The sequence below is a fragment of the Molossus molossus genome, unplaced genomic scaffold (assembly GCF_014108415.1).
Source record: "Molossus molossus isolate mMolMol1 unplaced genomic scaffold, mMolMol1.p scaffold_m16_p_7, whole genome shotgun sequence".
NCBI lineage: Eukaryota > Metazoa > Chordata > Mammalia > Chiroptera > Molossidae > Molossus > Molossus molossus.
The window spans coordinates 90,804,318-90,876,406 of NW_023425401.1; the positions used below are offsets into that span (position 1 = coordinate 90,804,318).

The following is a 72,089-nucleotide window of genomic DNA, read 5'->3' on the forward strand; positions in this document are numbered from 1 at the left end:
GGCCTTCACACCATAATGCAAGTCTGACACCTAGGAAAGGAGACAGGGATTGGGCAAGAAGAGCTTTAGACTGCGTGCAGCCCAGTTCTCAGAAGGTTTCAGCCAGGCTGCTGAGGAGTCCTCACGCCAAAGTTGCTCATTAGAGGAATCCAGCGTCTCGCATGAAGGGGCCATCGCGGACCCTCCCTGTGCCCAGTCTCGGACCGGGACTAGGCTGGGAGCGGCGCAGCGCAAACCCAGTGCGTGGTGGATCCCGGGGATGGCAGTATAGAGGTGTAGGAGCAAGGATTCTGAAAGAGGAAATAAATGGTCGTTGGAGATGAAGTTACAGGAGGGGACTGGACGTGGGAGTTCAAGTGCAGCCACAGCAATGCATTACACAACTCCACGTCGGGTCGCTCACCCCACTCACGGGGGTTTGTGCACCGAAAACAATCTTCTGGCAGATGGTAGGATTTGGGGTGGCGAGGACTAAAGTGGGGGCTAGTGTTTGAAGAACTAAAATGAAAGAAACTGACTAGGTGGTTGATAAATTACGCGGAGGAGAGAAAGGGTGGCTGTCCAGGGACAAGATTCTCAGAGCAGGATGGCAGGACTTGGCAGGCAGGATGAGGCAGTAATGCTGTGAGTGGCAACGACTGGCAAGACCATCCTCCCACCGCCGGCCCTAACCACGTCCTCCGAAGGGCTGCGGACAGAGTTCTGGGCTCAGCCAGGTCCGCCAAAGCAAGGGGAGGGGGCCTGCGAGCGCCGCGGACTCCGGGAGCTGGCTGATGACGGAGGTCTGGAGGGCGGGCGGGAGGAGGCGGGACGCGGCCAGGCGCCCGAGGTACTGGGAGCTGTGCGCAGTGCTGGCGTCGTCCCGCGGCCGGGCGGCGGCGCTCACGGGGGCGCGGGCTTGCGGAGGCCCCGGGCGGCGAGCTGGCGCTCCCGGGCGGCGCCCCCGCGGAGCTTAGCGCGGCAGCTGGCGGCGGCCTGGCGCGTGGTGACGGCGGCCGCCGACGGGCAGCGGCTCCCCGGAGCGGCCGGGCGCGGGGCGGCGCTGCGGGACGACGGCTTCCCGAGGCTTCGGCCGGCGCGGGCGGCAGCGGTCCCCAGGGAGAAAGACAAAGACACGCCGGTTAGAAACGGGGCAAGCGCCCGCGCCTCCCAGCTAACCAAAGAGCCGCGAACCCCAAACTCGGCGCGATGCCGTTTCCGCCCGACAGGCTGGCTGTCACTTGGACACAGGAGGTAAACCTGAGTCGATCAGGGTAGAAACAGCGTCCAATTGAAGTTGCAAACAAGTTTTGGCAATCTGAAACAACTTATCAAAGCCCTTAAATTTTTTAGCACTCTTTGACCTAGAAATTCTAATTTCAGAATTTTCCCTTAAATGAGTACATAAAAATTTTTCAGAGTATTCAGTGCAGAATCTACAATAGCAAAAAAAACAAAAAAAAAATGTAAAGCAAAACTGGAAATATCCTAGCTAAGAATCTTTGGGTTAAAGTCTTTTTCTTATAATTTATACTAACCTGCTATTAAAATAATATTGAGAAATAATACCAAATCATATGGGAAATATACTAGATGGAATAAAAATATCGGTGTCATACGCATTTGTAGTGTGTGTGGGTATGTATGTACTTATGTGTGTACATGTGTATACATACACATCACACACGTATAAAATAATGAAAAGACTCTAAAATGTTAACTGGTTATCTCCAGGTGATGAGGCTGCAGGTAATCTTCATTTCCCAAATTGTATACAATAAGCATATTTTATTTTTATAATAAAATACAAGTTAATTTAATAAAAGGGATTTTACTCCATTCTTATACACTCATTCTTTCTCCCAATTCAAATTTATTAAAATAATTATTTTATACTGTGTAGCAAAGTGGTAGACATCAAAAGATTTTAAGAATGGTCTACAGTAGTTTATCTTCCTCAAAGACTAAGTAAATCACTGTATTACAGAGCAGTTTATCCCTTAACCATTGCAGTTTATCAAAACTACTGCCTTTTTTTAAGTTACACCTCATTTTACTCTATTAAATATTTCTACTTCAGGGGGGGAAAAAATTGGCTTCTGGGCTTCTAATGCACTTAATTTGATTTGTTATCTCCACAGAACTGGGAACACAGTGTGCTAAAAACAGAAAAAAATTACCATATTTTAGATAATACCAATGTTTTAAAATGTATTCAATAATTTTCTTTCACTTCAAAAAAATGTAGAAGGAACAAAACTAAAATATTACAATGTACTAGAGTCAAAATTTAACTTCTTGGTCTTCCAATCATAACAGATTAAAAATTGGAGCAGTTATTAATACCTAGAGAATCTGTTTTGCTAAACCGTAATCCAGGAAAATATATAAAGATGAAAATAAAATTATACTAATATGACATAGGGGCAGGGTTCCAGGGCTTTATTATTAAATTGATAGAAGATCCATCATAAGTTCCAGTGATATTTTAAGCCAAAATGACTTCAGAGTTGTCAGGTTGATTTTATTAATGATGAGCAAATCTAAATTCAGATGTTGTTTGGAATGTGACTTAAAGCACTCCATTGTGTGAGTTTCCTTCCTTCTGAAGGTACTGGATAAAAAGTATCATGTCTAATGGAATACCATATATATCAGAAATAAAATGTACAAAGAGGACAAATCCTAAGAGGCCAAAGTTAGTGCAAACCAACTGCTCCTGAACAAAAAGAAAGCTGCATGAGCTTTTTATGAAGCATTCTCTCTCCAAAAACCTTATCACCAAATGATTTAACATATAACAGGATTAAATGCAGATAAAATGGAAGTGTCTTTATTTTTGGTGCTATCATCCAACTTTCTATCCATACAGCAATTTCAGTTTGACATTTTTGAGTGTTATTGTGTCAGACACTGCTCATTTTATTTAAAACAAAACACGAGGTTCCTCCGCCTTTGAGAAGCTCTATCTAGAAAATTACCTTCAGATTATTAAAATAACTCAGACCCTGGGGCTAACCTGAATCCCTAAACCATCCTACCCCACCCCCAGACCTGCCAAAGCTTTCCTTCCCACCATATTCTTCAGATGAGCTAGTTTCCTGTTATTCTTTTGCTCAAATTCATTCCTGGCACCCCACTGTATCCACACTAGCTAAATTATTAGTTCTTAACCTTTCAGGGGAGTCAAAAACCAGTCTGCGATTCTGATTAAAGGTGAACTCTGCCCTCCAGAAACATGCACAGAAATGCATACACCATATACTTTATTTCACTGCACTGGAAACTGATTTCTTGAACATAAAAAATAAATAAAAACATTATTTACAAAGGATTATGCCTCCCTCCCTTTGTTACTTTTCATGAAAGAAAAATGGTAACGTCCTGAAAAAAAATAATTAAAAATAATTCTAACTGCGCAGTAGTAAATTTCAACAAATGTTGGTTCACTGAGTTGAAATTGTGATATGTTCTTTGACACAGCAACACATACATCAACTCTGATAATCAAGTGCAACTTTTTTCTCTGTGGCAACAAGTACTGAAATCCTTGACTCAAAGGTACATAGAACAAAAGCAGAATTCCAGGTTATGGTAGCCTGTACACTTAAACACTTCATTCCTCCAAGACTTTCAAGTAAAGTCACATTATTTCCTCTGCCTTCAAGTTCAATTAAGACTTCTAGAAAGGCAGCAAATTCCTATCTGGTAGAGAAAAACATCATATTCTGTTCCTAGTTCTTGGCATTACCTCTTGGAAAGGTGGTGACAGCTACTGATATGGCAAAGAAAAAGGCACAAGAACGTGTGGCTATCCTTTCCTCATCAAACCAGGAACACCATGATGTGTGCCTAACATCACAGGTACTTATCTGCCCTCAAAATGCTATCATTTTTTCTTCTTCTTCTATTGGAGTATTTATTAAAGAGAGACAGGAGAGAGGAAACTTTGAAGATGTTGACACTCTTTCCAAAAAGTATCCTGAAATGGAATTATTTGATGACATCAGAGAGCACGTGAAAACATGAAGCTTGATGCACCGAGAGGCATCAACAGTTTCATCCAGTCACATGCTGAACAGAAATGGCAGAATACCCTTTCTCCCCAGCCCCAACTTTGGAGTGAAATCAATTCTCTTTCATGGATGTTATTTAAGAACCTCTGCACCAAACTACTTGAGTCTCCACTCCCCCAACATACACTATTATTTCCCACCCAATGCTTTGGTTCTTGGCATTTCTCCCATCAAAAAAAAATGTTTTCTCCCTCCTCTCATCTATTCACATGATGTCCATCACTCAAGACACAGACCAAAACCATTGACAGGCTTTCCCTGATTGCTGCAGTCTGAAATGATTTATCCATTTTCTTAACTCTCACAATGTTTGCTATCTTTGACTGTTCTCAGAGTGTGGTTCTGAAACCAGCAACTTCAAAAATCTGTATGTTCACTAACACCAGAAAGAGCTGTGGCAATTTCCCCACTGTTTTCACAGATCTATGTTGCCACTCTTAAAGAAGTAATCCCCACATGCATGGCAAGTTGAGGCTGACAAAGCTTATCACTGCTGGAGTGATCAACTGACTCATCTCAATTATCCCTTTCTGTACTCATTTTCACACACAAAGTTTTGATGTGTCAATATTGTATTTGTCAGATCTGTAATGTAACTGTTGACTGCTGAATTCGCCATCATCAAGCATCCACCCCTGTGTTTTTCAATAATCACCTCCTAATTCCATGGCCATCCCACTGTTCTAAGGCTTCAGATGCTGCTACCACTTTCCAAATAACTTTACACTCCATGAGAAAGAATTTAAGCAGAGCCTGAAATGAAGAGAAGTATGTTTAGATGGAAAGGACTGCAACTGACATCACTCAAATAAGATATAAAGTTACATATATTCTAGGGCTGAGCAGTAATGTGAAGGTCATCACTTCCATCAAATTTACATTACAAATAGGGGAACTGTGGGAGTACAAATAGGAGTACTTTGAAGCAAAAAACTAAAATTTTGAAAAAACAAAATAGCAAAATTATGCAGAGCCAGAAGTGATTTTCCTAATTAGCTCATGGATTCAATATTAAGGATAAATGAAATTAAGGAGTTGAATGAATTAAAGAATAAAAAGATGAGACAGATTAGTTATCTATAGAAATGGCACAGAAGATTGTCTTTGACATTACAAATATCAAGATGACCTGAATTCAACACGTTACACTTACTAATACTAGTTATCATGTATTTACTGATATGCCAGGCATTAGGCTAAGTGTTTCACATACATTAGTGAAATTTCATTAAACTCTAATGGGGAAACAATGTACTAAAGGAGATAGTCTAAGTAGCTCTGTAAGAAAAGAAACCAAGAAAGCAAAAACTCATCATGTGTCTGCTCCCTGGTCTATCAGAAAGGATGCTCTAAAAATGGAAAAATATCTGGTCTCAGTGGCAAGTACAGGGTGGGGCAAAAGTAGGTTTACAGTTGTTCATATAGAAAATAATATAATAAATAATAAAAAACTAAACTGTTTCACATACTCAAAACTATAAACCTACTTTTGTCCCACCCCGTATATTACTATAGGAAACATGAACGTACACTACCAAAGCTTACTGATATTGGTCAGAGCTGACTCAACACTTATCAAACAACCTTATGATTATAATTTAGTTTTCCATGTAGATTCGCCTACTGGGAGAAAATACACTAAACCATAAACATGAGAAGGGCGGGTGCCTGATATTTCTCATGGCAAATTTTAAAAACAAGCACAGTGGTATTTATACACCAGTATCTATGAGGCTAGTTAAGAGTGACACAGTCCTCTTGCATCTAGTCACCTTGCTAGATGAACCAATAATCAGGGCCAGCCTTAGAAAGTAATGGCCATGTCAAAGTTACCTGTGAGGCCTGGCAGGGAGGCTAGCCTGCCCTCTCTATCTTGCTGTTTTCACCATCTTCAAACTACAGTGCTACATAATTTCAAACATGCACACCCACTCACATGCATATACACACATGCACAAAAGAACCATTTAACTAGAAATGAAAATGATACAAAAAAGAGGAACAAAACATAGTGTTGTTTCTCCATACTCCAGAGCACCACCTTGTGAATTTACAACTTAGTTTTTACAACAGAGAAAGCTGAATATGTTTTTCAATGACACAAATAAAAAATAAGCATTGTTTCACTTATTAAAAGAATTAGTCACCTAGTCTGGTTGGTGTGGCTCAGTGGATTGAGTATTGTCCCATGGACTGAGAGGTCCCAGTTTGATTCCCAGTCAGGGCACATTCCTGGGTTGTGGGCTTGATCCCCAGTAGGGGGCGTGGAGGCAGCTGATGGATGTTTCGCTCTCACATCGATGTTTCTCTCTCTCCCTCCCTTCCTTTCTAAGAAATCAATAAAACATATTTTTTAAATATATTTTAAAAAAGAATTAGTCACCTAAACAAAAAAGAAAAAGTTCAAGTAGAACTTGAACATATAAAATTTTACTAAAGAATAAATATCAAAACATTTCCCATGTCCAAAAATATATACACTGTGCAGTTACTTAGGGTAATGGTATCTTTTTGTTTGGAGTGTTTTGTTTGTCATTGTTTTTTGTTTGTTTTTTGTTTTGTTTTTTGTTTTTTGATACAAAGGAGAGACCTATAAATACAGCAAGATCCTAACATGACTTATCACAATTCTTGACAAGACTTTAGGTCGCCATCTGACACCGACAATTTCAAAGTCAGAATGCAGTAAGAACCAATAGGACCTCATGTCAAGGTTTGAGGAGAACACACACAAAGGTTGCACTAATGCTATGAACCTCAAGATACAATCTTACTTGTTCTACTACTGAATGTTAACTATTGTGACAGTATTATTTAAAAAATATTTTTATTCTGATTAAGTTTTATCCAATCAATAATGGAGTTATAATTGATAATGTTTTTCCAAGAGAATTACTTAGTAAATAACACATTGAGAAGTACTGCCATCTCAGAGAGAATGCTGGATTACTGAATAATTAAATTATTTAGTCCAAATATAAATACGTAACCTCTATGAATCCTATCATGAACATTAGGCATAGGACAGATTTTTCTTTAATAATTTGTCTTTTGTGATACAGTTTGGTCCAAAAGATCTAAAATCAAGCAGTTCTGATAGGCACCAATAACCTTTAAAAAATAAAGCAATAATGGCATTGATAGATAAGTTGGCCAAAATAAACCCAGAATTATCAAAATTAAGGATATATGTTTATACAGATGATTTTGTGTCTTACCAGAAACATTAAAAAATAGTTAAAAACTGTTTCAAGAAATCAATTAAAAATTATATCTGTGACTTTCTTATATGAAGGTAGAGATTTCATATTTTTTAAAATATTTTTCTTTATTGATTTTAGAGAGAGAGGAAGGAAAAGGGAAAGAGACAGAAACATCGATGAGAGGGAAATATCAATTTGCCACCTCCTGCATGACCCCCACTGGGGATTGGGCCCACAACCTGGGCATGTGCCCTGACCAGGAATCGAACCAGTGACCTCTTGGTGTATGGGTCAACATTCACCACTGAGCCACACCAGCTGGGCTGAAGGTGGAGATTTTAAAATTTCGAAAATAGCCCTGGCTGGTTTGGCTCAGCGGTTGGAGTGTTGGCCTGCGGACCAGAGAGTCCTGGGTTCGGTTCCTGCTAGTAGCACATACCAAAATAAATAAATAAATAAAATAAACATCTGTGGCTTGATATGTATAAAATCACTGCTTTTCACTGGCACTGATATATTAAACTGTTCTGTACATACCACACAGGTTTTTACACAAGTCTAAAGGTAAATGATTTCCCTGAAAACTTCACCTGCCATTTATTTATTAAATGGAAAAGAAAATATCCCAATCAGCTACTTTTGGTAACTAGCAGTAATTATTATATACATTTCACTTACGATTTTTTTTAATTTCAACATTTATCATAAAATACATCAATGACCATGATCTCTTTTTGACAAAAAAATAAATGTGAAATACTTTATATTGCGCATGTGGTACTCAATATGATATGCTAGAAACAAAGAACAATTTAACATTTTGTTTATTTCCATTTGCAAAAACTGGATGTCCAAATGATAGGCAATATAGTGAAAAGTGGAAAGTTCATTGACCGAGGAATAAAAATATCTGGGTTCTACAATTTTCAGACATATTGTTAAAACGAGATAAAAAGCAAAGTGTGTACAATAAATATGCTAGCATTTGTGTGAAAGAAAATTACATTTATATGGGTACATATACATAAAACAGCTCCTGAAAGCCCAAGAAACTGGTAAGCTCTTGAAAGCCCAAGAAACTGGTAAGATTCTGGGGAAGAGAATAAGAAAACTGGGAGATTGGGGTAGGATGAAGACTTACCTTTCATAGTACACCTCTTTGTACTGTTTTATTTTTTTGCATGTACATGTTATCACCTACTAAAATAATCTTTAAGAGATAGATGGCCTCTATTTCTGACTTCTTCATTAGCTAAATGTGTGACCTTGGGCAATCACTTACCTCAATTTTCTGTTTTAAATTGGGTTATACTAAATCTCTAGAGTCTCCATCTACAATTCAACAAAATTATGGTTCACAAGAAGGTATATACAAAATGCCAAGTGCTAAATAAAATAAGCTTTACTTTGCAGTGACATACATAACATGATATTATAATTATTTACATTTCTGCCTGCTCTGTTCCTATCAGGCTATAAAAACAGCACAGTAAGCAAAAGAGTCTGGGGGTAAAATTTGTGTTTATGAACTTAATAATGTTTGTCTTCTCTCTTTTTATTGTTTCCAAAGTAAAAGTCTGGTTAATCCTTTCTTATATATCCAAACTATTACTTCTAAGATATGGACTCTCAAAACATATTCTGATAAGTGAATAAATATTATTAAAAGCAATTATAAAGAGGCAGAATTTCTGTGGTAGAGTTTAAAAATGAATGCTGAGGTGGGAGAAAGCTAAATAATCTCCCCTGTTTTCTCACAAAAGTAGCCCAAGAATCTCTGAAAATCATCCATAATCTTCACAAACACAAAATACTAACAGAACCACAGTAGCCAAAGTAGAGCAATACAAGGTTCAGACCAATAAAAGTAGGATATGAAGAGGACACTGAAAAAAAAAAAAAAAAATGACTGACACCTTGAGAACAGAGAATGGGAACAGCAGGCCTAGGATCCCTTCATTCATAACCCTACATGCGACAGAGTAAAAATGTCAGTCTAGGGTCTCAAAAGGCTTTGAGTCTAATCACAGGGCAACTGTAATTCCACAATAATGCAACAATAACCAAAAAAAGAAAGTAAAAAATAAATGATAAGCGTTGTAAATTCAACAAAGGAAGAGGTCACCATGGGTTGGGGCTATCAAGTACAGATTCATAGAAGAAACAACTTTAAAATTTGTGTGAGAAGCAAAATAACAATGATAGCAAGGACAAAACAAAGTCAGCAAGGGGAGTCAGTTCTGGTAGTAGGATGATAAATTTTAGTCATAGTTTGATTTCAAATATTAATCTGGCAAGTGTTAGAAATATTTTTTAAATATTGGGTTGCCAAGTATTCTTTATAGAATACTACTACAAAGGAGTGATCACATGCTAGTAATGGATCAAAAGTTACTGAACAGGTCAATATGCATCGAGATGTAACTTTTATTATTATTATTTTTTTATCCTCACCGGAAGACTTTTTTTCCATTTTTGTTCAGGGAGGGAGAGAAAGGATGAGAGAGAGAGAGAAAGATACATCGACGTGAAAGGAACACATCGAGTGTCTGCCTCCTGCACGACCCCAACCAGGGCCTAGGACGAATTGTAACCAAGGTACATGCCCTTGGCTGGAATTGAACCCGTGACTCATTGGTCCGCAGGCCGACGCTCTAACCGCTGAGCCAAACCAGCCAGGGCGAAATGTAACTTTTAATAGGGCAGGGCTCTGAGGTATGAGAAAATTCAAAAGGTGCTGCTCCTATTTTTCCATTAAGTCTGAGAATTGGATCTGGTTAATGAAATAGTGCTGTGAGTTTCACTGCGCTAAAAAACAAAATGTCAAAACAGAACAAAAACTATCCTCTATCTCTTTTATGCAATATAAAGATATTCATTATCTTATTTTTAAAATGTGTTTTTGTGTGTGCCCATGTACACCTGTGTGTGTTTAATTGGTAACACACTGATAAATCTTCAAAGAAATTTCTAAACAAAATTTACCTGTAAAATGTTGGCACAGGATGAGAAATAATTATCAACAGATATAAAGAAGGTTATCAAGCAAATGAAGTCCCCAATGCAGAAAGTATATATTCTAAAATTATATTCCACTGTTCGTTAATGTTATAATCCTTCAAATGCCTAAATACACATATTACAATAATCTCTTAGTGATTTACTGAGGTAAAAATGGATATATAGAGGCTTGCCAGGAAAAAAAATAACTGTTTAATAACAAATTTATTTCAAAAGGAAGATTTGAAACAGGTATCAGTTAAAAGTTTTATGATTTAAAATGACTGTGCTTCGGCTATGTGCCTTGTGTTATTTTGACATGGATATGAGCTTTATGCTAATGTCTATTATTAATTTAAAGTTCAAAAAACAAGAAAACCATTTTCAAAGCAGTAGCACAGAAAACTTGAAAGGTTTTTCCTCATTTTACTAGATTGTAAGAGTATAATAAAATGTTTTAGAATAGCTATCCTCTCTCTTTTCAGATCTGTCAGCACTCTATCATTGACTTGTTCTCAAGGATTATAATTTATTCATATAATTTACTCTGTAGAAATTTGGCAGTCTCCTTGGATTATCTTCCCTTTAAAGGCAGATTTTAAGTTAATCAAAAGTTGGATAGCTCAAATGGTATACAGACCTATGCTTTAAGTATTAAATCATTGGTTTGTATCTCAAACAGGGCTGACTTCTTAAAAGCCATTCTTGCCCTTCTGAGTATCCCTTGGCCTGGGCAGGGTAAATAGGCTGCTTCATTTCACCTTCAGAGGTTGACAAAAATATCCACTTGAACTCTAGTGGTTATCTAGATAGCAAGATCTAATGTTTTGGTGTTAGGTTCTCCTTTCAAAAAGGAGGTGAAACGAAAGCAATTCCAATTCTGGGCATTTATCCAAAGAAACCCAAAACACTAATTCAAAAGAATATATGCATCCCTATGTTCAATGAAGGATTATTTACAATAGCCAAGATTTGGAAGCAGTCCAAGCATCCATCAGTACATGAGTGGATAAAAAAAGCTGTGGTGCATTTACACGGTGGAATACTACTCGGCCATAAAAAAGAAGGAAATCTTACCTTTGCAGCAGCAGGGATAAACCTGGAGAGCATTATGCTAAGTGAAATAAGCCAGTCAGAGAAAGACAAGTAGCAAGTGATTTCACGCATGTGGAATCTAATGAACAAACAAGTAAAAGAAAGACAAACTCATAGATACAGGCTGACAGCTATCAAGGTGGGGGAATTGTTGGGGGGCTGAAGGGGTAGAGGGACTGAGCAAAAAAGAAAAAAACTCATGGACACAGACAACAGTGTGGTGACTGTCAGGGGGGAGTGGAGGTAGGAAGAGGTGAAGGAGGGTATAGGGAGGATAAATAGTGATGGAAGGGTACTTGGGGTGGTGAACACACAATACAGGTTACACATGATGTGCTGTGGAATTGTGCACCTGTAACCTGTATAATTTTGTTAACCAGTGTCACCCCAATAAATTCAATAAAAAAATGAAAAAAAAAGGAAAGAAATGAGGAGAAACCAGTGAGTGTCACAGAAACATATACGACAATGTAGGACCTAGTTTTTATTAACTGTTATACTAAATATGCACTGGTTCAAAAAGTGCAGCTGGGCAAAGTAAAGTATGTTTCAATCATCTTTTCATCATTTAATAGCATTTTTTACCTGTAGAATCTGGCTATGGGTACTAAACTACTTAAGTTTATCATATAGATTATGTCAAATTTTATTCATTTACCCAGGTGGCTTCCTCCTACTTTTCAGTATTAGTTACTGCCTTGGTCAGAGGCATAAGTACTAAATCACAAGCAATTCCTGGACAGATCAAAGCTATGGGACTCAACAAATCTTGTTCAGTACAGAATACTAATAGATTGTTTTATTTTTGAAAATCAGATAATTCATTTTTAAAGAAATAATCTTTTAGAATAGGTCTTACAGATTCTTTCAAAGCCCTCTAAATACAACACATAGATTAGTCCACATTGCCTAATACTATTATAACTTAACTATCCAGTACTTCTTAGAATATCAAATATATGTTGTAGTACAGATTTTATACATGGCAGTGGATAGGGGAGGAGAGAGAGAGAAAACCAGTATTAGCCAAACATCATTTTCTAAATCAAAAACTGAAATAGGAAGACAATGAACTAAAAAAATGTGAGAAGTGCTACGTACGTTGTTTCTGTTTATTCTTCCTGGTAATCTCTTCGAAACCTATGGCTGTAACACCACATGTACAGTAATGACTCCTAAATCTGCAGCCCCTGCGCAATCTATCTCCTGGCCTTGAGTCTATACATCCTATTCCTAAGCATCTCCCATTAGATGTCCCACAAGCACCTCACACTCAACACGTCTAAACTTTAATTCAACATTTCCCCCTAGAAAGTGTTCCTCCTCCTGTTCTCTACCTTAAAGAATGGTACCACTCACCTGCCCAAACAGAAAGCCCAAACCTGAGAATCATACTAAATTCCTTCTTCATCTCCCCTGTCTGGAAAATTCCATTTCTGAAATAATTTTAGTAACTGTATCCGTCTCCATAGTCTCATTGCCATTATCTAAATTTAGGCCCCTATCACTTCTTAGATTTCTGGAACTAGATTCTGTTTTACTTCCCCACCACAAATGTTACTTTCTACCTCCACTCCAATTCAGTCTCCTCAATGCTATCAGATGTCCCTGCTTAAAACCCTTCAATAGCTATCCCTAATCTTGAAAACAGAATCCAAATTACTACTTGGTACATAAGATCTTTCTTGATTTGGCCACTGCCTTGTCTCATATTCCTTCCTTTGGTCTACATGTGGCCTCATGTCTCTATACCTCCCTGGGAAGTTTTTCTGCCCAGCTAACTCAAAACCAAATCAAGAATGAACTTAGGAATCATGAAAAGTCTTCCCTTTTTATAATTAACATTCCACTGCTGTGTATCCTTATAATGTATCTTCCTCCACCATACTTGAGAGGAGGAATTGCGTTTCTTATCTCTGCAACTCTAGCTCCTAATTCTGTTCTGCACAAACTAGAAGTGCAACATGTCTACTGAATGGATGAAGCAAGTGAAATCTGAAGAAAATACATAAAATTCTTAGACCTCTGACACCCGAGCAGGCTCAATGAGGGGAAAATTAATTTGCTTACTAATGCTAATCTAGCCCTAGATAATATTTTAACAATTTATTTCCTCTTCTATTCAAGAAAAGTTTGTTAAAATGAAATCTTCTATCTTTAAATGGCAAACAAAAACCTCATTTCAAACACAACTCGTCCTACAAGTAATAACACTTTAATTAGCATGTAGTACACAAAGACTTACATCACTCAATAGGCTAAAAAGGAATCTGGGTTAATGCAATCTAGCAAAGACCTGTTTGGCTGCATGCCTACCGCACCACCTAAGCATCCATTTAACAGGTAAACAAATCTAGCTGCCACCACCAAGGGCCCCCAAATCAACTACAGTTGCATCAGCATTAATATGAGTGTGGGGTAATATAATTGTTTACTCCCGTCCTCACAGAAATAAATGCAAAAGGCAGAAGGGAGAAGCCCATTAGTATTTCAGAAAGGCTAGAACACAAACCAAGGACTCTGAAAATGTAGGAAGATTCCAGGACCCTGTGACTTCTCTGCCTTTGCTATCTCCTGCTTGCCTATACTGATAAGCTATCTGTCATTTATCCACTCATTCAACACATGTTTTTCAAGCATTACTATGTCCCAAGCACTGTGGTAGGCACAGGGTCTATGTAACTCTCCCTAGTCTTTTCTTTTTTCCCTTTCCCAGTCTCTTACATAAATCCCTCCAGTGGGAAGAGACATTAACAACAAAACAATGCACAGATATAAGTGTAATTACAAACTATGTTGGATGACAATAAAGAAAGGAACATGAAACAGAACTACAAGGGAGACATACTTTAGCTTGTCTTTATTTGGAAGTGACATTTAAGCTGAGACCTGAGAATATGTACGTTAGTCAAGTAAAGAATAAAAGCGATAAACAGAGTAACAAAAGATCTGTGTTTTAAGAAGATACTTCTGACAGCAGCTTGAAAGTCAGATTAGAAAGGAGGTCAGTTAGGAGTCTATTGCAACAGTGTAGGAAAGAGATAAGTGTCCACACTAAACTACTAAAAGTGGAGATGGCTAGGAGAAGCCAGATGTGGAAAACATTCAAAGGCAGGATGGACAGGCACTGTTCCCCAATTAGGTAAAAGAGTGTAAGAGAGAGAAAGAAGTCAAAGTATTTCCTAGAATTCTAATTAGCCTAGGGAAGTGGGAGGGTAGAAATGTGAATAATTGAGACAGGAAACACATAAAGGAGGAACAATTTTAAAGGGAAGATAATAAGTTTGGTTTACCAAGTTCCAGTTGCATTTAAGATACTGGAGAAATATCCATGTGGAGATGTCTAACATGCAACTTTAAAAATAAATGGTCTTGCCCGGCTGGTACGGCTCAGTGGATTGAGCATCGTCCCATGGACTGAGAGGTCCTGGTTAGATTCCTGGTCAGGGCACAGGATGAATTGTGGGCTCAATTACCAGTAGGGGGTGTGCAGGAGGCAGCCAATGGATGTTTCTCTCTCACATTGATGTTTCTCTCCCCCTTCCTCTCTCTCTAAAAAAAAATCAATAAAACAATTGTTTTAATGGTATTTAAAAAAAAGAAGAAAAATAAATGGTCTTATAATCAGAAGAACAGGCGCGTTAGCAAATAGTTCTAGGATCTTCACAGAAGTAGTAAGTGATGTTCTGGGAGTGAATGAATCACTGAGAGTATAAAATAAGTAAAGGGACTAAGAAAACTTGACCCATATTTAAAAACCTAGTAACAAAATAAAAGCCAGTGGCAAGAAAGGAAGAATCAGAGTTCATAGGAGTTTCAGTTCAATAAATATTTATCAACATCCACCACATTCCAGATATGATGCTACATACTAGGTATATAAGTAAAAGACAGAAAGCTCCACCCTTAAGATGCTAATAGCCTAGATGAGGAACACAAATAGATCACTTCAGTATAGTTATAGATGGGGCACTCTAGAAACACACAAGAAGGAACCCCAGTGCAGGAAACACACTGGAGGTAGTGTCTCATATAAGGCTTTAAGACTGATTAAAATCATACAGAGAAAGTTAGTAAGGGCAAACCAGATGAACCAAGAATAATCCCAGACTTTTGGAATGCTGAGTAAGATAACAACAACAAAAAGAAAACCTGGAAGAAGCCAAGAGGCTCAAGTGATTTAAACTGGAAAGAGTAGAGTTACTCTTAGAAGAAAATAACGGACCCCGAAATGGGAAAAGTGGACAAGAGGTTTTTGGTCGAAAATATATAGGTTTGGGGGGAAATGTCACAGAAGAGAGATTGGTGAAAGCTGATAAGCTATATGAGAATTTGGGAAGAGAGATGAATAAAAAGAACATACAAGAAGTTTGCTTAACTTTATGTAATTATACCTTTCAATGTCCCTAGAAGATTTCTTTTTTTGGGGGGGGGTATGTGCCCCTAGCGGGAACCAAACCCAGGACTCTCTGGTCCGCAGGCTGATGCTCTGACCACTGAGCCAAATTGGTCAGGACCTTAGAAGATTTCTGTAAATAGTAAAAAGGTTCATTATTTTCCAAAGATTTTTTAGCTTGGCTGTTTCTTTTGGATGTAACACCATGCTGAGATTTGTCTAAGGTGACCCAGTTATAAGTGACCATGAAAACTTGGTAAAGGTAAATTTGTAAGTATTAATGGTTATAGAAAGATCAAACGTGGTGAAAAGCAAGAAGCCATCAAAGTGAACATTTGTGTGGTCATTGATGCCCTTCAAACAAACTTTCAATACAACCGTAGGGGCAGAAAACAATTGCAGATGGTTCACAAGTGAATGGTATAGAGGTGGCACTCTACTGTCCATCCATTCAACAACTGCATACCTACTATGTACTGGGGATTATCCTAGGCCCTGGGGAATCAATGGTGATCAAGACACAGATCTCCCAAGAGCTTGTCTAACAGAGAAGAAAGAGAAAGAAACAGTTACAGTTACAGTGAAACTAATGCTAAAACAGAGTAGTATAAGAACACATGGAAGTATGACAATAAAGGAAGGAAGAACAGACAGACAGCAGTAACTAGACTGAACACCACATGGAGGAAAAGTTTACTTTTTGGTAAAAGGAATTTCAGCATGTTTGCAGGTTGAAGTGGAAAAGCTTGTGGAAAGGGAGACAGAAGATGGGATGAGGGAAAGAGAGGAGGGTAGCTGGAGGAAGGTCCAGGGAAGGAGACTAACAAGGGTAGAAGTATTGGACGTGGAAAAAAAACACTTCTTCCTCCAAAAAACCAAAAGAGCAGAAGACAAATAATAATTGTGATGTGAAAGTGGAGGATAAAGAAATGTTCTCTACCTTTTGCCACAGCATAGGAAAGGTTGCTTCTTAACAAGGAAGCAAAAACAGGGTAAGGGGTTTTGAGGACAGTGTAAAAGTTTTGAAGTTTGCAATGTGAGAATTGGATAAATAAAATAACTAATCAATTCCAATTTAAGATTATAAAAATGACAAAAGAGGCCACCAAAAATCGAATGCTGCTTTGTTTAGATCTGGAAGTAGAATATAAAATAAAATGTGACCTATATTTCATTGAAGTCAATAGGCATGAATTAAACAAAGCTGAATCTTAAAAAGAATTATCAAAAAATCACTGAGTGTATACCTATACAGTGTATAATTAATTATGGATTACTTGTCAGGGTATACAGTCAATACAATACACTCCCGTGAGTTTGAATCTGTCACCATTACTTAGTAGCAATGGCATAAACAAGGAGGCTCATACAATGAAGGCAGGTAACAGAAGCCATCAGTAACAGTAACTAAGAGGAGCTTGCAGGTAGAGAAACTATATATATTAGATGATGAGGTACTGGGAAAAGAAACTGAAAAGCAAAGACATATTGTGGACTAATGATAAGCCCGGAGAAAAAATATTAATGTTCCTGCCTTCCTTCTTTCCTTCCTTCAACACGTTCTTAGCACCTGTTATATATACACTGTGAGGCACTGGTGATACAAAGAGAAGACATAATTCTTGCTTATAGCCTCAGAATATGTTCATGTACTCATAGCCTAATGTTTAATAAAAAAATATATATATATAAAAAAAACAAAAGGTGCTCTGAGTTTTATTATCCAAAAGTATACATTGTTCCATAGGACATTAATCACAAAAAAGGAAAATTATATCAAAAAGTTCAACAAATCCTTCACGATTAGCAAAGGTGCTGCAAAAGAAAAAAAAAAAATGGCAACATGCTGAAGACCCATAAAACAGTATGTTTTATCCTGGTCCATGTGGCTCAGTGGATTGAGCACTGTCCCATGGACTAAGAGGTCCTGGTTCAATTCCCAGATGGAGCACATGCCGGAATTGCAGGCTCGATCCCCAGTAAGGGACCATGCAGGAGGCAACCTGTTGATGTTTCTCTCTCACATCAATGTTTCTATCTCTCTTTCCCTTCTTCTCTAAAAAAAAATCAATAAAAACATATTTTTAAAAAATATATGTTTTAACTTAATAAACTGTACATCTTGGCTTTATCACAGATGTTACATCTGACTTTTCATTAAACGGTTGGACTAATGCCAACAAAAAGGCAACGAACATCAAATGGCAAAGCAAGATAACCAGAAACTAAGTGCTAGAAAGTATTTCAGCAGCAAATTGACCATTTTAATGACCACTACAACAGTAATACATATTTACTGAGCTCTTACTTGAGCCAGTTATTTTGCTAAGTATATTACATACAATATATAATTAAACTTTTATAAATTCCCAGAACAAGCATACTAATACAGTAGTTTCTAATATCATTTTACAGATAAGTAAAACTTAGAAAAATTAAGTTACCTGCCCAAACTACACAGATAGTAAGTAAAGGAGCCAAAACTTAAACTCGGGTCTGCAGATTCTTAAAAAGCCATGTTTTAACCACTGCATATTCTGTTTCCCCAGAAGAATGAAAAAGTGCCAAGTACATGATGGACACTAAATAGTGTCTGTTGTTGAAGGAATGAGTGAGAAGATATAAAGCAATTATTGCAGAGTAAGCCTAAATGTGGAAAATACAAGTAGAAAAGCAGAAGCAATATTTTAAGGATTCACTAAATCACCAGCTCACATTGTGCAGCATAATCATGTCTGGAAAATAGCAGAAACTGACAGAATGACCTAATATGCCGTTACAGGAAATGTAATGGCTCTTTCTCAATGAAAACTTCAGGCTGTCCATGAATCTGCAAAGCAAACGATGGAAACAGCATCAGGCAGTTCAGGAAAGGAACTGCAGATGCTGATCAGAAAGCTCTTTCCCCCATTTTCTCAGCGTGGAAAGGATTGTTGGTGATGCATTGACACAAAAGTCAAGCCCACAAGTTACCTTTAATTCTATCACCCCTAAAATGGAAGAAAGTCATGTGTACTGGAAAGATTATTATATTTTAGGACTATCTAGATCCCTCTGGTAAAAAATTCCTTTTATTGGATCCAGGGCCATGTTTTATTCCACCTTGATCACCAATGATAGAAATAACAGGGCACCTGTCCCAAAAGCAGCCAATCAATGAAGAACAGCCTATGGTCAGCAGTTTATGAAAAGGTCTGGCATTGGAGATTTGTCCAACCTAACTGAACAAACCACACTGTCTCTTACAGGAGTCTGAACTCAAGCTATATAGGGAGGGAAAGTAGCTGAAAAGACACAGACAAGGTATGCAGCAGAAATAATGAGGCAGTAATAACTATATTGAGAAAACACAGAATGAGGTTATTCACTTTTTAAAGTTAACGCAGAGTCTGAAAAGGGCTAAAACAGCAGAGAAGCAATACTTCCCCTGCTAAAAGGTTTTGTAACACCCAATCACTAGAATTGCATTGATTTTTTTTTTCCAGCTTCTATGAAAGCTACATTGTGAAGCTAGTTTGTAGATTCCTATAAGGCCTGGCCACTTCTATCTCCCTCATTTCCCCACATAAAGCCTTCTAATAAACCTCTCCTTACTAGCTATAGAGACCAAGTAAAACTCTGTGTTTGCAAACAAACAAAATTATAGCCCAGTATTTGTATACATGGGTGCACATGCACTCACACACCTGCAATTAAAAGACATGGCAAAATGAATGGTGACTAGTGATCCAAGCAATGTGGGTTTTACTTCCATCTTGTAGCATCTGCAGTTTAAAGGTACTGTGCTACTTAGCTCTAGTTAACTGTTTGGGACTCAATAAATATCTAATGATCAAAAGGTACGAACATGACATGGCCACTGTACTACAAAAGCTTATATATAAAACAATCCTAACAAATTGTATCTCAAAAACTCAAAGAAACTACATAAAAATCATTTCCCTACATTAATTATTTTCCATATAATTCCATCACTTGAGTATGTAATATTCCTAGTGCTTCACCATTTATTCCTAGAAGAAAATGCTTTTTGTTCCCATCCAAAGTAAAAGTTACCAGTCACAACTAGCAGGTACTTTGGAGTTGCGGTATATCAAAGCAACCAAAACAGTCTTAGCTTATTAAAAGAACACTTTGCACAGCTTAGAAAGTAAGTTTGACTACAGTCACAGTTCCACTTCTCAGAGCTTATTTATTTTCAGGATAATCCCACAGGTAAAAGGGATTAAAAACCAATATTCAAAACCTGAGTTGTAATAAGAGTTCTGTACACTTAAGGTTCATTTTGGTGTTAATAATTTCTCTTCTGAATATCATCATTACATACTCTTGTATTGAAAGTGTTACCACATTATACAGAGCAGGACCACCTAAATACATTGCAAGTTATTATTGCTCAAGTATTCCAAGTGGGGGTTTTTTGTTTATTTTGGCTTGGCTGTTTTTTCAACCACATCATTCTATTGCTTAAACATTTAATATCTTGTGTGCCAGAAATATGTTCCAGACACATGACACAAGTAGTTGATCAGAATTATTAAGAAGCCACACAACCCAAGTGTTGAAACCCCAGTACTTGATCTGAAGTTCAGGATATGAAGGTTCATCCAAACCAAGAGACAAGGATCTTTGGTGTAGTAAGTTATACCAGCCCTAAATATTAAAATTTCTAAAATTATTGTTTAAAAAGCAAGATCAGCCCTGGCTGAGTGGTTCAGCTGGCTGGAGTGTTGTTCCATGCACCAAAGGGTCTTGGGTTCAATTCCTAATCAGGGCACATACCTAGGTTGTGGGCTCGTTTCCTGGTCAGGGTGCATAAGGGAGCCAAACCAAAGATGTTTCTCTCTCACATTGATGTTTCTCCCTCTCTCTCCATTCCTCTCTCTAAAAAAAATATCCTCAGGTGAGGATTTAAAAAAAAAAAGCAAGATCAATAGTCAGATATATGGGTAAACCCTCTCAGCAGATAATTTAACAGTACTTGGGCCTCAGCTGAAGTACTTGGAGTACTGCACTAATGACTACCATTGGCAAGACTGTTGAAAAGGGTCATTTCCTCTTATCTTTTCATGACACTCACCAAAGAAACTCCTGACTGAACCTAAATCATGCTCTCCTGAATAATGCACTCTTTCCGTATTTGAATGCTTTCTCTCAAATAGTACTACATATCTACTTATGTTTTACAGAAACATTTCACCTAAATTATATTTATTCCATGTCAATATTTTACACATGACCAAAAATAAAATATTTGTGTGACAGAACACATACTAATGAGAATTTTAAGACAGATGGGTTACTCTGGGGAATAACCATAAAAGCAAGGCATAACTTACAATGAATGTGCTTACAACTACCTAATACCTTTTGCAAGATAAATGAAAAACTTATGAGTAAAAATGATAAACTAGTAATATCTGATTAGACTAGAACTGATAGAAAATGATATAGTTGTTTGTCTTCACTGTCTCAATTAAATACAAAAGCAGCAGTTAAAATATGGTGTAGCAATAAATTTTTCTTTTCTAATGCATTTTTCTAAACTTGAGGTAATAAAAAACTCCACATTTTGATCACTTATAGGAATCATATCTAACATTTATTGTAACATGCCAGGCACTATCCTAAGGATTTTAAATGGTTTTCATTTTATCCTCAGAACAACTTATGAGATTAAGAAATACTGAGATCCCCATTTTATAGGTGAGGTAACTAGGGCACAAAATGTTTAAGTACTTGCACAATGCCACACCGAAAATCATTTGTGGACCCAGAAATTTCACCAACTACTCTGGTTCCAAAGCATTACACTAAGCCACCAACAAGGTAATGTACTGAATGTGCTTTGCAAATGGTAAAATATGCAAATGTCAGGTGTACTGATCAAGGGCACACGCTTTGTAGTCAGACCTAGTATCAAGTCCCAATTCTGTAGTATACTAGCTTTTAGTCAGACCTAGTATCAAGTGCCAATTCTGTAGTATACTACCGATGTGAACTTGAGTAAATCACTGACCTTCTCTAAGTTTAAATTTTCTTTTCTATAAAATGAGGAAAATGAACTTATTTCATAAGGTTGTTGGTGAATCAGGGCATGTAAAGGTTGTTGGTGTATCAGGTCATGTAAAGGATCAGCAGAGTGCTTGGCATATAGTAAGCACTCCATGAACGTTCGTTATTATTAGCTAATACTAAGAATTCTCTTTATCATAAACTCTCATTTTAGAACTGGTAGCATTTTCTAAAATAAGTGAAATCAATATTAAGATAAAAGTTTATGAAATTAAGACTCAAAGTCTCAAAATATATGACAGCATGGTTTTGAGATGGAAAAGGCTACTACTTACTTTAATATCATTATCAAACATTTATTTAAAGTGCCTAGGTATACATTAAAATGTGCTAGGCACTAAACAAAATTATCAAGACATAGACCCTGACTTCAAAAATACACAATCAAGCAAATTTGTAAATGGGCACAAACAGTAAAACCTCCAACTTTGGGCATTTCCCCAACCAGATGCACTTCTGTTCCTGTTTGTGATGTGGCAGTGGTGAATATATGCAGAAGAAGAAGCCTAAAAATAAATAAACCTGACAAATTGAATGTAGAACATTAAGATTCAGGAAGAAATAAGCTGACTTCCCACCCTCTTACCTTCTCAAAAAACATTTTAGCTATCTTGATAGTAAGATCTCTGTTAACCAGAAGAGAAAATAGGAAAAGATTAAGAGCTGGAAGCTCAGAACATAGACCAAAGGAAAAGGCTACAGAAACAAATTATAAGAGAGGAGAAATAAATTTGGAAAGTTAGTTGTGAGTTTAAGTGAAACATGTTTTATTCTGCATTCTATCATGTGCCTGATGATTTAGAAACCAAACAACTAATAGCAGTTCTTAGATTGCTGATCCTTACTCCTTTTCAATCCTGAGGTTTCCATTACCTCTTAGGTCAGAGAAGAGGAAAAGAATAGCATAGAGTACAGAAGGATTTTGTCTAACAGCTCAGCCAACATCATGCTGCACATATCTTAGAGCGTGGTTTCAGATCAACTATGAGAAACATGGCTAAATCATAATTTTGGTAATCTATGGATTCCATTAGAAAAGTAACTTCTAAAACTCTAAGGACCTGGAATATTTCCATAGGCCACTATGGGAAACCTGGAAACCTCATTTCCAAAGTTTTAGAAGCATTTCTATCTCAACTTCAGTGGTCATGTTCTTTGAAGAGATCTTTTGCAATTTCACAACAGGAAATGATATCCACTTATGCCTCTCTATCTCCATACCTAGTTGTCCTTACACCTATTGGGAAACTCCTCTTCTATACCCACAGCCTCAAACCATTACAAAGTAACAAAATCCTCTGCTACTGAATCCATAGACTCTTTAAAGCAAACTGAAAACAGCCTATTAACCATAAAACAACATAACAAACACACATTCCTAAAAAATGCTAAGGTACTTTTAAACAATACAAGCAATCTGTGTCAACAGAAAAAATTGGCTCATATATGAAAAGTTAAATATGGGGAAGTAATATGTTCTTCAAGAATATGTATATATTCTTCAAGAAGGTTTTCCTCTTGAAACAGGGAATAAAGAAGAAGAAAAAAAAGAGAGAGACATGAATGGTCATTATGCATTCAAGGTACATCTGCATGTTCTAATGAATACCTGCCCAGTGTCAGCCATCCCTCATCCAGCTCTCACTTGCACTATCCAAACTTAGGAAGTTGAAGCACAAGCCATATCTTTTACTGTTTCTACTCTTTCAACACACTTAGGAGAGGACAGTATCTTCAGGAAGAAAGATGTTAAATTCTACAGAACTCTTAGTTGAGCAAATAGCAGCAAAGGTGGTGTTATCTGTAGCCAGAGATAGGTTTTAATGTATTATAAGCAGTGTCTGATGGTTCTTTTACCTCTCTACAATAACAAAAAGTGCTATCAATATTTGTTTATATAGCCCATGTGCAAAAGTTTCCAGCACAAATTTCCTAGGCCTCTTCTCAAGAGACTCAATCCTAAGCCTCTGAGATGACAGACATCAAGAATCAAAACCAAAAAGTGAGAATGAAGACCAGAAAAGAATAGGAAGAACAAAGAATTTCTAATCACTTCTTGCTTGTTCATTCTACCTTTCTAAACTGGTCCCTCTAACTTCTATGCCTGCCATAACCTGTTAGTTTGGCTAAATATTTCTAATCTCTCTAGGCCCTTCTTATGTAAACCAATCCTGACAAAGTACTATTTTTTTCTCAATAACCCACATAATATTGACAGTCCTTGAACCCTCAATCCCTTCTTCTAAATTCCTGCTCTGTGGCCCTAGAATTATGCCAAAGACATGTGAAAACAGGTGAGTGAAATAAGGAAATTCCAGCAATTGAGCTCCCCTCCATCAACATACAATATTTAACAAGTAAAGGAGAGAAGAAAAGTCTGACATACAGATGAAAGGGTGTAGCAAAGAGCTAGCCCAAGCTTTTTAGGAATTCTCATATCTTTTCACAGGTTATAGGTACTTAAGTCTGGAAAATATCTTTGGAATATGTCTTGTGTGTAGGAATGCATAAAAGATAACACCTTGCAAAAGTCAAACATACAGGTTTAATAATGTGCAACTAATGAAGATGGTTTATAAATGAAATACCACCTACACATTTAGTTCCCTAAATATATTACACTATTAATCATTAAAGTTAGACCTATAAGTACAAGTTTTCCATATATGGAAAAGTAAATCTGTTTTTAAATTAAAGAGAAATTATAACTCTAATTCTTAAAAATAGAACTATCAAGAAATAATTCAAGTGTAGCTGCTCATAGTCACTGAATAAATTTAAATTTGATAATAAACATGTAAGTTTCAACCAATGCACCTTTGTTGAAGCACATTTAGCTGAAATAACTCCAAGTCTGGTTTATTTCCATCACATATAGTACATTTTTCCAACAAGAGCATGTACATTCAATATAGAACATTTCCAGCAACAGTTACAGTCTTTCTAGTTTCCTTTCACAGTATATTTTAGTGCAAAGCACTGGGAAGGGTAAATGTTTGTCTAGCTATAGAAGTATTTTATTATGACCTTGTGGATCTTCAACATTTAAAAATTTTATACAAAAAGTATATAGATGTACAGGGTCCCTCCAAAGTACAGGTGTGAACCTATATAAAAACATGGTATATTCTCTGCTGTACCTTTTAAAATTATAATTTGACAAAAATTACTAAAAAATAAAATATTCCCTAAAAAGTACAAAATATTGATACACAAAACCTGTCTAAAATTTCATAAAGATAGATGTACTTCTGTTTTTCCTAAAATCTTGATTATAAAAATGAACAAGAATTCATTATTTTCCAAATTTTACAGTAGGAATCAAATATTATCTAAAGTGGTCATTTAAGTTTTTACTTAGGAGAAAAAAAAAATCAGGGTTTACACCCCCCCGCCTGCTTTTTTTCGCAATATTTAAAGAAATAAACTAGTATCATAAGAAGTGGTTGTGCATGGATTGTCTGCATCCATAAAATATCAGTAAGCTATTTACTACCTTCATATTAACATTAGTAAATGTGTGGTCTTTTAAAAAAATAGAAACTGAAAAATTAAGTTGCATCTATCATTAAAGTGCTTTGTATAAAATTTAAAGAAAAATAGGGGAATGTTAAATTTTCATAAAAACCTCAGATGTTTACAAATGAAAAATGTAATGATCCATGGATGAAAATGAACTGGAACTTTCCTGTTGTATATATTTTAGAATAAAACTTTCAAACACTTAAGTGCTGGAGAAGTTAGAAATACATGAATGTAAAAATAATTACCAATAATTAGTAGGCTAAATATGTATAATGTGTTGATACTAATTTGTCTTTTGGTCCTAACATACACTCACTAGGAAGCCATATATCTGTACAATCCAGATGAAAATTTTGCCAAATAAAGTGGAACAAAACTAAATCACTAAGATATAAAGTCTTTGTCAATTAAAAATCACCAGAGGTGATATTTTCTTCAGGTTGTTGATCGCGTTAATCAACAAATTGTTTAAAAAACAAGATTTGCAACATTTTTGAAGAAACTGTAGACCAAATGCACAAGGTCAAAGGTGGTAGCTGACGGACTGGGATGACAATAAGTAATGTCACAGCTACTTGAAAGTGCTGGAAAAGGCAGTGCCTTTGAAACAAGTGGTTAGATGATTATCATTTTACTGAGAAAACAACAGTTACAGTCAAATGTTTATGAAAATGTTTCTCTTTGTTTTTCTCATAGTACCATTTGAAGACGTTTAGTGGTTCTAACACCAATTTAAAGTCTTTCCACAAAAATGAACTCCAAACCTTTTCGTACATCACTTGAAGTTATCTGAGGAGAAATGGGAATAAATGAACACTTTTGAGTTTACCAATCAAAGCTTGTTTTTAAAATTAAACAACAATAAATAACTTCTAAAGAATGGTTTCATCTCAAGTTTTCTACAAAAATAAAAAAAGTGATCAAACCACAACATTTAACCTACTCAGCACTCAAACTAAGTATACTGCTTTGGAACCTGAATCCAAAACTAATACTAATTAAATATATTAATTGCCTTAACACAGAGGACACAGGTACTGAAGGAAAACTTTAAAAATATAGAGACTTGAAAACAAGTATAGGGAGTCTACTCCTTATTTTATATTGCATTTTTTAAAATCTACATTTGTTCCAAAACCTTCAAAAAAGTATTATTTTTTTTATTTGTCCCCCAACAGGGATTTCACTTTTCTTGCAACGCACAACCACACCAAAAAAAAAAAAAAAAAAATTTTTTAATCCCTATTTAATAATATCAACTATGTTGAAATAATCACCAAAAAATTTATTTAAACAAAAAGTGAAAAATAAGAGGATTTGGAACCTAAGTAATCACTCTTTCATAGATCAAACTTTAAAATGGTAACTGACACATACTCCCAAGGAGAAGGGAAAGGAAATTTCAAACTATCAAGTTTCCTCCTTTGCCTAGAAGCGCTATGTTAAATGTAAATAATAAATGCTAATCATTCTAAATTCAATTTGGGGATTTTTTTTTTCTGAGTGCAGCACTTTATTTAGCCATCACAGATTTTTACAATAATTACAGTGCCTCAAAAGACTTTTTTCCTATAATTATCGCCTTCACAAATTCATTCTAATATATTTAACTTTCCTACAATGCATTAATTAGTAGACTAAGCCACTGAGTCAAATTAAACCTGTGCAAAGTTAGTTAAACAGAAGACTTCTATTGTAAACATAAGCCAATATAAATGTGTATTTTACAACATAGAAAGGAAAGCACTGACCCTGTGCCATCTACCTAAAACTATATTGCATTGTCCTGTGGAAGATAAGTTTTGAAGTTATCTTTTGTTCCCAAGCCACTGGAATAAAGGTCACTGAAGAGGAAATGCAATATGTGCATTACTCTTGCAGTTCCCATTGCCATAAGATATATGGAAGCAAATGTGTTAAAATGGAACCAGCTATAAATTATGGTCAAATGATTTTTTTAGTTCGATGGGGAGAAAAAAGCAAAACTCTGTTAACTGTTCCTCACCAGACAAGAGCCTTAGATCTTGTACTTCGGCCTTTGGTTTTGTTTCCTTCAGGTGAATTAGAAGCATTTGCCTTATGAGTTTTCTTATGATGTTCAAGATAAGTCTTTTTGGCAAATGCCTTTCCACATTTATTGCATCTGTGAAGAGAAAAGTTTTTTGTGACTTTTACTTCAATACCAACGTCAGCTACTTCATACTTTTTACTAGGAGAGTTAGAAGTGCCATCATGTTTTGAATCGCTGTGTTTTGCTTCATCCCTCGAAGGGCCTCTCTTTGCCACTTTATTTAGAACAAAATCAATGGGCTTTTTTATAGCTCTGATCTCCAAACTGGCTGTTATTTTCCCAAGATAACGAGATGACTTTTTATGAACCACAGTTATATGTCGTATCACATCACGCTTCCGACGAGTTTCATAAGTGCAAAGAGGACACTTGTAGAATTTAACATAAATGTTATTCCCATCTGTGTGCAACTCAATGTGTTTAGTCAAGTTCTGTTTGGAAGTAAACTGACGTTTACAAAGTTTACAGTAAAGTTGCTTAAAGTCAAAGCCAGCTGAAAGTTTTGGTTTCCTGGTTTTTTGCTGGCCACCTGCAGCAGGCGGACTGGTTGATTTAGGGCTTTCAGAGTCTTGTTTAACTTTATTTTTCTGTGCTGCCGGTGTGTTCTTTTTTTCATTTGAATGATTTGTTCCCTTTAATTCATTCTGTGGAGAATGGGTAATGGAAGGGGGTGAAGATTCTACAGAATCTGCTGGTTCAACTTTAACTTTTATTTCTGAACTGTTGGCAGTATTATTAGGGCCTTTCTCTCTTTTAGAGTTTGTCCCAGAAAGAGTTATCTTGTGGACAATTTGCATATGCCTTTTAAGCATTATTTGTGAACTATATTTCCTCTTGCAAAGGAGGCATTTGCATGCAGTTAAATTGTATTCAGCCTTTGAAGACGACTTTTGTTTTCGAGTCTTAAAAGATTTTTTAGGAGAAACTGAATCCAGGAACAAAGGTTGCCCAGGCTTTGTTGCTATATCAGGAGTAATTGAATCCCTCCTTAGTCCTCTATGAACTTCATCAAAATGCCTCCTTACATTCGCTTTTGTAGCAAATGATTTACAACATACTGGACAACTCCTACTTAATGGAACTAGAACATTCTTACTTCGTCCTTTAGAGGATTGGTTTGGATTCTTTCGTGTTTCAATGTACTTTTTTAGTTCTTCCATCTTCTTCTTGTGTACTTTTCGAATGTGACGACGAACACCTCGTCTGGAATTAAATTCTTTTCTACAAAGACAACATATCAACTGGTGACCGAAATCAGAATTGTCAGAAGTTTCCACGTCAGCCTGTGATTCCTGAGGTTGTTCATCAGATGTAGGTGCAACTTCATCTGCAACCATCTCAACAGGAGGGGGCTCTACAGTTTCCACCTCTGTAACTGTAACTGGTACTATTTTAGAATGTTCAGTGTCACTTTCCTGTATTTGAACTTCAGTTTGTTCAGGAGTACTGCTTGACTCTGTGACTTCAGTAGGATTATCAGTCCTTGAAATATACTGAAACACTGCATTTTGATTAGTTTCTATGGGTTCTAGCTTAATAATATATTCTCGCTTGTCCACACTTGGATATATGGCTTCTAGGAGATCATTTATGGCTTGGCTTTGTTTATCATTTACATCAGGAAGGTCTGTTAAGAAAAAAACAACATTTTACTCTGATATAATTAGCTATAACCCTCTAATATTTTTTAATGCATTATGAATTTCTATCTTAAAATTTATATTTCTGGTTCATGCTCATTTTCATAACTGTATCATCTCTTTTCAGCGTTTTATAAAGATGAAAACTAGTATTAAACTAAAATTTGCTTTAATTTAAAACCTCAACATAGTATGCACACGTTAAGGAATAGATGCAACTGAAGAGCTACTTCCACTGTTTTTTTTGTTTTTTTTTTATCCTCACCCGAGGACATTTTTCCATTTTTTTGTACAGATAGAGTGGGAGGGAGAGAGAGAGGGAAACATTGATGTGGAAGGGACACATCGAGTGGCTGCCACCCGCACAACCAACCAGGGCCGGGGACAAACTGCAACCGAGGTACATGCCCTTAGCGGGAACCGAACCCGGGTCTCTCCGGACCGCAGGTGGACGCTCTAACCGCTGAGCCAAACCGGCCAGGGCACTCCTTCCACTTTTAAGTGCCCTTAATATAAAATATATAAGCACATGGGTGTCCTAAACAATAAAATATTTCATATTTTTAATCTAAAATGTTTAGGCAACCAAAGGCAAATCAAAGTTCTCATAATCCAAAATGGATAAACATCATAAAAAAGTTACTATATATAAAAATAATTTTTTAAAGAAAACATAACAGCATTCCTATTAACCTTACCTATGATAAATTACCTATTCTAATTATATGGAGACATACTTATGAAAATTTGTAGAAAAATATATAAACATGAATAACATGATATATAGAAGTATTTGCTAAACTCAGTCCTATTATGTGTCTCCTTAACATGACACAATTCTATTAAAACAAATGATTAAAACCTATGGATGTATTCCAAAAACTGAGCTAGTTTTATTTGTCTGTACAATAATTACACCCTCTAGAGGCAACTAAATAGTCCTATTGTAACAGAGTTCTCTAACACTGGTTGTGTTTCCATATACCACTCTAAATTCTAGCTATTACTTATTAAATACAGCATCAAATCTTCTATCTATCTAGAAATCAAGAAAGGATTCATTATAGCTCTTCTTGTCTACTTCCTTTTTAAAATGGATAAAGTGTTTACAAGAAAAATAACACTTTCATAAAAGAATCTCTAAAATGAGTATTGCCAAGAAGAGAGCACAATAATCCAGCAAATCCATTTATCTATTTCCCTCTATAAGTCAACTCCATACTACAAAATAACAAGGATTAACTATCAGAAAATTAACTTATTTTCTAAGGGTACTTTAATTAAAAAGTTAGATTTGAAACTAATCTTTATAGACTGCCTTTTCATTTATATCTCAATCATTTTAAAAAGTATGTAGTTCTAACAGCAGTATCCAAACAAATATGAAATTTTCATTTCTTCTATGTCATATAGCATGCTTTAAATCAGCTTCATGCTGATATTTGAAGTTGTATTTCATTCCCATCCCAAAAAGCTTAAGTTGAAAAACACACAAAATCCACCATGCAATATAATATCAAACTGGCAAAATAAGTTCTATATTTTATAAGTCCACAAAGAGTTAAATATCTGAACAAAAAATTATGCAAGTAAACTATTACTAAAATAGTTTAAGAAATTTGCATTTGTTCTTTAAAGCAAGAAAATAACACCATTACATATATTGTCACTTAATCATATAGGGGAAACACACTTAATTCAACAAACACTTGGTTCCACAAAGACTTTATTAGCCTACAATTGCCTTCATTACATTAAGTTATTTCAGATCTCAAGTTAGCCTGTAACACAATCTAATTTCTGATAAAATGACTGATCTAAATAAATTTCACTGAGAACAAAACAGATCTTCAAATCAAGACACAGAAAACACTAGAAAGTGTTTCTATATATATAATTAATATTAATGTTCTCAACCATTCCCAAGAAATCAACTCATTTACTCATTCTTTCTTTGCTCTACTCTCAACCTTCTCATTTACTTAAGAGGAATCTAAGTAAATGATCAGTCATATCTGGTAACAAAAGCTGTTAAAGAAGTAGAGGAAAAATACCAATATCCCCTTCAAGAATTAGTATTTTATCTTAACAAAAATCCTAACTATAAACAATATGATCCATATGAACATTCAAAACCAATATTCAACATTTTAATACAAATAAATATACTCCTAAATCTAATCTCGTATATCTTTAGGCAACTCCAAGTGAAAAGCACAGGTATGAAAGTACATATCTAAGAAACTGAACATAGCATTGAGTCAAGTATTTAATTTTATTCTCTATCATTAAATTATCCATAACTGGATATCCATAACTTAACATAAACATGTAGTGTAGTATAAGGATACTTAATTGTAAAATGCATAACAGAATACATGACTAAAACTTACTGTCATCCATCTGGAGACTTGGTGGGCAGTAGAATTTTTTGTGGGTAATTAAATTTGGTAATCCTCTGAAGAGACTTCGGCATAATTTACATTCAAAAATAGTGTCCACATCTTTTAATAAAATGTGTTTAAGCTGTTTAGTTCCTGAGGGAGAGGAAAAAAAAACACAAAGGGTAACTTTAATATATACTTTTGAACAATCACTGTTGAAAATCCGAAAGTGCAGTTTTACTCGTTAAAAACAAAATTGTATAGGCATTTCCAATTACTACCACAGTGTATTATTCACAACTTAGTTATAAACTAAGTTCTAAGTAAAAATCCTTCTATCATTTGGATATTAGGACAGTTAAAATTGATGCTTTTTTTCTAATTCAGTAGCCAATCAATTCTTGGGATATAACAACAGTGGTCCCAACATCTATTTGTTGTTTAATCATCAAAATGACCTGGGAATGAAGATATGTGTGATCCACCCCTAGAGATTCTGATTCTATAGATCTGGAGTGGGACAGAAAGTTTGCATGTCTCCATCCTCTCCCACTCCCAGCCAAAGGTTTTGCCTGGTTCTTCAAGCTTGTTTCTGCATTAGGAAGTGAAAATGGAGTTTTGTAACACAATTTCCCAATTCCTTAAAGAAAGTCAAAACCATGTCACAGGATTGTCTGTGACTTTTCTTTTTAAAATCAATTCAAATTACTTCAGGTTCTGAGCTATTTAGTATGACAATATATCTTGTCCATAATTTTGAATTTTATTTAAGCCTCTTGATACCACTATAAATTTACTGAAAACCTTTTCCCTCAAAAACTTACCCCAATTGCAATTAATTAAATATTGACATACTGGTTTAAAGCCTATCTTCTCCACTAAGATTAAAACTCCAAAGCAGCGGTTCTCAATCTGTGGGTTGCAAACCCTTTGGGGGTCAAACGACCCTTTCACAGAGGTTGCCTAGGACATAACAGTAGCAAAATTACAGTTATGAAGTAGCAAGGAAAATAATTTTATGGTTGGGAGTCACCACAACATGAGGAACTATATTAAAGGGTCGCGGCATTAGGAAGGTTGAGAACCACTGCTCCAAAGCAACCAAGACCAAGTCTGTCTTATTTATAACTATAAAGTATTCAGCTCTAATAGTGCTCAATAAATATTTGTTAAAGAAATGCCAGTGTTCTAGCCTGACCGGTGTGGCTCAGTGGTTGAGCATCGACCCATGCACCAAGAGGTCGCTGGTTCAATTCCCAGTCAGGGTACATGCCCAGGTTGCAGGCCAAGTCCCCAGTGGGGGGCATGCAGGAGGCAGCCAATCAATGTTCTCTCTCATCAGTGTTTCTATCTCTCTAAAATCAATAAAGAAAAAGAAAAATAAAAAAAAAATAAAAAGGAATTCCAGGGGTCTAGGGAGTCTAAGCATTGTGACAAAAGATCAAAAGGCAGAGACAAAAATAAATGCCAACAAGCATCGAATCTTTAAAATATAAACATCCACCCTGGCTGGTTTGGCTCAGCAGTTAGAGCGCTGGCCCACAGACCAGAGAGTCGCGGGTTTGATTCCAGACAAGGGCACGTACCTCAGTTGCGGTTAGGCCCTGACCTTGGTTAGGGTCATGCAGGAGGCAACCACTCAATGTGTCCCTCTCACATCAATGTTTCTCTCCCCCCACCCCACTCCATCTGAAGATATTTAAGAAAATATCCTCAGGTGAGGATTAAAAAAAAAAAATTAAAATAAAAACATCCACCAGGAATAAAACAAATGGAAGGTCTTCTTTCACTACTTCTGACAGGTTACTGCCACAAGTAAATTGACAAAAATGATGTGCAGTACTTTACTAATTAAGGAGCCTTCAGTTTTCTCAAATAAAAGAAAATGATAATACTGATTTAAGTTAAAAACAAAAGTGTCCTGAAAAATACCTTTAGGACTATGTAGGTATAAAATGATCTGTCAGCCCTGGCCGGTTTGGCTCAGCGGTTAGAGTGTCAGTCTGCAGTCCAGAGAAACCCGGGTTCGGTTCCCGCTAAGGGCACGTACCTCTGTTGCAGTTTGTACCAAGCCCTGGTTGGGTTGTGCGGGTGGCAGCCACTCGATGTGTCTCTCTCACATCGATGTTTCTCTCTCTCTCTCTCTCTCTCTCTCTCTCTTCCTCCCACTCTATCTGAACAAAATATGGAAAAATGTCCTCGAGTGAGGATTAAAAATAATAATAATAATAATAAATGATCTGTCATTCAACAAGCATTTGACTCTCTATTTAAGCTCTGAAACTACTCAAGAGTAAACACAGTCTTACTAATGTAATTAATACTGGAGAGTACATAAAAGTTAAATATTTCTGATTCAGTCTTTTACAATCTGTTTACATTTAATTTTTGTATTAATCATCATTTTCTATTTTACCATCATTCTGAAAAAAGATCAACCTTCAAAATTCTACTTCAAAAAGATTGATTAGCAGGTTATCAGACCTTAAGTCTTTATAGATTCCAATTCTGATAGTTGGGTGACCTTAAAGGACTCCATAATCTTTGCACTTTGATTTATCCATCTTGTAAAATGAACAAACCAATCTATCTTGGAGAATTACAAAAGAAGATATGAACCTAAATCCCCCCCCCCCAAATTATATATCTGGGTTTCTACTGGGGGGGGGGGATATATATATATATAAAATGAAATAATTTCCACCACTACCCAAATACAAATCAATGTTTATTCCACTAGACCATATTACCACAAAATCAGAAAACATAAACTTAAAAAGATTCAGAAGACAACTCTGGTTTTACTATTCTTTATAAAAAAGTAAATTCACATGCAAACATACATACATACACACAGACACCCACACACTCACACTCCCATTTGCACAGTCCATTTCACATTACAAAATATATTGGCAATACACTGCTACTCTATTTATAATTCATAGTTAAACTCCAAGTGCTTGATAAACTATAAGAGGTAGACTAATATGAAAATACTTTAGATAAACCTCTCTAACTGATCTACATAAAGTTCTCAGGAAGTGTAGTTCAGTGTTAATACCAGTAGGAAGAAAACATAAAAAACGTTTGCACAGTTTAATTCTAAATTAAAAGACCTCCAAGACCTACACTAATGATTCAACTCTGCCTTTAAAGATAATCAAAAAGGACTGAACAGGGACACAGAAATAACCTGAACTAGGTTAACTTAAGTATTCAACTGACGAGTTAATAAAAAGTACAGCATGAGGTTATACATTTTTTTTAAAAGTTACTTGTAAAAATATAAAACTGCATCCCTAAATCAGACATATCACTTTGTCTACCAGGTTCTCAATCAATCATTAAAAAAAATCTATTTCTTTTATAGAGTAATATTCAGCAGAGAATTCCCAATAAGCATCCAAAAACAGAAAAGTATTTGGTTTTAACTAATCAATCTTAATTATTGATCACAAATGCTCCTCCACCCCCACCCTACCTAGCTACACACACACACACACACACACACACACACACACAATATAATTGTGCTGATCCAGGCATAACAAAAGTCTTTCAGGTCCATGGATTCACCAAACTCTATGTCTCTTACTTTTCAGGCCTTCATCTGTTTTTTTTCTCTGTTCTTATAACATTCTCCCATTTCCCTGGTCTGGCTCACGTGTAGTAATCCTTCAGATCTCAGGTTATAATGACACATTCTCCAGGAAGCCTCTCGGACCCCTCCTGTTTTTTTGTTAAGAATTCTTCATCTATATTCTCATAGCATCTTATATATCCCCACTATATTAACCCACTATCTTATAATTAATTATTTTTGTTCGCAAGGTATCTTTAATGATCACTATTATATTCCCAGCCCTCAGAACTACACCTGATTAACATTTTTTAAATGACATATTGAAGAGCTTTATATGTTCAAGAAAACCCTCTCTATAAATAAGATTTTTCTAGTCTGTGTAAACTGGACTGGGAAATCAAAACAGGGACCCAAAAGATTTTCCAATTCTACTTACACATTTTACCAATGAGAAAAATAGTTTTAATTTTTAATTTCATAAATACAGACAAAAAATGTTTTTCCCAAAGTTAGTTTCAGTAGCCATTTAAGGTTTTGTTGTTTTTCCCATGGGAACATAATAACTTGATTCTAATCAGCTACCATTTCTAACTGCTTTGCTAACAATCAGACACAGCTAACCACTGTGCCTCTGTCAAATGCTAAAACTTTGTCACCCGAGACAACAGACATGGTCATCTGGACAGCAGCATAAAGTTCTTCCACAGCTCTTGATCCTGGGAAAGAGAAAGCCATGGTGCCTTACTCCTAATTATTCCTTTTCTTCTCTCTTTCTTACCTTAAATTATCTTAGAAGTCACTGCATACTGCTTATACAGATAATCGTCAGTACTTTTCAAAAAACCAGCCCTCCAAAGGGTAAGGTTTTTGAAGCCTAGAAATTAACTAATTAGTGAATATTTCAGATTCTCAAATAGGGGTGTAATAAAAATCCATTAAGTCTCATCAAGGGTTTATCTGGTGCTATTCCTTAATGACAAATACACTGTATATACTGACAAAAATGTTTAAAAATTTTTTTTCCAAAAGGAATCAGTACTCAATTATACATTAGGTTGGATGGCAGTCATTTTATATGGCAGATTCTTCTATGCTACAAAGATAAGCTTTCATTTATTTTCTTCATATACTGATATGACCATTTTAAGTTGTGGCAGTAACAATTTAAATGGTACACTGCTGGTTTTACTGTTGACTCACACATGAGCTCAGTCTTCACTACAGCATCCCAACATTGCAAGCAAATCTGTAAATCCTGTCAAACCTCCTGATTTCCAAGACAAGTATGAAAGAAATTTCTAACTAATCGCCCATACCTTAAAATAAGTATTTAAAAGTAAAAAGTAGAAAAACTGAAGAAAATCGAAATTGATATCTTAAAACCACCACTTACAAGGGTTGGTTCAAAACAAAAAAATTAATAGGTAATTATGAAACACTGCCACATAAACTACTACAATAAACTTATAAGTAGAATAAAATTATTTTAGTGCATACTTGGTGAATCTTTCAGTTTAACAGCTATTTATTAAACACCTATTAAATACCAGGCACAATGTTATTCACTGGAGACATGAAAGTGAAGCGTATGATCTTTGCCCTTGAGAAATTCCCAGACTAATATAAATGGCTGCTCTCCTAGGGATATGGCCCCCAAAAAACATACTTTGAAGATTAATTAAAAAACAACAAATCAAACAAGTAAATCTATATTTTTCTTATTCATCAAAAAAAAAAAAATCTGGTCTTTAAAATATCTAAATTTTAAATTTCCTACAATTGCTACATTACAAACAAAAAAAAAGGGGGTGGGGGCACTCCCTTATGTATCTCTGATAAATCACAATTCCTTTGCTTACAGAGACAGGACTGAGATACCACCACCCAGTCATAGCTTATACTAAACTGAAATTTATGTTGCTTTAAGCACTAAAAACAAACAAAAATTAACAACTTCTAAGAAATTAAATGAACAAACCTAAATTTAGGAAAATAATGACAATAGCAAATATCACACAGAGCTAATTCCCATTTTTACTATAATTTATTCCTCCTTAAAATTCAAACACGATGTTGTTCCTTGTACATAGTAGTAGTATATTCTACAGGCAAAATCTTTTTTCTATACTATTATATATTATCTCTCTTTACAATATTATTTATATCAAGAATTCAAAAAAGACATCAACTTCATATTAAACCAGTTTTATTTTTACTTTTTTTCTATAGTAATTTTTATTGCTTCATCAAGAATATATATATTTTTTTATCCTCACCCGAGGACATCTTTCCATTTTTTGTTCAGGTAGAGTGGGAGAGAGAGAGAGGAACAGAGAGAGAGAGAAACATCAACACGAAAGGGACACATCGAGTGGTTGCCACCCGTATGACCCAACCAGGGCCAGGAACAAACTGCAACGGAGGTATGTGCCCTTAGCCGGAACTGAACCCGGGTCTCTCCGCACCGCACACCCATGCTCTAACCCCTGAGCAAAACTGGCCAGGGCAAACCAGTTTTAAATACCAGACAAATTATCCTTTTCTTTCCCACCATTTTTGTTTCTAATCTTAGGACAATCCATAGCTCCTCTGCCTCTACCAGAAGACTAAGAGACTAAGAAAGAATATTAAGCTCAATTAAATCCATTTTAATAAATGTCTCATCAAAGTATACTTTTTTTGTTATTTAAAATTTTGTCTCAGTTTACAGAGCAAGCTCAGAAAGGAAGGAAGCTAAAATAAAAGTGTTAATAGAAAGGAGGAAAATTTGAAGACAGCAAGTCACAGAAGTGATCCTAGAAGAATCACAGCCAAGGCCAGACTCCAGCAAAAGGCAGGGTGCAGTAAAAGTAATATCACAAGTCAGAGATTCAGAGCAAATGATATATCTTGAGTCACCCAACCATCAGGAATTTATCTGTAGGCTGGGGCAAAACAGACAGTTTTCTAAAAATGAGACATCTATCTATGGAGAGATGTCAAACAACAGTGAGTTGTACTATTAATAAAGCAAAGATACATAACAGTATGCAGACTAAGCTACCATTTGTATTATGAAGAAAATGAGAGATATAGGCTTGTATATGTATAAAAGGTCTCTGGAAGAAGACACAAACTATGTAACAGTGATTGCCTGTGAAAAAAGAGACTTATTTTGTTTCTTTTTGTACTCCGTTTTTTTAAAAACACAAGCACATATCACTTATTCCAAAAAAGAAAAAATCTAATCAAATTAATTTACAAATCAAGCAGACTGAAATAAAGAGCTATCAAAGGTAAAGAAGGATTTGTAATTTAAAGCCAGAAAAACAGGTCAAAGCGCCTGGCTAGTGTGGTTCAGTGGACTGAGCGTCGTCCCATGGACTGAGAGGTCCTGGTTTAATACCTGGTCAGGGCACATACTGGGGTTTTGGGCTCCATCTCCAGTGGTGGGGCAGGCAAGAGGCAGCCAATCAATGTTTCTTTTTCACATGGATGCTTCTCTCTCTCTCTCTCTCTCCCTAAAAAAAAAATCAATAAAATTATATTTAAAAATTGAAAGAAGAGAAAAAAAAAAAAACAGACCAAAGCAAAAGCTGAAGTGTGAGGCAAAGAGAATGGGTCAAAACTGGTCATGCAGTCAGTATGCACACATGGAATTGGTGGGCCTAAATAAAAATGAGTCAACTCCTTCCTCAGCCTTTTATGAACTTCCAGCTTGGGTAGGAATTAATACCAGGTCACAGACAGCCCAGTGCAGGCAGGAGAGGTGAGTCACTTAAATAGAGATGATACCATAGCTGGAAACAATTATCTGAGCTTGAAGATAAAGTCAGATATCCTAATAATAATAATAATAAACTACCGTCCAACCTGGCTTAGCCTCTGTAGGCTTAACAAGAGCAAAAGCATGGACTTCAGAGTTCTACCTTCAACTATCCGTCAGATATGTCACAACACCATGATAGTCCTTTTTTTTTAATCCTCACCTGAGGACATTTTTCCATTTTTTGTTTAGATAGAGTGGGAGGGAGATAGAGAGAGAAACATCGACGTGAAAGAGACACATCGAGTGGCTGCCACCCACACAACCCAACCAGGGTCGGGGACAAACTGCAACCAAAGTACATGTCCTTAGTGAGAACCGAACCCGGGTTTCTCTGAAACCGCAGGCCGACAGTCCAACCACTGAGCCAAACTGGCCAAGGCCCACCATGATAGTTCTTTAAACGCAATTTATATGACCCAGCTGTATTGCAAAGAGATGAGTTACTGAAGGCAGGCTAGGGAGTAGAGTGGGACTGGGAAGAACTTGCAAGAATCTCAGGATGGGAAGCTTTCAGTCAGCCACAGCTTCAACACCTTGGTGCTAAAGGAGAGCTACCTAAGGAGACTTTAGATTATCCAGATATGTAAGAGATTAATATCTAGAGGAAATTAAAATTGCTTAGCTATAAGACACATTAATGAAGTAAAAAATTTCTCTTTAAATCTAAAATTAGTTCCTTTACACCCATAAGCATATTTCTAAATCACCTCTAATTTAAATTATTGGTATTTAAAGAATTAAAATTATAGTATTTTCACAGTTTTTCTAAATAAAAAATAACTCAGACGGCAGATTTAATGAGGACATTTTTAAATTAACATACTACAAATTTTGCAATCCTTTTTCTTTAGCTTAGACAGTAAAGAAATGACAAACACAGAAAACAGATATGACCACAGTACAATGAGGAAACAAATAATTTCATTTTTAATAGTCATCTTTCAAAGTTAAAAAATATATACTTTTTGGTCCTGGCTGGTTTGGCTCAGCGGTTAGAGCATTGGCCCATGGACCAAACAGTCGCAGGTTCAATTCTGGTCATGGGCACATACCTCAGTTGCAGTTCAGTCCCCAGCCATGGTTGGGTCATGCGGGAGGCAACCAATTGATGTCTCTCTCTCACATCGATGTTCCTCTCTCTCTCCTTCCCTCCTCCCACACTAACTCAAGATAAACAGAAAAATATTCCCAGGTGAGGATTAAAAAATACACACACACACACACACATATATATACTTTCTGAATATACAACCTTGCTGAAAAGGTATTTTTTTACAAGACAAAGCATTTATAAATGAACCAACTCTAACTTCTTAATCAAATAACACTATAATAAACTGAAGCAGAAAATAGCCTTATTAAATCCATATTATGAATTTTTAAAAAGCAAATATTAATAAATATGAGAAGCCATTACCTTCATTTCCATGACATAAGAACAAAAAGAAATTTTATCTCTATACTAAAAGTAGCTAACAGAAACTTATTACAAACAGAAACTAACCATTCTTCTGTTAGGCCAGAAATATATTTAAAAACAATCCCTAATAACTAAAATTTTAACTGTATTTACCATAGGAGAATTTAACCTATTAATTACTATCAATTAGCCAAGGGTAATTATCAAAAGTAAAATAACAACAAAAAACACTCTTAAATAGGTTATACCTCCAATCAACCTGAGCACAGTCATAAGGAATATACTCAATACTTACTGGATTAAATATACATAAAAACAATGCCATGAGGACTACAGATGATAAGTTTAAAAAATGGATCTTAAAAGAGTAAAAAAAAAACAAAAAAACCCTTTTTATTTAGATTAAGAAATCATTTATTTCTTAGAATCCTAAAATAAACCAAATGCATGCCTTTTCCCTTTACAATGTTTTAAAAACAAGCACATCAAAAAAATTATCATCAATACAAAACATGTAGTTGCATATAAATGATCTTTTCCTTTGAAACTCGGTATTTTTCATTAAAATAAATAATATAATTTAATATTTATCTTAATTTCATTAAGCTAAATAAAATAATAACAAAAGATATTCTAATCCTTTAAGTGTCCATCAGTTATCCATCATGTGTGTTTGCTTGTTCATATATGACTCAAAAATCTGCAATGTCAGAGAAGCCAAATTCACTTGATGGACAGTGGATCATAAGAATCACAGCAACTTAAGATCTTACTGATAACACAGGAGGAATTCTAACAGTTCTCAATCATTGATATGTAGTAAGCAACATCTATTTTAAAGCACTGAATTGTAAGTGCACAAATACATTTATATATCTAGTTATTATTATAATCTAATAGAAAGAAAAAACTAAACAAAAGTATCTGAAGACATCAGGGCTAAAATAAGTCTTTTTTCTATCCTGTGCTCTATTATAGATATTCAAACTCATGGAGTTAGGGTTAAGCAGAATGAGTCACAAGATGATAAAGTAATTAACCTAGGACAAGTGACAACTCAGACATTCTGAGTATATAATCCACTCTTCCAAAACTTATAAAGACCCAGTATAATCTGTTGTTGTTGTTGTTGATCCTCATCGAGGCTATTTTTCCACTGATTTTTTAGATAATAGAGTGAAAGGGAGGGAGGGAGAGAAACACCCATGTGAGAGAGATTCATTGATTGCTTGCCTCCTGCACTACTCTCTGACGGGGGCCAGAGATGGAACCTGCAACCCATGTAGGTGACCTTGACCAGGAATCAAACCTGAGACACTTTGGTCTGTGGGCCAAACTCTAACCACTGAGCCAAACCAGCCAGGGACCAGTATAATTTACTACGGACCTTTGAGAGTCTATAAAGAACATGTCAAAAAATAACAATGAATCTTTAAGAGGAATCAGCAGATATATCACATAATGTATTTCTTTATACTATACTAAATAAGTTTATTTTAAAATCAATATATAATAGTATTAAAAAAGAATCTCTAGATCACATATTTATTCACCCACTTGATTAAAAATATGGCATTAAAATATATTTTAAAACAGTGTATATGTTTTAATTTTTAAAAATTATTTCTAAAGAGTTACAGGTAGTTTTTAACTACTATGTGAAGATTGAAAAATACATCCTAAAACGTTCATACCTGATCGAAAGCACTCGATTATTTGTTGAATACCAGATTTAGATGTCTGTAGTGGTTGCTGTAACAAAGGAGCATCTCCAGGTTCCAGGATATAAACTATATGGAAGACAAACACCCACCCCAATCCCCACAAAAAAAGGTTATTTAAATCATTTACTGTTGAAGTAAAACAATGGTTTGCTGCAATCATGTAAATGGCAATCACACTTGTATATATTTCACCATCATCTTTGTAAGGCAAAATGAAATAATTGGAAAAAATAACTAAAGTTATTCTCAATTCAAGGCTAAAATAAGGCTAGTTAAGGCTGGACAATAAGTTTAAATGGGAAGATCTTATCCTGGTATTATTTAATACATATTCGTCATGTTTGCCTTTTTATTCCCCTTGAAGAGGAACCACTATATTTAACAAAAATTCTAGGGTAATGATGGTCCAACTGCACCTATAAACCATCCCAAAACCCTCTGGACAATCTAGCACAACTGTCTAGGCAACTGTGAGAGCAAAGCTGAAAAAACACTGCCTGAGGAAAGAACTGGTCGTGTGCACCGAGAGGTCACCAGTTGGATTCCTGGTCAGGACACATGCCAGGGTTGTGGGCCCAATCCCCAGTGGGGGGTAAGCAGGAGGCAGCCAATCGATGTTCTCGCTCATCGATGTTTCTATCTCTCTCTCCCTCTCCCTTCCTCTCTCTCTATAACCAATAAAGGAAAAAAAAAATTAAACATCAATACAGCGGAATCTCTGATGCTATTAGAAAGCATGAGCTAGATCTACATGTACTGACAACAAAGGATGTCAATAATAGATTATTATGCAACAAAAGCAGTTTATAGAATATGATCTCACTTATATTAATATATATTTCAATAGATACACAAAGAAACAAATTTAACATATATGTGTCTGTATAAACACAAAAAGTCTGGTGGGTCACCAACAAAATTTAACAAAGGTTCTGTTAAGGTGTGTTTTATGGGGACAATTTTCACTTTCTGTCTCACACTTTACTAGTACTTCAGAGCCTAGGCTTTCAAAAGTGTGCATTTGAGAAAGTATACATTTTTTATAATAAGTAATAATATTCCCATTTAAAAATTAAAATTTTGGCCCTGGCCAGTTTGGCTCAGCGGTTAGAGCGTTGGCCTGCGGTCCGGAGAGACCCGGGTTCGGTTCCCGCTAAGGGCATGTACCTCGGTTGCAGTTTGTCCCCAGCCCTGGTTGGTCGTGCAGGTGGCAGCCACTCGATGTGTCCCTTTCACATCGATGTTTCTCTCTCTCTCTCTCTCTGCCTCCTGCTCTATCTGAACAGAGAATGAAAAAGTGTCCTCGGGTGAGGATAAAAAAAATATATATATAAATTAAAATTTTGCCCTGGATGGTGAGAGAGTCAGCCCACAGACCAAAGAGTCTCGGGCTTGATTCCAGTCAAGGGCACATACCTCAGGTGCAGTTTAGTCCCTGGCCCTGGTCGAGGTTGTGTGGGAGGCAACCATTCAACGTGTCTCTCTCACATCAATGTTTCCCTCTCTCTCTCACTCTGTCTGAAGAGAAATGGGAAAATATCCTTGAGTAAAGATTTTTTTTTTAATTTAAAATTTTTATTTTCAAACAGAGATCATCCTTGCTTTCCAAAATTCTCAGATTAGTGGTATAACATGCAATAAATTAGATTATAGTAATATGAAGCAAGGTAACTGAAAAGAAAAACTGAATTTTCTATCAGATATCAAATAGAGATGGTCATGTTGAAGAAAAACTGTCCACTTTAATTGTCTCCTTTTTTTAATATTATAATGTTTTACTCAACAATTACCATGTTCACCCAGGATCATCTGCTCAGCATGGGGAGATAAGGAGGTTTACTTCAGTAATGTGTGCTGCTACTGCTTCAGTGCTTGGGCGTAGACAGCATTTAGCTCTCCGATAAGCAGACCCTGCTGTGCTATATATACAGACAAAGCCTTAGATTCTCTTTTAGGCTTGTGCTCAGTATACACAAATGGGAGGAACTATGTCTCAGGACCAAGTCATTTCATTAAGCAAAATTTTCCTAATTTTAAATGATACTTTAGGGGTATTTTAAATGAATTCAGAACATACACATGAATACAACTCATTTTGAGAACATCTGACACTGGCACTAACTGCATTAAGACTCCAAACCTGGACTGTACTGAAATTCTCTTTCTAGATACAACTAGGGCAAATTAAAATCTCTGATCTCTCTTTTCTCATCTCTAAAACGGGGATAATAAAAGTAAACTAAATCATAAGATTGTGTGAGGACTAAATTAGCTAAGAGGTAAACTGATTAAAACAGAGCCTGGAATATACTCAGTGCTCAATAAATGTTCTACCACTATCATCACCACCACCAGCATCACCATCACATGCAAATCAATTGCTTTCCTGACACCAAAAACTGAAATCTTTTTCAAAATCTAAGACAAGTAGAATTCAAACCTCTTGGAGAACCAATAACAGAAGTTTATAAATAGATCAGTGATACCATTAATCTGGATTAGATAGATCTCTTTGCAGTATTTGTACTTTATAACTGATAACTGTTTATAAAAAAAATAGAAACTACAAAAGAGAGGGTGAAACTGTATAATTGTAAAGAACTAAAAGCTTCAAGGTCTGGCTCTATAAGTGGCAAAAATTCTAGAAAGGGAGAACGAAAAACCAGTAATGAATAAGAGAGGAATAAAGGAAAACATGGAAATTTCTCCTTAGAACCCCCTTTCCTCATTTAGGTACATACTCCAGAAAACTTTCTATAATACATCAACTTTTACTTTCATTTGAAAACATCTGATTTTAAAGCTAAAACTAAATTTTGTTACCCATCACCTTCAAACACTGCTACCACCAGAACATATATACCTCCTGAGAGCATTCAAGATAACCTCAGGGTTAGTTTAGTTATGCAAGGACACTTCCACTTGTATACACATCTGTGGTTCCCATTTAAGAAACTGGTCTTTCTTCATTAATACAAAAAAACTTTATGTATTAATATTTCATAAAATTTATTCTTACATATCCAATCACCCCTCCCAAGATCAGGTTATATGACCACTTAGGGAAAAAAAAAACAGCACCTCCCTCCAACCAAAACCCCAAACCCTCAGAGGTTAGCATCTTTCTTTACATCCTTCCAAAAACACACTTCTAAAATAAAATACCTATTTTGTAGAGTGTCTCCTACCTTGAAACAAGCCTCTTAAAAGATCCTTCTACTTATGATGTCTGGGAGTTGTTTTCAAATAGAGAGTGGTGGAGCAGTTGGAGGGTGTAGAAGGAAATCATGGGGAGGAGAGACTAGACATGAAGATAGACTGTCCATACATCGATAACTGATGGGAGTTATGCAATGGATGTATCAAGTTCCTTATACAATTCTCTCTACTTTTGAATGTTTAAAAAATGTTATAGCAAAAAACATTCTTAAAACTTAACTAAAGTCCTGGTAGGTGTGGCTCAGTTGGTTGGAGTTGTGCTATATACACCAAAAGGTGACAGTTTAATGCCCTGTCACGGCACACACCCAGGTTGTGGGTTCAATCCATAGTCAGGTGAATATAGGAGGCAAATGATCAATGTTTCTCTCTCACATCCCTGGTTTTCTCTTTCTCTCTCTCCCTCTCCCTTCCTCTTTCTAAAATCGTAAAACATATCCTTCAGTAAGAATTTAAAAGATTAAATTTTTAAAAAATGTAATTAATACATACACTGACAGGCTTATAATACCATCCTTCACTACAAATTGACCCATCCTATCAAAGCCTCCTCAGAAATACAGTGCTCTCATCCAAGGAATTTACCCACTATTCATAATCCAAACCAGGACAGACCTCTCAGGAGAGACCATTATAAGAATTTTTCAAACATCATGTCATCTTCTATCATAATATGTTCCTCTCAGTACTGGCAACATCCTCCCACTCAGCACCTACCTTCCTCTGAAATAATGACAACTACCCACCCTGTAAGTTACTAAACTTCTAGCTTTCCACTGAACTAAATGCTCAGAAAGTGTTTAATTGCTATAACTAAGAAAGCAAAGAAATACCAACTACTTTTGACCTGCTAGTCTGAAACATAAACTGCGTGGAAAGCTTAGGGTACAGAAAGGTGAAATTTTTTAATTAGTTCAACTCATCTGATTTCTTGTTTATGGGGGAGAAAAAAGAATATTAAAAATTCCAATACACATTTAAAAGTTCAACTCTGGAAAGCATCTGTAAAAAGACACTAAGTTCTCTAGAAAACTTTAATTACTAGAATACACTAAGTAAGATATGGTCACAAATTATCCTCTTTTATTTGTTTATGTCTATCTCTTCCCACTTACAAATTCTATAAGGGGATGACCTTATCTGTTTCATTCACCACTTATATTCCCATTACGTGAACAGTGCCTAGCCACCTAACAGGTGCTCACTAATAACGTGTCAAAGAAATGAATCAATAAACTTCTTGAATAAGATGATTTCATTCATTCAACCTAAATGACTTGAAGTATTAAAAAACAAAACAAAACTAGAATAAAAGGTCAGTGGGATACAAGTATAAAAGGCATTCACAGCCTTCTACTTCAAAACTAGCAAACACTACCCAACATTTGCTAAAACATAAGTGATAGTATATCTTCACTTCAAATAAACAGAATATGCACTGTGGAAGGGCGCTGAAAGTTAGATAAGGGGGCAGGTGAACAGAAACTGGATCCCATCATGGGATTATCTGTTTTATTAGCAGAGGTGAGTTACTACTGATTTGCAGCAAATCAGTGGGGAAAGGGTCATTGTACAGATTTTATTCTCATGTGTAGCAAAGTTTTCTGAAAATGAAAGTTCTTCCCCTTTACCATTGCCAATTTTGCCCATTAAGTAAAAGAGTACTCTAAACTCTTCTGTGATAAAACTGAGTACATTAATGCAGTTAAAATACTCCAAACAAAAAGCAAGCAAAGGTAAAAAAATTTAAAAAGTCCTAATAACTTCTGGGTCAAAAATAATGATAAACACCTGCCTTTAACTAGAATAAATCAGCATTTATTTGGTTTAGAGGTAGTGTCTATTCAATGATTCCCTTTTAAGTTCTATCTGTATGTGACAAAGCACATCAAACTTCCAAGTAGAAAAACTACCACTAGTTTACATATCACATTTATCAAATTAAAGTTTTCTAAATATCCTTCATGAGATTGCAAAAAGCAACGTTTTCATTTCATAAATTCAACTTTCAAAAGTTCCACTGAATAAAATATCCTAAAAATACTTGTGCATCCTATCTAAATAATCAGATGTCTTTATTTTGCAATACAGTATTTTCTGTCCAAGAAATTTTTTAAAAGTCCGCAATTTGGCAAAACCTGATTCACCCAAGTTGAGTTCAACGAACTTTTTTTTTTAGTCCAAAGTAAACTCATTTTTAGTCTTTACAGCGCTATTCTCTAAAAAAAACAACGCATAAGAAACTTACTTTTTTCAAGTTTAAATGAGGCAACTTTCATGAAGATAAATAGTAATATTCTACTAACTATTTTTTTCCCTTTCTTTTCTGTTCTAAGTATTTACAGAGCATGGGAGTACACTAACTGGAGTCTGTCTTTGAAAGAGAAGGATCCGGGTCTGGGTAATTGATCTTGTGGGAAAGATTTAAGGTGACACTTGTAGTACTTTTTTTAAGGGATCAAGCAGGGGAGACCTCTTGTTTGTACAAGCATTTAGCTTCATAACTAGTTTTCAGCTGGAGAAAATTATAGCCTGCTTCCTTAGGGATGCCTTCTTGGCCAGGAGGAAAAGAAAACTAGAAGGGAACAGAAGGCAGTGACTGACGAAGGATCGAGTAACTAGGGGAGAAAGGGGTATACCTGGTTCACAGCAACCGTGATGATGGTGGTCAGTCTGACAGTATTTGTCCCTTAAAGGCATTTTCAGTGGGCGCGACCTACTTTCCTTTCACTGTGAGCACCTCTTCATCGCGGCTTGGCTGCTGAAAGAAGCACAACCCAGTCACTCCCCCTGAACTTCCTGGGGGCCTTTTCCAGATGAGTCCCCTTCACCCGCCCTCCGCCGTCCCTCCACCGACCCGCTCCTTCTCCTGGGACCGAAAAAAGTACACCGCACGAAGGCTCCTCCAGCCCGAACGCCCGCACAGGTTCATCACCCTACCCGGAAACGCAGCCTCCGGCGCGCAGCGCAAGACGCAGGCCTGGCCGGCTGCGCGGGCGGCGGCGGCCTCGCCGTCCCGAGCGGGCGCGCGCGGAGACGGAGGCGCGGGGCGCGGTGGCACGGCGGGCGCCGGGGCCCGCGGCGGCCGGGCGGGGGGCACGGCGGCAGGGCGGTCGAGGTGCGGCTCCCCCGCGGCCGGCCCACGGCCTCCCACCGCGCTTGGGCGTTGGGGTCTCCCCGGCGGAGCCCCTGTCCCCACAACCAAGTGCACCCAACTTACTTAACTCCGAGGGCGGGCCGGCGGGCAGGCGGAAGGAAGGAAGGCCGGCGGCCGCGGGGACAGCCTGGCGTGGGAGGCGGCTTCGGCCCCACCTGGCGCGGCCTCCGCGGACCACGCGAAGGGAACCGGGGCTCGGGCCCGACGCGCTTCCAAAGAGTCCCCGCCGGCGCCGACGCGGAAGCGCCACAGCTCACGACGTCCGTCCGCGGCCCGAGGCGACGGCGGCGGCGGCTCACGGCGTCCCTCCGCGCTGTGGAGCTGGCGGGCGGGCGGCGCGCGGGCGCAGACAGTTGACAGGAGGAACCGCCCCGCAGCAGCCGCCGCCGCCACCGAAGGAGCCGGAACCGGAGCGGGCAGGACCTGAGGAGCTCCTCACCGGGGCAACGGCTGCCGCCGAAGCCCGGCTCCCCCCGGCACCGCTCCACCTGCAACGGTCCCGCAGGCTTTTGGAGAGGGGCGGGGAAGAATAGGAGTCTCCCCCCACCTTGGGCCTTTTTTGGTGGTAGTAGTTGTTTCAGGAAACTTTATTTAAAGTCAGTCTCTCTCTTTCTCTGTCTTGCCCTCCCCGAAGAGCCTGGCTACCGCCGCGGAGCGGGTAAGAAGGGGGAAGCAGAGACTCTCCGGCAGCGACGGGGAGCGACTGACTGACCCCGGACGGAGATGGGGCGAGGGCAGGAAGTGACAAGCTCTCCGAGTGGGTGGGGGGGAGTGTGGCCGGCACGCCCGGGAGCGCCGCGCGCATGCGCCCGGCCCGGCGCCCCCGCCTGTGGGGAGGCGAAGCGCGGCGGCCGGCCGGGGAGGGACCCGTGGCGAGTGGCGCTGGGGCCGCGTGGCAGCCCGAGACTCGGACCGGCCATTCGCCCGCGCGTCCTCCCGCGGGCCGTCGGAGAGCCGAAGCCTGGGGCCGCGCGCGCGGAGAGGAGGGAGGCCTTGGCGCGGCTTTCGCACCCCGGAGATGGGCTGCTCGGGAACCAAACTTTCAAAGGAGAACCCGCGTTTCTCCTTTGAGTGGACCTGAAACTGAGGGAGGGTTGGGAAAGCTCGGGGAAGAACTGTTCGGAGAGGCTTGGCGAATGTGTGAGCCGCGAGAGGTGCCGACTCGGAAAAGGTGGTCAGCGCATTTACAGGTGGTAAACGTCGGACTCGCTCCCCAGTCATTTTCGCAGTGTGCCTCTCAGAACTTGGGGGTTTTTATCAGGTCCTTGGGAGTAAAACAATCTAATGGTGGAAGATCGGTATTGACTCCAGCAGTGTTTCGCTTTACAACCTGAAAGTGAAGTTGAGTCACGTGGGCAGTACGCACCCTTCCCTCCTCTTCCCTCTTCGGCGCCCGCATCCTGCTTGGAAAATCCCCGGAGATCGGAGATCGCTGTCGTCTGTCAAATTCTGCAAACCTGTGTTCTGGGGGACAGGAAAGCCACCTCCTCCACCTTCTGTCCAACTCCTGGAATGGAAATCTTCAAGAAGCAAATATGTGTCAGGAAATCTAAAGGGAGAAAAAGCCCCTTCACTTTGTTTATCCCCCGCCACCGAGATCCACTGAAAAAGCTTCGCTGTTGTCCAAGCTGGCAGTTTTCAGGGTTCTGAAAAAGCAAAGTTGAGACTCCGTGTGTACTTTAGAAGAGTAAATAAGTGGCTAAAATCCATTGTCAAAATTCAAAGGAAAGTTAGTAGTGGGACCGGTAATTGAGAAATTTGTTATAAAAATACTGAATGGAGTATTTGCGTATTTGCCTGCGTCTTTGTGGAGTTGTAGCAGCTTGATTGTAGGAGTGACAAGAGGATTGGAAAAAATGACTTTTTAAAAGGAATTCTATATACTGTACATTCTACACACACACCAACCAGTCACATGGCTAATACGTTTTATCGTTTTGTTTTGTTTTTTAATGTTTTTATTGATTTTGGAGAAAGAAACATCCACTGGCTTCAAGACCCCTACTGGGGATCCAGCCAGCAACCTGGCAGGTGCCCTGACCAAAAATGGAACCTGTGACCCTTTAGTGCATAGGACAACACTCAACGGAGCCACACCCACCAGGGCAATTTTTTTTTTTTTTTTCCTGTTCCATTGTCAAGAAGCATCACACATCAAACTAAATGTAGTGAAATGTCACAATTTATAAATCAATGTAAAATAATGAATTGTCCATATGAAGAGGTTTGCTATGCATCCAATAAAAATCACATTTTGTATAATATATAATTGTACACGATATGCTTAACTGATACCTTAACTGGAATGATACGTGATTTTTATTTAACATTGGAGATCTTTGTAACATTTGAAGTGAACTATTTTCTTCATTTTTGGAGGATTTTTCCTGCTTTTATTTAATAAGCATATTTATCACAAGTTAAAATTTTAATGTACAATTTTAACTTTCCATAAATATGAAAAGGCTTTGCTTCAGTTATGTCAGTTTTCAGTGTCTGCTAACCAGATATGAGTAAAAATGTTTAGTTTCCTGAGTAAATGTTTTTACTTTCAAAGTGATCCTGACTAGAGGGTCCTCAGATTGCTTGCTAATACAGTAAGTTTTCAACCATCTGAAAATTTAGACAAGATTGGAATGTGCTTGTGGGTAAAAATATATTGAACACCAAATCACAGAATTTTATTTTTTAGAGTAATTATTTATTTTAGACACAGTATTCATAGAAAAAAAAATTAGAGCTGTTAGCTGGGCACAAAGCACTAAGTCAGCCAAAGATAAAGACCACTTCCATGGTAGTGTTGCGGAGCAGTAGATGCTTGGGTTTTGGAGTTAAATAGATCTAGGGCTAAATACAGATTCCTCCTCTCACTGGTGATGTGATATTCTTTCTGGACCATGGCTTCCTCATCTGGAAAATGGGAATAATATTAGTTCCTCGTTTCTAGTTCCTGGACTTCAGTGATTTAGGAATCTAACTGGGAACACTCAGTCCATGGGACCATGCTCAATCCACTGAGCCACACCAGCCGGCAGTAAGCCTTACTTTATAGGTGAGAAAACCGAAACCCAGAGAGGTGAAGTGATTTGCCAAAGGTCACATAATAACCAGTCCTGGTCTAGGATGTAGATTATTCTCTTCTTAACATACCAATACTACTATCTGACATATATTAATATGTTTTAGGCTTATTTATTAACTCATTTAATCCCATCAACAATAATGTTTTGTTATCCTTCCATTCTACAGGTAGGGAAACTGAGACAAAGTAACTCATCAAGTTTACAGCTGATAAGCAGTTGAGCATGCATTTGAACCCAAGTAGTATGGCTCTGGAACTCATGAGCTTGGCCATTATGATATATTATGTGTACTATGTTGTCTACCCTATGCCGTAGCTATTTTTTTTCTTTATTGATTTTAGAGAGAGGGAGAGAGAGATTGAAACATCAGTGAGAGAGAACATAGATTGGCCACCTCCTGTGTGCCCCCCACTGGAGAATTGGCCCATAACCTAGGCATATGCCCCAACCAGGAATCAAACCAGTGACCTCTTGGTGCATGGATAGACACTCAACCACTGAGCCACACTGGCCAGGCTGCCATAGCTATTTTTTATCACACTGTATGGAAAGATGAGCCTGTAGATCCTGTCAATTGCAAAAGGTATTAAAATGCTATATGTACAGCCCTGGCCAGTTTGGCTCAGAGGTTAGAGCACTGGCCTGCGGACTGAAGAGTCTCTGGTTTGATTCCCAGTCATGGGCACGTACCTCAGTTGCAGGTTCAATCCCTGGCCCCCACTGGGGTCATGTGAAAGGCAACCAATCAATGTGTATCACATCAATGGTTCTCTCTCTCTCTCTCCTTTCCACTCTATCTAAAAATCAATGGGAAAATATCCCTAGGCAAGCATTTTAAAAATAATCATTATGTACATAAAATGCTATGTACAGCCCTGGCTGGGTGGCTTGGTTGGAGTGTGCCCAGTGCACCAAAAGGTGGCAGGTTCGATTTTCTGTCAGGACACGTACCTAGGTTTTAGGTTCAATCCCCCGTCAGGGCGCGTATGGGAGGCAACCGATCAATGTTTCTCTCACATTGATGTTTCTCTTTATCCTTTCCTTTTTCTCTAAAATCAGTTTTAAAAAAACACATTTAAAAATGCTGCGTACAAGTTCATTAAGTGAAATGAAGTTGCTAAAATCACAAGAATTTTATTGGAATTTCACAGGGCTTTAGAGTTAGTGACTTTGGCCATAATCTAGAATATTGCCCTATCTCTGAAAATGCTGAGCACAAAGCATCCCAGAAAATTCATCTGTCTTCCTGTCTCATTGTTCATTGCAGCAACCATTGTGACACATTACAGTGTTGAGGAACGTTTTGATCCTTAATAGTCTGGAAGTACATTCCAATGATTAACCTAAGATACTTTTTTTTAAAATGTTTTTTTTCTTTATTGATTTTAGAGAGGAAGGGAAAGGGAGAGAGAGATAGAAACATCGATGAGAGAGAACAATGATTGGCTGCCTCCTGCATGCCTCCCCACTGGGGATTTGGCCCACAACCTGGGCATGTGCCCTGACTGGGAATCAAACTAGCAACCTCTTGGTGCATGGATCGATGCTCAACCACTGAGCCACATTGCCTGGGCAACCTAAGACACTTTTACAGTTTAAAATTATTTCTTCCAAAAAAATTTAAAGTATTCTTTCATCTTCAAGGCAAGAGAATTCTAACACACACACACACACACTTTCTGTATAACAAATCACCCTAGAATTAGTGCCTTAAAGCTTTTTTATGGGCTCTCAATTCTATAGATCAGTGATTTGGACTGGCAGAGTTACGTGAATAACATGACTTCCACCACATTTTATTAGTCAAAATAAGTCAAAGACCAGCATAGATTTAAGAATTAGGAAGATAGATTCACCTTCTTGATAGGAAGAGCAGCAAAGTCATATTTCAAAGGGATATAGGCATATAAGAATGGGAAGAACTGTTGTGATCTTTGCATACAACTTATAGTATATAATTATTTCAAGAATGATACTAGCTAATTAAAGCTTCTGATTTTTTTTAATGCTTAATGGTGCTCTTAAGAACATCAAAACAAGGAAACACTAGTCAAATTTATTCTTTGAACTTACTAAGCTCAATTTGGTGGCCTTGTGTGGATAAACTTTTGTGATTCCTTATCTTTTCTCACTAGATTTCTTTTTTTCATCATTTTATTGCTTTCTTTAAACTTTTCCTACTTGTTCTAAACAGATCCCACAAAAAAAGCATTAAAAAAAAACTAAAATGAAGTAGAACTAATGATCATTCCCATAGGACCTATATACTCTGATCCAGATTTTGCTTCCTTTGATTACAATGTGGCATTTTACAATACAAATAATAACATGCATAATTATGTACAAATTAAATTATGGACCAAAATAGAGACTAACAATTTAGAAAGGGTCATAGAAAAATTTATTTAGAAGGACAAATATTAAACTGTTGATCTAGTGTCAACTATATAGAACTTAACACCTAATATTGTGCAAGTAACATAATATGAAAAAAGAAGATAATGTTTTCCTTAAAATGCTTTTTAGGAGAGTAGGGAGTAGTTGCACTTGGTTTACTACCTGGAAATAAGTTGTCTGTTAGTAAACCCCTGATATGGACTTGTATCTTCCATCCCTGGTGCTAAAGGCACACTGGCCAGGTGGCACAGTGCATTCACTATGCTGCCATGAGGGCACCAAACCATACCTTACAGATCTTTCATTCAGATACATTTCAAATAGTATTTAAGTGAATTCTATTTGAAAATGCTTTTCAGACAGCTCTGGTTGAGGCAGGGGTGGTGAAGGGATTGAGCAAAAAAGGAACTTAAAAAAAAAAAAGGACTCATGGTGACTGCTGGGTGGAGGTACAAGAGGGTATATAGGGAATAAATGGTGATGGGAAAAATAAAGGGATATGCTCTTCATTATAGTGGAATTTTTAAGTAAATCTTCATTGTAATCTGATAATAACAGCTAATGATAATTTTGTTGTCACTTGTTGAACTCAGACAATGTGCTAGTTGCATTCTAGTTTTTAACTGAATCCTTACAAAGATTCTGGGTTAGATATCCCATTTTACAAATAGGGAAACAGATCATTAGTGTCTGACCTAAGATTTAAATGGAGGTCTTGTGCCTTAAATTACATATATTCTGGTTATTCCTAAAATTTTATCTCCAGTTCAGACCTGTCCCTGGAGCCTCTAAGTTCTATTTCTAACTACTCATGAGACAGACCATCTGAATTTCCTCAGGCATCTCATAATTAGCTGGACCAAACTGAACTTATCTTCTCACCAAACCTGTTCTTCCTCTTCCAAAATTTAATCAACAGTGTTGCTACCCATTTAGGCTAGGTAGAAGCCTTGGAGTCAGAGAGGAGAATATCAAAGATGCAAAGTAATGCAAGTTACTTGTGTACAACGTTTCTCATCTCACTTATCCCAGCCTAACCTATCACCATAAACAATTGCTTGTACCTCAGAAAAGTCTAGGAAAGTTTCCTCTCTCCATATGTACCATCAGTCTTCTAGTCCAAAACCTCATCTCTGAACCATTGCAATAACTATTTCTATGGTCTTCCTAACCAGTCTCTCCCTCAGGCCATTATTCCACACTATCAACATAATTATAATCCAATCAAATCGAATAATATTACTCCCCAATTTAAAATCCCTATTGACCACCAATTTTCTACATGAAGAAGTCAAATCTTAAGAAGCATTAGTAAAAAGATTGTGAGTTTTGGAGTCCAGAGAATCTGGGTATTAGTCCTATCTCCCTCACTCATGAGTTTTTTGTCTCTAAGCAAGTGAGAAACTCTTGAGCCTCAGTTTCTTCAGCTGCATGCTACTTCCAGTGTTGTGAGAAATCAGTTAATGAATAAAGCATCCAAAAGAACCTAGAACACAGAACAGGGAATGATGATAAAAAATACATATTTGACCCTCCCACAACTTTACAACTTTATGCTCCAAGCACACTGGATTTCTTGCCCTTTGCAGAAATCCATAGACAGCAGTAGTTAAATTGGGTGGGGAGGGAGTGTGGGACACAAGAGAATTTGAGAGAGACGATAGAGGTGTTGGTTATGTGGGGGTGTGTATTTGTTAAAGCAACTATTAAAATAATAGAATAGTGGTTACCTTTGAGGGAAGGAGATGGTTGGAAAGTGTACTGGAAAGGGAGTGCCAACTTTGGTGTTACTGACAATTTTATAGATCTTGACCTCAATGGTCATTGCATATTTATTTGCTTTGTAACAATTCAATAAGCTGATAGTTATGTTTTATGCACTTTTATGAATGTGTATGATATTTTACAATAAAAACATTTTTAAAGTAGCTAACTTAGGCTTTAATGTCTCTGAACTAAATCTAGCATAAAATTAGAAACAGACTATTGAACTGTTCAAGGCATTGTGCTTTTGCACATGCTACTCCTCATGCCTGGAAATATTCTTCCCCTCCACCTGGAAAAAACTCACTTATCCTCAAGACCCATTTCAGATGTCACTTCTGTGAAACTAGTTTCCGCAGACAAATAATTGCTCCCTCTTCCTGCTCTTGTAATACATCATTTTGGTTAAATGTCTGACTCTCCCATTAGTTTGAATTTAGCAAAGAACAGACCATAACATGTTCCTCTTTGTTTTGCCATCATCTAGCACACTATTTGGCACATACTAGGCAACCATTAAGAGTTACTGGATGGCTTAAGTGAATACATTTTCATTTTAATGGGCTATAAGAGATATTGACAATGTTCATTCTTTGCAATTAACATAATAAAAAAATGTTTGGTAGGGAAAATCAATTCTAGTGATTTGGTTTAGTTGGGCCCTTGGCCTAATAAAACACTCATTTTCAATGTAGAGAACAACCATACAAGGACAATGAAAGGAACCACTATTGTATAGAATTAGTGATGCTGAACTATATATGCTATAAATGGACACTTAAAACTACTAAACATTCATCATTATTATGTTTTTGTTTGTAGGAGGCTGGTTTTTTTGTTTGGTTGGTTTGCTTTAATTTTCAATTCTGAAATTACTTCAAATTTAATAACAAATTACAAAAATATAAATAATTCCCATATTCTTTACCCAGATTCACCAATTTTTTACATTTTGTTACATTTTCATACTTGTCCCCCCCCCCCCATCTCTCAAGTCCATATATATATATGATTTTTTGAACCATCTGAGGGTGGGTTGCATATATCATGTCCCTTTATCCCTAATTACTTCAGTGCATATTTTTTTTAAAGCAATGACATTACTCATACATAAGAACAGTACAGTTATCAAAATCAAGAAATTTAACATAGATATGTTTATTTAACCTACAGTCCATATTACAAATTTGTCAGCTATCCTGATAATGCCTGTTATGGATTTTTTTTCCCCCTCAAATATAAGACCCAATCCAGGACCACATATTACATTTAATTGTCATGTCTCTTTACTTTTATTTAACCTGGAACCATTCTTCAGCCTTTCTTTATGTTTCACGACAATGACACTTTGATTAATATAGGCCAGTTGTTTTACAGAATGAGTTTGTTTGGATTTGTCTAATGTTTCTTCATGATTAGATTGATTTTTATATGTGTTTAATTGAATGCAACATAAGCAACGTGATGTGTTTCTCAGGGTGTGACATCAAGAGACATGTAATATTTGATACTAATCTTTTTTTATTGAGGTATAATTGACATATAACATTATATTAGTTTCAGGTGTAAAACATAATGATCGATATTTGTATATATTGCAAAATGATCACCATGATAAGTCTAGCTAACATCCATCACCATACATAGTTACAAAATTTGTGTTCGTGTGATAAGAACTTATAAGATCTCTCTTACCAACTTTCAAATATGCAATACAGTATTTTTAACTATAGTTAGAAATATTAAAAATATAGTATATTAAATCACCAGGATTTATTTATTTTATAACTAGAACTTTGTATTTTTTTACCTCATTCACCTATTTTACCCAATCTCACCCCCTGCCTCTGGCAATTACCAATCTGCTCTCTGCGTCTATGAGCTCTTTTTTGTTTGATTTGGGGGTTTGTGTGTGTGTGTGTGTGTGTGTGTGTGTGTGTGTGTTTCAGATTTCACATATAAGTGGGATTACATATTTTTGTTTTGTTTACTCTTATATGATATGAAGTTAGGGAAAAGTTTATAATTATCCAAGGTGCTAATTTATTATCAGAAAATCCATTCAACTAACATTTATTGAGTATTTATTTTATCCCAAACATCATGCCAAACTGAGAATACTTACTCAAAGATGAGTAAGACAAGGTCTTTTTCCTATAGTCCACAAAAATTTATTTTGTGCCTATGCACTAGGTCATAGGAATACATCCATGAATAATTTAGGAAGTTTTTACCTCTCAGAATTTCTAGTCTAATTATTGAGAAACTCCCAATATAATATTGGTGGTATGTAAAAAATGTATTATTTAATGATAGTCAAATAAGACAGGCACGAGAGGTGACTGAAACCATAGACATAGAAGGTCCTACACACAACAGCAGCAGTGGGAAGTAGTGTTTGTAGCATCAGTTTTTTAATTTACTTTAATTAGAGAAGAGATAATAATAGATGATGATGAATAATATGCTGTTTTATTCCAAGTAAAAATTACAATGTTACCAAGACCTATTTCTTTAGGACAACTGACTAATAGATTATCTATTGTTATATATCAGTGGGGTAATTCATCATGAATTATAAATTGTAAATGGTACCCAGCCGGTGTGGCTCAGTAGATTGAGCATTGTCCCATGGACTGAGAGGTCCCCCGTCAATTCCCGGTCAGGACACACGCCTAGGTTGCAGGCTCCATCCCATGTAGGTGGCGTGCAAAAGGCAGCCGATTGATGTAGCTCTCTCACATCAATGTTTCTATATTTCTCTCTCTCTAAAAAATTAATAAAAACATATTTTTAAAAGAAATAAATAAAATCATTTTTAAAAAAGTATAAATAGTATGTGATTCACTTTGAACAGGTAGTCACTGAAGAGCTTTGTGTTTGATATCATGTCATCAAAAAGGCATTCTGAGTTTTTCATTTATTCTTCCAGCTGCTCTTCCTATGGTAAAGAAGTTTTATTTGCAAGACGGAGAATAAGGCTGCAGTTCAAGACTGTGGAACAGAATTCAGTTAGCTCTTTTATGTAACTCTAATTTCATTAACATCTTGTTCTGAAATACCAAACTAAAAATCTTCTCTGGAAAAGTGAGATGATGCTTCATCTCGAAATATCAGAAGAAACATACACTTATGAACATGAAGTCAAAGTTAAAAATCTACCCATATACCTCAGGTCTTAATTACAGTTAAACAATAGACTACAACATTCAGACTATAATCTACAACAAAATACTATATTAATGGAACATTTTTAGTAAATGACTGGTGTTTGCACTTACTATATTTATCGGAGATTTTAAATAATTTCTAAAATAGTTTTTATAAATGATCACATTTTTATCTTAAATTGACATTTTTTCCACTCAAATTTTCTAATTTTTTCAAATAAAAGTTATATATTTTGAAGCTGAGAAATCTTTAGAATTAGAGCAAATAAAAGTAGAATGTATTTTATATAAAGTCAGGAACCTTGCTGGGTATTTCATCAGATATTAACAGAAAGCAGACTGTTTATAAAGCAATTTCAGTGTTGTATTTTTTTGGTAAGGAAAGAGTTAGATTTGGTAAAATTTTTAAAAACGTACATCAGGGAATTACTTTCTCCACTCAGGCAAAGTGATTTTTAGTTAAGAGAAAGCCCCACAGGTTCCAGAGTGTCAAGATTCTTGGCAAGACCTGTTTTGCTAAGCAGTACTACATGATCCAGTGACACCTTGATTCCAGCGGTAACATCACTATTCTTAATGCCATAGTATGACACTTTCTTCTTAGTACTTTGTGGGGGAATACCTACATACAGCATCACTCTCTTTCCTAAAATAAATGGCTTCAGAAAAAAAGTGAGTCAAAATTTACTGTGTTTCTAGTCATCTTATTGCTGGAAGATACACTGTGCTGACAGTGTCAGGAATAGAAGTTTCATTTACAGGAACAAAGTTACTTTACATTTCTCAGAAATTTTTTTTTAAAGAAACAATTGCTATAGGTTATTCAAAAATTTCCCCATCAGTGTTAGTTCTCTTTTCTTAATCACTTGTGAAACTGAGAGCTATAATACAATAAGGTGAGAGAGGATCTCATTGAAACCTCTCTTTAAATTCTTGTATTTCTAGTCTTAGGAAGATTGTTTTAAACACACAACCCAGCTAGATGAATGAAGATGCAAAACAATGCACAAGTCAACTATATTAATAAAATGAATGCCTAAAGATTGTTCAACTAAAGTGCTATTTTTTTTTTTTTTTTTTTTGAAAACACCTGAGACATTCATATCTTATCTAACCATCCCTTAAAGGATTTGACTTGAAGAAAACAAAACTCATGTCTTCTGGGAATTAAAAAAGAGTCTACGGAAATATTTTATGGTCTGTTTGTTCATCCCTACATCATTCTTGTGTTTAAAAGAGGGGAAGAGCCCTGGCCAGTTTGGCTAAGCTGTAGAGCGTCGGCCTACGGTCCAGAGAGACCCGGGTTCGGTTCCTGCTAAGGGCGCGTACCTCGGTTGCGGTTTGTCCCCAGCCCTGGTTGGGTCGTGCGGGTAGCAACCCTCGATGTGTCCCTTTCACGTTGATGTTTCTTTCTCTCTCTCTCTCCCTCCGCACTCTATCTGAACAAAAAATGGAAAAATATCCTCAGGTGAGGATTTAAAAAAAGGGGGGGAGGGGAATCCAAAGAAAAGTTAACTAAGATTTGTTGAATCACTACTCTGAACCAGACACCAGACGAGGCACTTTACATTCATTATCTCACTTAGTAGCAAAGCAAAACCATTAAACAACTTTATGTTAGCCTTCATATGTTCCCTGACCATGGAAATGAAAGAAAATACATATATTCTTTGTTGTTTCTTCATGACCTAGGAAATAATCATTTTCTCCAACCTAAAATGCTCTAGGGTCTGATACATTCAAGAGACAGAAAGGTTGTTGCGGATTCATAGGAACTGCCACTACACTCCCAGGAAAATGTCTGGCAGGTCCTACAAATCCAGTATTTGGCGGGAACACAGTTGCTGCACATAAACCACAGCTAAAATACTGGGTTCTGTCTGGACACTACCCTTTAAAAGAGATATAAACAGAGGCACATTCACTGGGAGAGGAACCAGAATAGGGAAGAGACTTGGAATCATATCCTAATATGGAGTGTTTGTACAAAGTGAGGAAATTACACCTACCCAGTGAAGACCTCAAATACATATGGGGTGTTGAATAGAAGAGGAAGTATATGTGTTCTATATACCCATCCTTGCTTGGCGTGAGAAGCTCAGGAAGGCCAATTTCAATGCAATAGAACAAAGAATTTTCTAACCAACCTGTCCTAAAATGAAATGGATTGCCTCAGGAGGTGTTAAGTTCCCTCTCCAGCTGGACCTTTAGCAGAAATATTGTAAAAGAGATTCAAGCTTTAGATGCAAGGTTGGATTGAAAAAGATGACTTTGAAGTTATTTCTAACCTTGACCTCGTGCAAAAACAACTGGCAATTCAATCAATGTTCATGCCTCTGAACTCCTATAGTTTGAAATACAATAAACAGAACAAACTTTCCTCATACGAACGATGCAATAAGCAATCAGACTTATCTTGCCCCTCCTAATTCAAAGTTAGGATTTTACTCACTGTTTTTTTAATAAACTGAGACACAAGCCAAAACTTGATCTGTTAATGACAACAGGGGGATCAGGCATCATTATTGAGTTTTCCTTTATAAATATCAAGTGTGGAATTGGAGTATTTTGATTCATTCATAGAACAATTATTTATTGAGCACCTACTATATGCCAATAACAATGCTAGGAGTTGGCATGGAAGATATAATGATGAACAAAAACCCTCATGAAGTTTGTAGTTCAGTACAATTGCTGTCTCTCTACAGATTATATGAAGTCTACTATTTTCATGTAAATGCTTTTATTTACTTATTAAAATGTCAAAAATAATAAAAAAATATTTATTCTACTAAATATTCAGTGGAAAAATGATGATTATCAATTTAGGACTCAGTTTACATAATTTGAGAAAGCATATGTCTACCAAAACTACATTACTGCTTATACTTTAGAATTAGTACAAATATACATAATATATAAGAATATTCTTTGCTATGATTAATTTATATGGACATATTAATTTGCATAAAACATATAATTGATTGAGAGAAAACAATTACTTAAATAACTGAAAATTATTTATGAAAATTAACTAGCTAACTTTTTGCAGTTTTCAGATAGGTAGTACAGACTAGATCAGCCTTTGAATGAAACCTTTTTGGTGTGTCTAGTTCTTATATATCCCAATAGTTTGATTTGCTACAAAATTAAATTTACAGTTGAGCAGGAGGTTTGGTAGTAAGACTAGGTTAGGAGCTAGAAAAAACTTTTAGGATTAAGTTATATAATGTAGTTGACTGACATTACTAAGATGATAGACTGAAAACTCCAAAGGGAAAGTCTATGAAGCCTGAAGTTCATATACACAGCCACGTTATGAGGAGATATTCTTACAGGTCTACTCAGATTTTTTTGGTAGGGAAAATGACTCCTGCCTTCATAATTGTAGTTGATTAAGCCAGTCATCATTTCATGAGTCATAGGCAACTATATATATTATGGCATATAGTAGGCACTAATGGACATTTTTGAATGAATGAACAAATCAGCAGAAGAGGAAGTAAACTCAGAACTGGCATTATGGGGACTACAGAGAAAATGGCTCGCTCATTAACTCATTCAATAAATATTTACTGATCTCTATAAATAGATCAGACACTCTGTGTCAGATACTGTTCCAAGGTGTATGGGTGTAAACAAAATTAGACATGATCATACTACCCCTCAAGAAGTTGACAGTTTAATTGAAAAACATATATTAATCCAAAATCATCCATTGAAATGCAAATATAATATGCATAATATGATAAGTGTTATGATAAGAGACATGGTACTATGAAAGGGTATAATAGAGAAATGTGACCATGTCAGGGAAGATGTGCTAAAGAAAGTGACAAATAATTACCCAGATGAAGTGAGACTGAAAGAGTGTTCCAAGCACAGGGTCTGGTGTAAAGATCTATGGAAGATGGAGGGCCAGTGTGCCTTTGTGTAGACCATGTGTAGAGGTCCTTTATTGATTTATTTTTTTAATCCTCACCCGAGGATATTTTTCCATTGATTTTTAGATAGAGTGGGAGAGAGGAAGAGAAAGAGAGAGAGAGAGAGAGAGAGAAACATCAATGTGAAAGAGACACATGGATTGGTTGCCTCCTGCATGACCCTGACTGAGGCCTTGGACTGAACATGCAACTTAGGTATGTGCCCTTGACCCGTGACCAGGAATCAAACCCATGAGTCTGTGGTCTGTAGGCCAAACTCTAACCTGCTGGCCAAACTGGCCAGGGTGAGGTCCTTTATCTTAACAGCAAAGTAAAAGCATCAGAGTGTGTAGCAGAATTACAGATTTAATCACTACACTCAACAACAACACAAAACATGGTGTCATTAGGTTTTGTGTGTGTACAATGTGTGCATATATATGTATATACATGCATATACATGTTTTTCAATTGAGATATCATTTATATTATATAACTAATTTAATAAAGTTACCCTGTTAGAATGAACAATTCAATGAGTTTTAGTATATTTAGAATTGTTAAACCATCACAACTATCTAAATCAGGACCTTTTCATCATTCCAAAAAGAAATCCCATACCAATATTCTCTACTCCCCTCTCTTCCCAATCTCGGGCAACCACTAATCTGCTTTCTGATTCTGTGAATTTGCCTATTCTGGCACTTCATATAAATGGAATTACATAATATGTGGCCTTTTGTGTATGGCTTCTTTCACTCAGCATAATATTTTCAAGGTTCATCCAATGTTGCAGCATGCACTTCATTTCTTATAATGGCCAAATAATATTCCATTGTATAAATATACATTTTATTCATCAGTTGATGAATGATGTTTCCATTTTTTAGCTAATGTGAATAATTTCACCATGACATGCAAGTTTTTGTGTAGATATATATTTTAATATCTCTTGGGTATATACCTAGGTATGGAATTGTTGGGTCATATGGATATTTAGCTAGTGTTCACTATTAACATCTGTGGTAGATTAAATTCTGGCTTGTTCTTCACTCTGCTTAGTCAGAGCCCAGTAGTGCCCCTTGGTCCCTGTTCAGTTTCTCCTGGGATCACGCTGACATCTGTGTGTTTACTACATACTCCATTCAGTTCCTGGCAGATTGTCCGTAACATACCAACCAGCTCTAAACCCAGTATCCAGGCCACATAGGAACTGAGGGAGAATCAGGAAAGCAAACTAAGCCTCTCGCTGACTGAGCACACCGCAGCACACTTTTAACTATGGTATGCAGGGATGCGAGACTGCCCTGCATTGAAGTTTCCTCCCAGATTCCAAAACAATGAGTGGGGGAATAATTCTCCCACTCTTGGTGTTCCTCCCAAATGATCAAATCTACTTGCCCACAATGGGTGAGGGTGGGAGATATCTTATCTCTCCTCCTGTTTCAGGAACTTGGAATAAAGAGATGAAAATTTGTCCCAAAATCTTCCCATCCTCAATTCTGTCTCCACCCTTGTAGTTCACCAAAATAGGTGGACTTTATTTTTACCTATTCCATAGTTCAGTGATTCTCACTAGGGGATGTTTTGAAACTCTGTAGAAGGCCCTGGCCTATTTTGCTCAGTGGTTAGAGCGTTGGCCTGTGGTCTAGAGAGATCCAGGTTCGGTTCCCACTAAGGGCGCAAACCCCGGTTGAGGTTTGTCCCCAGCCCTGGTTGGGTTGTGTGGGTGGCAACCACTTGATGTGTCCCTTTCACGTTGATGTTTCTCTCTCTCTCCCTCCCACTCTATCTGAACAAAATACCGAAAAATGTCCTCGGGTGAGAATTTAAAAAGAAGAAGAAAGAAACTCTACAGAGGAATTATTCGTTGTCATGATGGTTGGGAGGTACAACCAGCATTTAGTTGAGCAAGATTGAGGATACCAGATGTCTCACCTTGTGCAACACTCTGCCTGACCTTTTTAAATAACAGCTTTATTGAGATAGAATTCAAATGCTATGAAATTCACCTATTTAAAGTATTGTTCAGTGGTTTTCAGTATATTCAGAGTTGTGCAACCATCATCACAATCAATTTTAGAATATTTCATCATACCCAGAAGAAATCCTATACCCATTAGCAATCACTCCCCATTTCACTTCAGCCCCCTATCCCTAAGCAACCACAAATCTACTTTCTGTCTCTATGGATTTTGCCTATTCTGAATATTTTGTATAACTGGATGTGTACAATATGTGGCCCTTTGTCTGACTTCTTTCACTGAGTATACGGTTTTCAAGGTCCATCCATGTGGTACCATGTAACAGTACTTCATTTCTTTTCATTGCCAAATGACATTCTATTGGATGGATATACTGAATTTTATTTATCTATTCATCAGTTGGTGGACATTTGGGTTGTTTTCACTTTGGGCTATTATAAATAGTTCTGCTAGAACATTCATATACAAGTTTTCATGTGGGTATGTTTTATTTCTCTTGGGTATATGCCTAGTAGTATAATTATATAATTGCTGGATCATATAGTAACTATATGTTTAACTTTTTGAGGAAATGAAGACTGTTTTTCAAAGTATCTGCACCATTTTACAATTCTACCAGCAGTAAATAAAGTTTTCAATTGCTCCACATTCTTGTCAACACTTGGTATTGTCTGTCTTTTTTATTGTAACCATCCTAGTGTAAAGTGGTATCACATTGTGGTTTTGATTTGCATTTCCCTGATAGCTAATAATGTTGAGCATATTTTCATGTGTTTATTGGCCACTTCTCTTCTGATTTATTGGTATATCTTCTCTGGAGAAATAGCACGCCTTACTTTTGAATGTCCCACTAGACTTTCATAAAGATGACAAAAATGCTTATAATTTTATGAGTCTAGAATCTAACTCTAGTTTACATATAATCATGAAGTATTTTTACATGGTTTAAATATAGTGAATTCAAGGAGTGCCCTTGACATGTAAATTGAGTATCATTTTATACTTTGTTTTGTTTGGAAGCTTAGCAAGGTTTATTATTCCAGAACACATCATCGCTGGGAGTGCCTTCATGGTATTTGAATTGCTGGTACAACACGCCTTTCTATATCAGCCTGCATTTGTTGCTGTGACCAAAGGAATTTGAGATTCTTTTAACAGAGTTAGTAACCCAGGGATGTTATTGAATGTTAACAATAAGGGTTGATTTTAAATACTTTATGTTACTTCTAATAATTTTATGTTACTTTTTTTTAATCCTCACCCGAGGACATTTTTCCATTTTTTTGTTCAGGTAGAGTGGGAGGGAGAGGGAAAGGGAGAGAGAGAGGGAGAGGGAGAGGGAGAGGGAGAGGGAGAGGGAGAGGGAGAGGGAGAGGGAGAGGGAGAGGGAGAGGGAGAGGGAGAGAGAGAGATCGACATGAAAGGGACACATCAAGTGGTTGCCACCCGCACAACCTAACCAGGGCCAGGGACAAACTGCAACCGAGGTATGTGCCCTTAGCGGAAACCAAGCCCAGGTCTCTCTGGACCACAGGCCAACACTCTAACCACTGAGCAAACTGGCCAGAGCTCTTCTAACATATATTTTAATGTGTGACAGCTGTTATCTATGCTGTGAAAATTACATATTACAATTATGTAATTTGTAATGGTCTATTATTTTTCGATTTTACTTTGATTCTGTTCCCAGAAGTCTATGAAACAACCCTCTTAGTAGTCTCTTCTGATATAGTATTATCTTCCAATCTGCCTGCTTCCTATTTGCCTATTTAAAGACACAGTATCCAAGGTCTTTTTAAACACCAAAGATTTGGATGTGTTGGGATTTTAAAACAGAAGATATGTTTTTTGTGTGTGATACCTCATCACTGCCTGTCTGATGTCATAATAAAAGGAATTAGTCTACACTGTACTAACTAATAAGACCACACTAGTTTGCACAAGTACCATACTTCCTCATTTTCTTTATTACACTGTCTGTAATATGTCCTGGCTATTATCCACACTTCAATTATGATTGTTTTTCTCTTTCTCTTATCATATACAAATAAGTCTGATCTGGTATTATATATCCTAATTCTAGTTTATATGTTCATTTCCATGTGTACTTTTGCTCTTTTATTTTTTCATATTTCTTAAACAGATGCATTTTTATTTCTCTTAAATTTAAACTTTTTCATTTTAACCACACTCAAACACCTGACCCCTTCATTAATTCTTCTAGTCTAGACATGCCCGGGCATTTACATATTGAAAAACTTACGTTATAATAAATTACTTTTTCCTTACTTCTCCTTTATATTAGGCCTAGGCTATTATATTGATTTTCTGGAATTACATGTGGAGATAATTTATATTATCTATGACTTTCATTTCAGGATAATAAAAGAAGCATTATAAAACCTTAGCTATGAAAATGGGACATTGGATATGAGACAATTGAGAACCATGACTCTACATCATATCCTTATTCACTGCAGGACAGCAAGCTTCATGGCCTGCAGTTATAGGAGCAAGGGGTATCTTCTCAATACTATGGCAGGTGCTATGATTCTAAGTGAGTAGTGTTAGTTCTTGATACACTAAAGGAATTAAATAATCATCTGTAACCCAAGCCTAGTTTCAAGATTAAAGAAAGTAGGTAACTTCCCTCTGAACCCCAGAGCGGTAAGCCTCAAGGCTTGGCTTCAAAAGTAGTTGATAAAACTCATAATTCAAGGGATAAATTAAAATTTTAATTATTGCTAACTACAGATATTTTAAGCAGGGTCGGGGGGAACATAATCATGTATGGATTCTACAGACTCCAGCCACTGTGCACATAACTGACTATGAGAGGCTCATGTATGGACTCGGGAGAAACACAACAGCCTTTCTAGATTTCTCTGAAATCTAGTGCAAATGTGGCCAGTAATCGCCCATGCTCCCTTATGGTGCCAAGTATCATTAAAATAATCTTCTATCACTAAAAGTCATCTAGTATTTTGAGATTAACAGCTTAATAGTATAATTTACAAAGACATGCAACATATAATTGGGGAGTGACTTAATGATCCTAAGAATCTAATTCCTTTATATTCTAATTTTATATATTGATTATCTTTAAGTAACATAGCTGCTCAGCTGTGGTCTGGGTCTCTACAGCTTCAGCTAATAAAGGCAGGTCTTGAAATATGCATCTGCATGAATAAGAAAATATGGAAGCGATATACATTATTGCTTTCTCAATCTGAATCCTCCCATTTTATTTTAGTTTTAATATATTATTTGATGAAGTTGAATTAAGTCCAATATTGAAACATCTCCTATAATTAATACATGGTACTATAGCAACAAGAGTCACATTGGTCCATGTGAATTGTGTAACGAACATTGTATTATTGATCCAGCCACACTAACAGGGCTATGACATTCCAGACTGAAGACAAGGAAAGAGTCATCAACTGTCTCAAATTATCTGGGAGAGGATGAGGACATAAATTGTATAGGATAGAATACCTAAGTCAAGATGGCCAAGAAGACATTCCTGAAAAGGATCATAGAATCCTTTTATGGGAAATAGTCATTAATTATACACACACACACACACACACACACACACACACACACACACACATATATATATGAGAGAAAAAACTAGATGGACTCGATTTCTATGTCCTTTTCAGACATGTGTTTCTGTGATTCATTAAGAATTATAACTAAGCCCTGGCCAGTGTTTCTCGGTGGTTAGAGCGTTGACCCACACACCACAGGGTCATGCATTTGATTCCTGGTCAAGGGCACATACGTGGATTGCAGGTTCGATTCATGGTTCCTGTCAGGGTATGTGAGAGAGGCAACTAATTGATGTGTCTCTCTCACATCAATGTTTCTCTCTCCTCCCGCGCATCGATTGAAATTGCTGGTTTACTCAGTGTACCTTAGTAACACATGCTTTCTGTTTCTTTTTTGACCAGTCACTTCTTTTTTTTTTTTAATTTTTTTATTTAAGGGAGAGGGAGAGATTGACTTGTTGTTCCATTTACTTATGCATTCATTGATTGATTCTTATATGTGCCCCAACCAGAGAACCCACAACCTTGACATATTAGGATGATGCTCTAACCAACTGAGCTATCAGGCCAGAGCCTGACCAGTCACTTATTAATAAAATGGAGAATCTTTATGAAATATGACCTTATCATACAGATTCAGCAATCCTTTTTCTTACTGTGTTGTTTTTCTCATGCTGCCATACAAATACCACAAACTGAGTGGCCTAAACAACGGAAATGTATTGTCTCAGTTCTGGAGTCTAGAAAGTTCTGGAGTATGATCGAGGTATCAGCAGTACCATATACCTTCTAAAGGCACTAGGGGAGGTTCTCTTCCAGGCCTTTCTCTGAGCTTCTGGTAGTTCTTTGGCTCAAGGGAACATAACAATCTTCATATTTTTCTCCCTGTGTGTGTGCCTCTGTGTCCAAATTTCCCCTTTATAAAGTTCACCAGTCATGTTGGATTAGGGATCCACCCTACTCCAATAGGACCTCATCTTAACCAGTTATTCCACAACAACCCTATTTCCAAGTAAGTTCACATTCTAAGGTACTGGGGGTTAGGATTTCAACATATAAATTGGTGTGGGGAACACAATCAATCCATAACATTTACATTTTTGCTTAAAACAATATGCTTTTTCTATGAAACTATAGCTGTGGGAAAGGATGTAAAATAGTGATTTTGAATAGTGTATGTCAACCACGACTTCTAGTTTCAATTTCTAAGCTCTCCTACTTATTTTTCTTCTTGATTTTAAGGAAGAAAATATCAGAAGTCTTGGACAATTCTAAGCACCCATAAGTCACCCTGAGTGTTTTTCAAGAAAGACTATAGCAATACAGATACAACTATCAATCACAGAAAAATATACCAAATCATCAGCAAAACTTCAAAGTGTCAAGAAATTGCTAATTTTAGATGTGTTCATATAAAACGCAGATGAGATGCACTGCCTCTCAGATTCCTGCTGCCATTTTCCTCAAGTTTAAGAATCTGCAAAGCAAAATCCAACCCAGGCAAAATTACAAAGTAAAGGAGAATTGCCCTTTTAGCTTCTCTTCTCTTCCTTCCCATGCTTCCTCCCCTTGCTCAGCCTCCCTCAGATACTTCACTGCAAGGTCCTCTGTGGTCCTGTAGACATCCTGCCTAGGCCTGCCACCCTTGCTGCTTGGCCCACTCTGCCACTGCTGCTCAGGATGAATTGTTACGGATTTCCTGTAGAAATCCCCTGTTCTGGAGATCAGGCTCTCTAAGATGCCATCTTTGATCACAATTTGCAAAACTTCATCCATGATAATATGGTAGTGGGAGACAGAAAAAGGAGCTTTCCATCTCTTCTAGGTAAATCTGTGTTAGAAAAGAACTTCTAAAACAACTGAGGATGCCTCTGTTGTATAATTCAGCACAGTGGCTTTCATTGGGATTCTGGGGCAGAGATAGCTGTGTAATTTGCAGAGTCTAGTATAAAATGAAAATGCAAGGCCCCAAGCCACAGGGCACTGGCAACCCCCAAAGGACTGTTACCTCCACACCAATACATATTTAGTGCCTGAACTAGGGATGTTCAAGAGGACCCCTCCGCGTCACCTGACAAGTGGGCTATCTATGGTCCTAACTCTGACCCTCCTTGCATCTGAACCCAAGCTGCCACCAGGGGCAGAAGGAACAACAGAATGCAGACATCCCCCCTCTGCTGAGGAGACTTGGGTGCTGGGCCAGGCAGAGGGTGGCCGTCACTGGATGGGAGAGGGGAGGAGAAGGCAAGCTGGGTGGGGCGGAGAACAGGCAGCCAAGAAGCTGTCTAAGAGGTGTGGGGGTGGGAGGGAGTGGCAGGCAGTATTGCCGGTGAGCCAAGGCTACAAATCTTCCTCGCATGCTCCATTGTCTCACCAGACTTCACCTACAAAACACAACTTCAGATGTAAAATTATTGTTTGAAGACTAGCCACAGAGCATTAAACCCCAAGGACAATGGCTCCATAGAAGAGGGAGCAATATTTTGATGCAAGTAGATCTTTGTATTGGACCTTCAATCACATGGCATCATACGGGCACCAAGGCACAGTGCAAACGGTATAGGATTTGGAACAAGACGATCCAGATGTGTGTCCTGAGTTTCTAACTTACTAAATGATATCATTAAACTTTTCAAAACCATGCTTTTATCATTTATGATGGTACCATATAAGGTGGTATTCTATAAGGGTTATATTAAATAAGGTTAGTTGTGGCACAGACTATAAGCTAGCCACCAAAATCCATCCACTCCATCTTTGGGTGCACAGCCAGACTGTTTCTTTGTATTTCTTACAGGTAGGTGGAGCCACATGACTAAATTCTCTGCAGCAGAATGTGAGCAGAAGGGACATGTGCCCCTCCCAGGCCAGGCCTGGAAAAACCTCCTGCAGCTGCTTCTCTATGCCTTTCCCATTCTCCAGGCTTGTTGTAAATAGTGATCAAGCCCTAGAAATGGGAATTCTTAACCTGGGCTACATGAAGCCCCAAGGACCTGTGGATGGAATTTAGGGAGTCTGTGACTTAGATGAGGAAAGCCTTTAAATTTTTAATTTCACTAACCTCTCTTTGAAATATTGCAGTTCCACCCTGACCAGTTTGGCTCAAGGGTTAGAGTGTCCTCCCAGACCAAAAGGTTGCGTGTTCAATTTCTAGACAAGGACACATGCCTGGGTTACAGGTTCGATCCCTGGATCGGGGTCATGTAGGAGCCAACCAATCAATGTGTCTCTCTCACATTGATGATTCTCTCTCTCTCTCCTCCCTCCCTTCCACTCTATCTAAAAATGAATGGAAAAATATCCTCGGGTGAGGATTAACAACAACAACAAAATGTTGCATTTCCTTTTATTATTAATATAGGCAACAAAGACATAGTTATTACTATGAGCAATAACTGACCCTTTTACCAATAAAAATCACAAATATTGTCATGTTTTATTACAGTATTGCAGATATCTCAAAATGCAATGTATGCTTATCACTATTTGGATGTTATAGTAGTTATTAGACCCACTGCAAGATCTTATTATTTAATGCATTAAAAAAAAGCATACATATTACTGTATCACAATTAGCTCTTTTAATACTAAGTTACCTATGTGATCTATGACACAAAAAGTTTAGGACCCCTGGTAAGATTATGCTAAGGAGAAAAAAAATCTAGACACAAAAGGCTGTTTACTATGTGACTCCATCGATGTGACATTCTGTAAGAGAAACTCATAGGGACAGAAATCAGTGGGGAAGGGAAGGAGACTGACTGTGAAGGGGCACAAGGGTACTTCTTCAGAGTGACGGAAATGTTCTATATCCCAAATGTGATGGTGGTTACACAACTGTATATATCGTCA

General features: G+C 37.0%; 1 protein-coding gene across 7 annotated transcripts; it reads right to left on the reverse strand.

Moving 5' to 3' along the window:
• Positions 1–21,979: 21,979 nt before the first annotated feature.
• ZNF800 (zinc finger protein 800) lies at positions 21,980–48,505 on the reverse strand. 7 transcript variants are annotated; one of them, XM_036246888.1, is made up of 6 exons: positions 48,422–48,505; positions 47,841–47,962; positions 41,953–42,048; positions 31,454–31,597; positions 27,355–29,047; positions 21,980–26,138 (listed from the first exon to the last, which is right to left on the reverse strand). In XM_036246888.1, coding segments are annotated over exons 2-6 (1,995 nt in total). In that variant the 5' UTR covers positions 47,902–47,962; positions 48,422–48,505; the 3' UTR covers positions 21,980–26,137. The 7 variants fall into 7 exon arrangements, with proteins under 7 accessions (XP_036102781.1, XP_036102777.1, XP_036102780.1 ...); XM_036246884.1 differs by lacking the exon at positions 21,980–26,138 and having other exon boundaries at positions 26,371–29,047; XM_036246887.1 differs by lacking the exons at positions 21,980–26,138; positions 48,422–48,505 and adding an exon at positions 48,142–48,161 and having other exon boundaries at positions 26,371–29,047.
• Between the last annotated feature and the right edge of the window lie 23,584 nt (positions 48,506–72,089).

Bases quoted from the DNA above. Each gene is read 5' to 3' on its own strand.
- ZNF800 (XM_036246884.1), bottom strand. From the start codon at position 47,901: ATGCCTTTAAGGGACAAATACTGTCAGACTGACCACCATCATCACGGT. The intron at 42,049-47,840 runs GTATACCCCTTT...TCTTCCATATAG, and splicing joins TCACGGTTGCTGTGAACCAG to TTTATATCCTGGAACCTGGA. The intron at 29,048-31,453 runs GTAAGTTTTAGT...TTTTCTTAACAG, and splicing joins AAGTCTCCAGATGGATGACA to ACCTTCCTGATGTAAATGAT.